This window comes from Carassius carassius, unplaced genomic scaffold, assembly GCF_963082965.1.
Source record: "Carassius carassius unplaced genomic scaffold, fCarCar2.1 SCAFFOLD_57, whole genome shotgun sequence".
In the NCBI taxonomy this organism is placed as follows: Eukaryota; Metazoa; Chordata; class Actinopteri; order Cypriniformes; family Cyprinidae; genus Carassius; species Carassius carassius.
Genome location: NW_026775196.1, coordinates 1652810 through 1724898, shown reverse-complemented (window position 1 = coordinate 1724898; position 72089 = coordinate 1652810). Strand labels below are relative to the sequence as shown.

Genomic DNA, 72089 nt, shown 5'->3' with positions numbered 1-72089 from the left:
TCAGCGCTTCCAGGGGTTTCGGATTGGGTGCTAGACATTATAAAGGGAGGCTACTCGCTACAGTTTTTTCGACGCACTTTGCGCTTTTTAGCGTGTGTCGAAACTACGGTCAAAACAGAAGTAGCACACCTACTTCGAGCCGAAATATCAAAAACTGTTGAGCAGAGGGGCTGTGGAGCCTGTATCTCAAGCTCAAAGCGAAGGGGGGCTGTACAGCAAATACTTTCTAGTGCCCAAGAAAGACGGGGGTCTCAGACCCATACTGGATCTAAGACAGCTAAGAAACGCAGTTTCAAAATGCTTACAACCAGGAGACTCCTCGCGCATATTCGCAGAGGAGACTGGTTCATGTCGATAGATCTGAAGGACGTGTATTTTCAAATACAGATAGCGTCACGTCAGAGGCGATACTTGAGATTCGCCTTCGAGGGCCAGACATACCAGTATACAGTCCTGCCGTTCGGCTCGTCCATGGCTCCTTGTACATTTACGAAGTGCATGGACGCAGCGCTCGCTCCTCTCAGACTCAGAGGCATGCGAGTGCTGAACTATTTGGGCGACTGGCTGATTCTGGCTCAGTCACGATCAGAGCTCGTGGAACACAGGGCCATTTTACTCGATCACCTCGAGAAACTTGGTCTCAGTGTCAACTGGACGAAGGGTTCGCTGTACCCCAGTCAGACGATACTGTTTTTGGGTATAGCTCTGGACTAATGCTTCATGACGGCGCGGAAGTCGCCACAGCGCGCGTTGGGCATTCAGCGCGCAGCGAGCTCTCTCCGCTGCGGCGCGACCTTCTCGCTCAGAGAATTTCAGAAGATGCTAGGTCTCATGGCCTCAGCATCACCAGTTCTTCAGTTGGGCCTGCTCCGCATGCGCCCCTTGCAGTTCTGGCTGAAAGCGCGAGTACCGCGCAGAGCGTGGATATCCGGTCAGTTGCGTCTCAAGGTCAATCAGAGCTGTGTTACAGCCTTGAAACCCTGGACAGCGAACGACTGGTACCAATCAGGTGTAAGCCTGGGGACTTCCTCGAAAGTGAAAATTGTGTCGATGGACGCCTCCACTTCGGGATGGGGAGCGCTGCTCGAGGGCAGACCGTTCTTTGGCCTGTGGGCAGAACGGGAAAAGCTCCAACATATCAACTGTCTGGAAATACTGGCAGTAGAGAACGCGCTGACGCGCTTTTGTCCCCGAATCAAGGGCCACCACGTCTTAGTCCGTTCGGACAACATGTCTGTGGTGTCCTACATAAATCGCCAGGGCGGTCTCAGGTCCCGAAACCTGTACAGGTTGGCGGAACGCCTCCTGGTTTGAGCTCAGCGCAACTTGTGCTCGCTGAGAGCAGTTCATGTGCCTGAGCTACAGAATCTGGGTCCAGACAGACTGTCCAGAAACAACATTCCCACGGGCGAATGGTCTCTACACCCACAGACAGTCCAGCTGCTGTGGGAGAGATTTGGCAGGGCGGAAGTGGACCTCTTCGCGTCCCACGAAAACGCTCATTGCCCCGCGTTCTTTTCCAAGAGCGAAAGCGCGCTGTCACAAAGGTGGCCGCGCTGCCCGCTCTATGCTTTTCCCCCCGTCTCCCTCCTTCCGCAGGTGATGGAACAGGTGAGGGAAACAAGATGCTCAGTACTGCTTGTAGCACCACTTTGGAAGAACCAACCATGGTTTCCAGATTTGATGCAGTTAGCAGACTGCCCCGTGGCCAGTGCCGTTGAGGAGGGACCTCCTCTCGCAGGCCAGGGGCTCGATTTGGCACCCTCAACCGGAGTTGTGGTCCCTCCATGTGTGGGTGCTCATTGGTTACCCGCTGATCTCTCAGTGGGAGTGCTAAATACTATCACTCAGGCTAGAGCTCCGTCGACTCGACGGCTATATGCCTCAAAGTGGTCAGTATTCTCCAGCTGGTGCACAGCTTGGGGACGTTCACCCCTTAGTTGTGAGGTGACGGAGGTTCTCTCCTTCCTACAGGAGCTGTTGGATAAGGGCAGAGCCCCCTCCATGCTCAAAGTTTACGTGGCAGCTATCGCAGCGTTTTTCTGAGACAACGCTCGGTCAATCAATAAGAAGGAACGATTTGGTCATCCGCTTCCTTAGAGGAGCTAGGAGGCTGAATCCTCCAAGACCTCCGTCAGACCCTGTATGGGACCTCTCAACGGTTTTGGAGGCCATGAAAGGTTCCCCTTTCGAGCCTATCCGAACGATTAGCCTCAAACATCTGTCATTCAAGACAGTGTTCTTGTTGGCTCTCGCTTCAGTGAAGCGTGTGGGTGACCTGCACGCGCTCTCGGTGAGCCCGACGTGCTTGGAGTTTGGGCCTAATGACTCAAGGGTCATACTCAAACCTAGGCACGGTTATGTGCCGAAATCCCTCAACATGCCGTTTCGGGCTCAGGTTATTTCCCTGTCTGCCCTGTTGGTGTCAGGAGAGGATGGAGGCTCGAGTCTTCTTTGCCCCGTTAGGGCTTTAAGAACTTATGTGTCTCGCTCCGCTGTCTTTAGACAGACTGAGCAGCTGTTTGTCTCGTTCAGTGGACGTTCCAAGGGAATGGCTGTTTCGAGACAGAGCCTATCCAGATGGATAGTTGACGCCATAGCGTTAGCTTACGCTTCCAGGGGCCTTCAGTGCCCACTGGGCGTCAGAGCACACTCCACAAGAGGCGTCGCCTCGTCGTGGGCGTGGTCTAGTGGGATCTCCTTACAGGATATATGTATGGCGGCAGGATGGGCCTCGCCATCTACATTTATCAGGTTCTATAACCTGGAGGTTCCCGCCCTGCAAGCAAAGCTGCTGTCGGTATAGTTGAATCAGGGTCCTGATTGGAACTCTGAGATCGCAAGCACTATGCGCTGCCGACTGTTATATGGGCAGTATTGTGTAAGACCCGCATTACCACATTGGTCAGGCCTTGCCTTGACTATGTGATGTCATATTGCCGCGTCTACGGACGCTGCTAGATATGGGACGGAGGGTCCCCCCCCTCCTGTTCTGGACTCTCTGTGAGTCCCTCTGGTGACTGTGCACTGTAAATCCTGGGCGTCGCTTCCAGGTTTATTGGTGTGTGATCCTTGCGTGCACGGCGCTTTACATGGGGTTCCCGTAGCGTCTTAGCTAAGACGCAGTACAAGAGAACTCTCGTAAGAGAACGTATTCGGTTACTAACGTAACCTCGGTTCTCTCTAGAAGAGGGAACGAGTACTGCGTTCTCTGCCGTGCGTACGATTCACTCTGGTTCGCTTCGGCGATGAAATAAATCAGGTGAGTCAGCCTTTTCGAGCTCCCTTTATAGGGCTAGGCCACACCCGTTTTGGCGAGAAGTGGCATGGAGGGCGCGAAGCCTGCGCTCGATAGGCTTGTGCAGTTGCCGCAGAGCAGCCAATGAGCGAACGAGCCGTCTCGCCTATGGCTGTGTGCTGCTGCAAATGCGCTTTACAATAATTCAAAATTAAGGATAATTTTTTGCTTCAGTATTTCGTGAAAAGAGACTTTTCCCGTAGCGTCTTAGCTAAGACGCAGTACTCGTTCCCTCTTCTAGAGAGAACCAAGGTTACATTAGTAACCGAGTACGTTTTAGTTTGGTTTTTATTAGTTTTAGTGTTAGTTTTTTTTATGTAATTTGGGTTATTTGTCAGGGGCAAGATTCAAAAAGTTCAGAAAAACTTATTGTGTAATAACTCAAAAACATCATACAATTTTAGAACGTATTCAAAAATAAAATCAGTACATGAAATGTACATATAGGCACAAATATGTAAACAATCCACAGTAAGAGCAAAATGTTTAAGTGACATGTGCCAGTAAAAAACCTAAAGAGCCAACCTAAAGACATACATGAACCGCATGTATTCAGCCCATTTTTGGGCCACAAGTCATTTTTGTCAGATTGTCAGGGAGCTCAATCTGAGAAAAAACATGACAAATAACAAATAAAAAGAAAACTTTAAATACAGTGTTTAAATTTTTTTGGTGTGCCGTGGGTGTGTGTGCATGAGTGAGTGTGCATGGGTGAGAAAGAGAGAGATGGATTTACTTCAGTCAAGCAATAATTTTCTACACAGAATTCACACCCTATACAAATCGAGTGCAGCATTAGTTCAGTCAGGCCACGGAGGCATATGCTGAGACTAGTGTTGTCAAAAGACCCGGTACTTCGGTACCAAGTCGGTACTAAAAAAAATGTAAATGTGACGGTACCAGGTTTCTTTAAGTACCGGTAGTACCGAGGTCCCGTTCAAACCCAGTTCAGCACTATGATTTCCGCGAAGCAGAAAACGAGGACGGAATCTCAAAATCCAGTCATGAAAATGAAACTTACATTTTAATATGGACAGTCATAGAATTTGTCAAAGTTAGCATAAATTAATCAAATCAAATCTCCATATGGACCAGTATCTGTAAATGTTAAGCCGCAAAAGTTGTTTGAAATATGAATCAGTGTTCTGCACGTCTCTGTGTGAATGAATGAATGGCACAGACGTGCGGGTTTGTTTACTACATAGACCGAAGCGCATGACGCTTGCATTAATTTCAGCATCTGAGCTTCAGAATTCTCTCTCCAGCAAGCGATCTTTTCAGTTTCTCATACATGCAAAAGAGAGAGAGCGCGAGAGTCTTACCACGCTGAATCGACACGCTATATGGAAACTATTTTTTTATTGTCTTTTCCTGTAATGGAGTTCATTTAGAATTATTCATATTCATTTTTGAACAAGCAGAAGACATACCGGTTTCTCCGATAGTGAGCGGAGCTAATGCGCAAATGGCAATTTCATTGGCTGGCGCTGATTTAGTACCGTCCCTGTTTTGATTTCAGCAAATCAGTTTGACCGAACGCAGACAACGTGATTAATATTCATGAACCCAGCAGCTCATCAATTCATAGTGCATTGTATATACATTAGTATGATAGTAGAATTAGTAGTAGTATAATCTTTTAATAATAATTAATATGAATAATAATTAATATGATCTATTACTATTTTTTTTACAGAAACCATCAATGACCAAAAATATCTTAAGCATCACCACCAGTCTTAAGTTCAGTTAAAATGACAAATATGCATTCATTAGGCCTAAAAGTTAATTTTTACATAAAGGCATTGTGCTAGAAATATTACTATTATTTAGTAAAATGTATGTGATACTGCTACTACTGTTGAAAAAATTTATAAAACTTTATTTTTTAAAGAAATAAATCACAATATTTCTTACATGTTTTAATTTTAATAGAAAATCCCCTTTATTTACCAGAAATAAAATGTGTTAAAATTCCATAAATTAAAAGACAAATTAAATTTGGGTGAATAAGTATAACGAATGGCATTGGTTTTATTTTTAGTGCTAAAAAGTTTTTTTTTAATTAGCATATTTTTGTGTTTTGCTTTGGTACCAAAATTGGTACCGAGAACCGTGAATTTTCACTGGTATCGGTACCGAATAATGAAATTTTGGTACCGTGACAACACTAGCTGAGACCAGCTAATGCGGTCAGCTGTCAAATAGCTCCAATCACTACTACTCTCCTATTAGACACTGGACATATATATACACGTGGCACCACTGCTCTGTAAGTATGCTCAACGGCTCGCAAGGCTAAAACTGCTCGTGACAGCTATCGCTCGCCCAGGAAATATCAGACGGCGAATCTATCTCCAGAGGAAGTGCTAAAATCAGGATTTGGCAGGATTCCCACAGAGTATCTCACCAGATTTCAAGTCGTAAACTTAGGCGACCTGAAATAAAAATGTATCTGTAGTCAAGGCTGTCGATATTAAGGGGCTGCTGCTCAGGCTCATCTATTGGGGATGCTTTCATCAAACTTATACAACTATTCCAACACACTGGGCTTAAATCGGTGATCTGCTGTTGCTCAAACTAGTGTATCGATAAAGTGCTTGATACTAAATTTACAGATCAAAAATTTAGCTCGTACCAATGCTAAAACGTTATCTGACAAGGGCAATGCTGTTGCCCAAATTAGAGTTTTGACCATACGGCATACTGCTTTACAGGTGTATGCTGATCTTCTAGCTGGTAAAATGAGCACCCTTCACTACTCCTATCTCCGTAGGGCATCCTGCCCCACTCCACATACATACTTAAGAAGGTCTTTACTTAAAACTATCAGGATATGGGACTGCTTGCTTGTGATGTTTATCTATTGTCAAGCATCATGTGCTAGTCCTGCTGTTATGCTTTTGCTGGCTCCACTTACTAGCCTCCGCTGACTGCGCGCGCACCTGATCAAACGGTCAAGGGTTCGGGTGTTTGAATCCTCGAAAATGCTGAAAATTTTATGCAGTGTTTTCAGGTTAATTAAAAAAATGCTTAGACTTAAATAAGTGCTTGGAAATGCGTGCATTGGATAAATATTTGCTACTTTACTGGTTACCCATGGTTTCATTATATAAGCAGCTCCACTCAAGTCTGCGCCTGTGGCTGTAGAGTGCTATATTATTGCGAGCCCTCCGCTAAAAGAGAAAAGTCTGCTTGGTTTGTTTTCCACAGGAGAACGTGCGCTTTGAGCATATAAGGTAAACAAATTTCCCTGCTCAGTTAAACTATATCCTAAGACACCAATGCATACCATATTATGCAGGGTTACCCAGCATCAGGGTAGGTATTATTGGCGTTATAATTAATCACACATGGCGTTGAACACTACAGTTGTGTTCAGATCATGCATCACTGGACTGGACTCTGTCGAACATCGTCAGCATAAACAGCGGAAACGACGTAAACAAGAATTAATTGTGGCGTAGTCCGCTAGATGCAGTGGAATCATCAGTCATTTTCAAGTTAAGTCCTGAATGGATTAACCATCTGTTATGCTACTAAAATCACCTATCGAAGAATGTATGAATATGATGTGTCATTCCACCACAAACATTAATCGTTATTGTGACAAAATCTAAATGTAAGGACGTTCATACAACTGTTGCACTGGTCCAAATGCACCACCTGTTGGCAATTTGAAGATTTGTTTAGAACATGAATTGCTAATGCGCCTCAAAATCCAAACGATTTACATGTAAGGGTGTCCGAGGGGTATCTGTGCTTGTGCTTAACTAAGATAAGAGCATGTATGCTAAGGTAATTTACACAGTCGTAAAGTGCTGGAAATTGAAATGTCTTTGGAAGTGCATAAGAAGGCATAAGAACCCTGGTGTACCATTCTCTGAACAACAGGGAGCCACGAGGACTAACCATCCTCTAAAACCATCGGAAATCACTAGCAAGAAGTACTGGCTGCATCTGATCCTAGGCAGCTGACTCGCTGAGCATAAGGCATTAGGTACGTTTGACTTTACACAGCACTGTGCAATCCGATCAAAATCTGACTTGAAGCAGTGCATACCGGTCAGAAATATAGTCCGACTTGAGACTGGGCTGACGCCCATGACAGTAACGTGTGGCATCAAAGTACCGCGAGAGTGTTTCAAAAGCAGTACAGTTCTCCAGAGTCACTGCAGGAGCACTGATGACGACACAGCTATTAACGATTGGCCAGATTCACCACATGACAATGATCACGTGTGTTGGGGGTTATTCAACATTTTTTAGTTCCAATAATGGCCACATCTGTGTTTTAGAATGGTAAAAGCCTTTACATGTAGTCGCACTGTTGTATTGAGTCATATTTATCATACTACACAGATCAAAGCATATATACCCCTCTGTTTTAGCATTTAAACAGCATATGATCATGTTGAACGTTTATTCTTGAAAAATATGGCGCCGTATTAAGCAGTATAAAGTATCTGTGCTCGTGAAACGTTCTGAAACATCTGCGTATTTGACAATTCTGCATTTATTTACTTCATCTGTGATAAGCATGTGAGCACCGCATAAGTGCCATTTACAGGAGCAGAGTGTCCGGCTGACATGTCTGTTTTCTCCTCATGAACTGATTTTGGACAGGCTTCAGAGGCAGAGTAATGGTCTACAGCATGATCTACAGCCAAATATAGAAGGGTTGGTTATAACCAGTGGATATTTCGTACAAACGTACATTTAATAAATAAATAATACGACTGACCGCAAGGAGGATGAGAATGAGGATGAGAAGAATGAGGAGGAGGATGAGAGTAATGAAGAGGAGGACGAGAAGAGGGAAATGGGGAAGGAGATGGAGAATGGGGGGGGGGGAATGAGGAAGAGGATTTAGATTAGATTAGATTCGATTCAACTTTATTGTCATTGCACATGTGGGCACAAGGCAACAAAATACAGTAGTAAAGGGGAAGGAGATAATAGCAAAACATTAGGAAAGAGAGGAGAAAAAAGCCAACACCCAGACTGTGCTCCTTTTTGTAGCACAGTGTGAGAACAGAAAAAACCCCTCAGCACAAAAGCACATAATCAATAGACCATAAACATGACTTTGCAACTGGGGACAGAAATTGGGGGGTCGAGATGATCCAGCGCAGGCAATCAGTCATCCGGTCCAACAGCCATTACAGCGCTGGTCACAGACTCGCTTGCCAGACTGGTGGAACAAAGCGGTGAAGGCGAGGGATGGGGGGTTTGAATGCTTATCTGTAGCGTTTGTGTATTTGTAGGCCTGGAGAGTTGCGATTCTCTCTAGGTGACTCAGTCTGGAGATTATACAGCGTCACAGCAAGATGCCATGGAGACAGCCTTGGACAGGTCCTAGAAATGGTCAACAATCAGCAGGTGTCTGTGGAAGAGAGGGGGAAGAACGCAAGAGCTGCAGTGCTCCCCGGGAGATAGTTGTTATCCAGCCAAGGCCTGTGCTGGTAGTGGGAGCCGAAAGAAGATAAGATACCAATTGTTTGGTCTAGTAGCCACAGACACAAAGAGCCGCCAGACACACAACCTGCCAATTCGCCCACACGTCCATTGTGTACGCCAGCTGCTAACGTTCCGGCAGGTAAGTCAGGTTCCCCCGAACCCAAGCTTCTCATTGAGAAAATGGTGTCAATTGCGTTGAGAGACCAATTAATCAAATCCATGTTTCAGTTTAGGAGAGCAGTGCAGAGTCTCTCAAAGTATTAGACGTGACAAGAGAACAGGCGAAGCAGGAAAGGCAGGGAGGAAAGGAAAGGAATGGGACCGCCTCCGTTGAGAGCTGAAAAAGAAATGGTTTTTTTTGGATGAGAAGAATGAGGAGGAGGATGAGAAGGAGATGGAGAATGAGAAGAATGAGGAGGAGGATGAGAAGAATGAGGAGGAGGATGAGAAGGAGAATGAGAAGGAGAAGATGTAGATGGAGAGGGAGAATAAGAAGGAGATGTAGAAGATGGAGATGGAGATGGAGAAGGAGAAGTTAAATGAGAAGTAGAATGAGAAGGAGTTAAAAAAATTAACCCTTGCTGTTTTAACTACAGGGGACTGCTGTTCTATCCCTCAAGCGAGGGACAAACACCCCTCAAAAAAGGAAAAGGTACTGCTGTTTTCAAGAGAGAACACCCTTGCTGCAATGTAAAAAAAATATATAATAATAAAGGGGCTGCTGTTTTCTCCTGCTAGGTTGATCACCCTTTGCCACGATACCTGTAGGGGACCGTCGTCCTATCTCTCAAGTGAGGGACGAACACCCATCAGAAGAAAGGGTATGCTGTTCTCTCCAGCTATTCTCTGCCTCATTAGAGGGGAGAATACCCCTTCGCTAGCCAGTAGGCTATATTAAGGATATCTCAATAAAAAATTTGTCTTTTCTCTTTGCAGGAATGGAACAAGGTTGGTTTGGGGGGTTTTTCTTCAGGCAGTAATACCTCTCATTATGTTTTGGGGGTTAATGTTAAAGCTCTTGTATGTTCAATTATTCTGGGAGCAAGAACCCCCATAAGGAACCATACCACCAAAGATAAATTGTGTTCAATAAACGCCAAAGTGGTTCCTGTCTGAAATCGAGTGCAGCGTTAGTTCAGTCAGGCCACGGAGGCATAGGCAGTGACCAGCTGATGAGGTCAGCTGTCAAATCACTCCAATCACTACCACTCTCCTATTAGACACAAGACATATATATGTGGCACCACTGCTCGGTAAGTATGCTCAATGGCTCGCAACCCTCCCTTTCTCAAAATTATAAGCATGAGCATATTACTGTGCACCTTCTGGTTGTCGTCTTCTTTGTTTCAGATCACTGAAATGACTTGATCACTTGATGACTTGGCACCGGTACAGAATGGCTGCCTCCGTGACGTGCTCTGCATATGTTTTTGTCTTTTTGTTAGTTTGTCCTGTCTTTAGTTATATTCCTGCAATCAGTTTCACCAGGGATGAACTGCTGAACATTCGGCAGAACGCACCACAAGATGTTTTTCCGGATTTCAATTATTCAGACGTTTTAGTGAAAATTGTTATCGGAGGAGCAGCGGCGCTGATCAAACGCTTCAGGACGCGCAGGCGGGGAAAGCGAGCTGGCGCGCTCGTCAGACTCAGGAAGCGCGGATTTCGAACGCCGTTGCCTAGCATCCATCTGGCAAATCTACGCTCTCTACCCAACAAAACGGACGAACTCCTTCTGCTTTCTCGGACAAATAAGGATTTCACACACTCTGCTGCTCTGTGTTTCACGGAAACCTGGCTGAATGACGCCATACCGGACAGCGCGCTCCATCTGCCGGGCTTTCAGCTGTTTAGAGCGGATTGCGACGCAGAATCAACGGGGAAATCGCGCGGCGGCGGGACATGCTTTTACATCAATGAACGGTGGTGTACAGATGTAACTGTGTTAAAAAAGATGTGCTGTCCTGATCTAGAAATGCAGTTTGTCAACTGCAAGCCGTTCTATTCGCCGAGGGAGTTTCACTCGTTCATTCTGGTTAGTGTTTACATCCCTCCGCAAGCGCAAGTAAGTCTGGCTTTACAGAAACTCGCTGAGCAGATCACAGAGACAGAACAACAACACCCGGACTCTGTTTTAATCATTCTCGGGGACTTTAATAAAACCAATCTCTCTCGTGAACTGCCAAAATACAGACAGCATGTTACCTGTCCCACCAGAGACAGTAATATATTGGATCACTGTTACACAACAAAAAAGGATGCATATCACTCTGTTCCATGAGCAGCTTTGGGACGTTCTGATCACCTTCTGGTTCATCTTATACCGACCTACAGGCAGAGACTAAAATCTGCTAAACCTGTATTAAGGACTGTAAAAAGATGGACTAATGAAGCAGAGCAGGATTTACAATCTTGTTTTGACCTGCTGCCACCGATCTGGATGAACTCACAGAGACCGTAACATCATATATCAGTTTCTGTAAGGATATGTGTATTCCTACCAAAACTCAACTAAATTACAACAATGACAAACCGTGGTTCACTGCAAAACTCAGACAGCTCCGTCAGGCCAAAGAAGATGCTTACAGGAAGGGGGACAATGTCTTGTATAAACAGGCTAAATACACACTGGAAAAGGAGATCAAAGTGGCAAAGAGGAATTATTCTGAAAAAATAAGGACTCAGTTCACTTCGAACGACTCAGCATCAGTGTGGAAAAGTCTAAAGAAGATCACCAATTACAAGACACCACCCCCCAGCACTGTGGAAAATCAACGACTGGCAGACGATCTGAACGAGTTTTACTGCAGGTTTGAAAGAACACCCATCACCTGCCCTGAACACCTCTCCACACAACCGTTCACACCAATAACAACTCCTGAAACCAACTCTGAATGCCTCTCCAAACAACCGTTCACACCATTAACAGCTCCTGCAACCCGCCCGGAACACCTCTCCAATCAAGCACTCTCACCATTCACACCTCCTGCATCCCCCCTCTCCCCCACACCTGCAATACGGATCAGCGAGGATGCGGTGCGCCAGGTCTTCCGGAAGCAGAAAAGGAAAAAAGCACCAGGCCCAGATTGTGTTACACCAGCCTGTCTGAAATCCTGTGCTGACCAGCTGGCCCCCATCTTCACAAAGATCTTCAACAGATCGCTGGAGCTGTGCGAAGTCCCTTCATGCTTCAAACGCTCCACCATCATCCCCATCCCAAAGAAACCCCAAATTACAGGACTAAATGACTACAGGCCTGTGGCTTTAACATCCGTAGTCATGAAGTCATTTGAAAAACTGGTGCTGGCCCACCTGAAGGACATCACTGGACCCTTGCTGGATCCTCTTCAGTTTGCCTACAGAGCAAACAGGTCTGTGGACGATGCAGTAAACATTGGACTGCATTATGTTCTGCAACACCTAGACACACCGGGGACCTATGTGAGGATCCTGTTTGTGGACTTCAGCTCGGCTTTTAACACGATCATGCCAAACCTCCTCCTGCCCAAACTAACTCAGCTCTCCGTGCCCACCTCCGTCTGTCAGTGGATCAACAGCTTCCTGACAGACAGGCAGCAGCTAGTGAGGCTGGGAAAATACACATCCAGCACCCGTACAATCAGCACCGGAGCTCCCCAGGGCTGCGTTCTCTCCCCACTGCTCTTCTCCCTGTACACTAATGATTGCACATCTAAGGACCCCTCTGTCAAGCTCCTGAAGTTTGCAGATGACACCACACTCATCGGCCTCATTCAGGACGGTGATGAGTCTGCTTACAGACAGGAGGTTAAAGAGCTGGCTGTCTGGTGCACTCTCAACAACCTGGAGCTTAACACCCTCAAAACAGTGAAGATGATCGTGGACTTCAGGAGAAACCCCCCTGCACTCCCCCCACTCACCATCATGAACAGCACTGTGACTGCAGTGGAGTCATTCAGGTTCCTGGGCACCACTATCTCTCAGGACCTGAAGTGGGACATTCACATTGACTCCATTGTGAAAAAGGCCCAGCAGAGGTTGTACTTCCTTCCAGCTGAGGAAGTTTAACCTGCCACAGGATCTGCTGAAACAGTTCTACTCCACCATCATCGAATCCATCCTCTGCACTTCAGTAACTGTCTGGTTCAGCTCAGCTTCTAAATCTGACCTCAGAAGACTACAGAGGGTAGTCCGGACTGCTGAGCGAACCATCGGTTCAACTCTCCCATCTATTCAAGAACTGTACTTATCCAGAGTGAGCAAAAGGGCTGTTAAAATCACTCTGGACCCCTCACATCCAGCACACTCCCTCTTTGAACTGTTGCCATCTGGTCGACGCTACAGAGCACTGAGCACCAGAACAACCAGACACAGGAACAGTTTCTTCCCTCAGGCAATCCATCTTATGAACAGCTGATACACACTGAACACACTACACTTTATATTTATATACACATACACTTAATTTATCTAACACACATACTTAGTATACACTTAAATTTTGCACATAATATACATGTACATACATAACTGCATTTTTGTAATATACCTGCCTACAATTGTCAATTTGTATATTGTCATTCCTTATCTACTTATTTGTATTTTTTGTATTTTTATATTCTTTTATTATGTGTTTTATGTTCTGTCGCTGTCATTCTGTTGTACTGCGGAACTTCTGTCACGAAAACAAATTCCTCGTATGTGTAAACATACCTGGCAATAAAGCTCATTCTGATTCTGATTCTGATTCTAAGGCTTTCCAATCTTAGCTGGCATGGACCTCACTGCTGAGAGACACTCATCTTCATAAGCAGGCTACAGGATAGACGTCCTACTGCCACATCTACATTTTTAACACTCTTTGCTTTAAAGACATTACGAAGAGTCTTAATTGTCATGTATTTCTAAACTCATGGTTCCGGGGGATAATGTTAAAGCTCTTGTATGTTCAGTTATTCTGGGAGCAAGAACCCCCATAAGGACGCATACCGCCAAAGATAAATTGTGTTCAATAAACTCAAGTAAACTTGACAAAGTGGTTCCTGTCTGAAATACCACAGCTATACATTTTCACACCCTATACTAAATTTACCCTATACATAAAGCCTAATCATCTGGATTGAAGCAGCAAACATTCAGTGTAAGAGTAAACAAATGACATAACATTATTTAAAGCGATAGTTCACCCAAAAATCTAAATTATGTAATTAATAACTTACCCTCATGTCGTTCCAAACCCGTGAGGCCTCCGTTTATTTTCGGAACACAGTTTAAGATATTTTAGATTTAGTCCGAGAGCTCTCAGTCCCTCCATTGAAACTGTGTGCACAGTATACTGTCCACATCCAGAAAGGTAAGAAAAACATCATCAAAGTAGTCAATGTGACATAAGAGAGTCAGTTAGAATTTTTAGAAGCATCGAAAATACATTTTGATCCAGAAATAGCAAAAACTACGACTTTATTCAGCATTGTCTTCTCTTCCATCTGTTGTGAGAGAGTTCAAAACAAAGCAGTTTGTGATATCCGGTTCGCGAACGAATCATTCGAAAAAAATTTAACAATCGTTTTAACCCCTTACCAGTCACCCCCCATTTTTTGGTATGGAGACAGAAATGACAAACCAAAAATAAAAAGGTTACTGCTCATGATTCTTTCTGACTAGATAAACAATCAACATTTGTTCACAAAGCTGACACTTCAAAGTTTACTGTTCAGGAATCAGAATTACTCAGACTGTTATGATAATAGAAATATATAAGCTCAAACATGAAAACAAAAATAAAAATATTAAAAACATTTTTTAAATGTATTAAAAAAATGTTGATGTAAGATATGAGTTTAGAAATACAGTGTAGCTAAAGCAACAAGTCTTTCAAAACTTCATTAGAAATTTCATAATTGAATCTGTAAAAACTGTGAATTTTATGAAATATTTTCTAAGGCCATGTCATGTGTATTTTTAGAGAATGCTAATCTGATTGATTAATGGCACTTGTCATCTCTGTAAGATCTCACATGTAAACACTCCTGTGTGCTCTGTATGTGTATTTGACTTTGAAAACTCCCCCATTCATGATTCTACTGTTCTCACCAAACGAGTCTTTCACACCTCCGCCAGGTATGACACATTATCCGCATTATTCTTTTATCATTATTCTTTTGTTTTTATTCCACCTTTATCAGCCTTTTTTTGTGGTATTTCAATGTTTACAAAGCAACAAAGCAGGAATCTCACTTCAGTCTCAGTATACATTTAGCTCTTATTTATCAAAAGTCTTACTATAAAAATGCAACAAAACATTTTCTTACGACCTTACGTGAATTATTGCTACAGAAATACATTATGAAGAAGAAATGCACCTGCTATTAGTAGCATTAAAGCTAACGTTAACATTAAGCTACATCAGACAATTTATGAAATTATTAGTACACTTTTACTCAAAACTCACTTTGAACCCCGATCGAGTGTTTGTAATAACATCCCTTTGCGATCAAGGGTGGAATTTGGTCGTTTACTATTGTAAAAATATTGTACAAAAGTTGTAGCCTTTTTCCATCGCTGCACAAGTTAGCATTTCCAATGTACATTTTTTATATTTTTTTAAAAAATGCCCCAGATCTCAAGAAAATCTCATACCAAGCTTTTCTATCGTAATCGCGGGTTTATTATTCGGATATTTTGTGTGTACAGAGGTGTGTCAGTGTTGTTGTGAGCAGATACGAACCAGGAAGTGTTCACAAACCATGTGACATGATCTTAGGGATATGCCTGTATCAAATTTTCCTGTTGCGATTAATTGCTCATGCTTTTATCATGGTAAACGGTATTATCACGGTATTGAAATTTAGTTTTAAAAAGTGCTCAAAATATAGTATAATATAAGAGGTTAAATAACTTTTTTTCTAATAACAAAAATAACAGAACATTTAAATAAAATAAACAAAGAAAAATATAAAAGATAAAAGTGCAAAAGAACTATAAAGACCCATAGGTATCACTTTACAATCTCATTAGTTAACAATTAACATTCACAATAGCAACATTTGCTACAGAATTTATTAATCTTTGTAAAAAAAACAAAAAAACAAGTCATAATTCATGTTAGCTCATTAAATACAGGTGCAACTTTACATTTTAACAACATGTTATTAAATATTGGAATATATAAGATTAATGAATGTTCAGAAGAACTTGTTATTGGCAGTTTGTTAACCAATGAATTAACTAATGTTAAAAATGAAGCTCTGATGTAAAGTGTGAATTAACAATAAAAAAATCAAAACATTTTCAAACTATATCTATGGCACGTTGTAGTCCAGATTAAAATAACCTATTAAGTCTTAATACTTAAGTATTTGGCATTGTGATGAACATCATAGCAAATACACAAATCTGAATGGTTATTTAAAATTATTTCCTGGTTTATTCGAGGGGTTTCCAAGGTAAGGACATTTTCTGCAGTTTAGCGCCATCTGCTGTCAGAGAGTGAATGTGCCTTCATTCCATGTGCTTCTCAGGCGTGCTTGTTTGCATCAGAGCGCACAAGAGTCTTTCAAGCACCATACTGCAGTGTTGTGCATTTTGACTAGTTGATGGGAATGGTATTATTAAAATGCATTCCAAATTCAGAATAATTTGTAATATAATTATTTGCGGTATTTAGAAGTACCCACGATTACAATATCGTGCACATTCATTACCGTGGTATATCGCATTACCGAATACCGGCACAAGTCTACACGATCTGACGCTGTCTGGTTTTGGGACTGTTAGATTGACAAGCCGAAGGTCCAATCAGAGTCTGTCTGGGTCACAGCTCGAGTACACGGAAGCAAATACGCAGACACAGCGCTGGGAGAGGCTATTTATCATCAGATCGCGTAAATCAGTGGAAAATGATTAGAAATTATGATTCTGTCTGAAGAAATATGAAGTAAACATCAGTAAATATATCCATATATCTCCGCAGATATGCATCTTTGGTCTATAAATCCTTATTGACGCTGATCAGTGAGTCTATGTGAACACAAATAAACTGCTGCTGACGTGACTGTATATGAATGAGTGGTGAATTTCTATTCATAATGTGGCATAATACAGATTTATTATTTTGCACTCCTGACATAAATTACTAAACTGTCACTGCAACAATGTTTTATCAAAACACTGGTCAAATATCAAAGCTAGAGTCTTTAAACTTTCAATCGATGCACAGTTTGTCCAGATCAAGTAAAAGAGTGATGTTTAACGTGCTGTGAAAGTTAAACAATTATAAACTGGGGCCGTTGGCGATGCTTGAATGCAAAACGGTTTGCATCTCCAATTTGCATTAATCCACAAATGAATTAAGCTGTTTACTTTTTTAATGTGGCTGATGCTCTGAGTTCAAACCAATATCCCAGAGTAATTAATTTACTCAAACAGTACACTGACTAAACTGCTGTGAAGAGAGAACTGAAGATGAACACCGAGCCGAGCCAGATAACGAACAAAATACTGACTCGTTCACGAGTCAAGAACCGGTAGCATCGCATTTCTTTTGCGCTCTACGTAAATGGCATCATTGGCGATGATTGCCCTTGATTCAAGCCTTCGGTTTACCCACGCTCATAACATTAGCACAGAATCAGTTCAGAATCAATCATGAAAAGAATCAGTTCGGTTCAGACGCTCTATGTGTGTTGGTCTGCTTCACGCTGAATCACGCATGCGCAGTATCATCAGCTCCTCGGTTCTCGAATGGGACGCGTTTGACAGAAACGGTTCACGACTCAAGAACAAGTCAGTCTTTTGTTCGTTATCTGGCTCGGCTCGGTGTTTATCTACAGTTCTCTCTTCACAGCAGTTTAGGCAGTGTACTGTTTGAATAAATGAATAACTCCGGGATATTGGTTTGTTTGAACTCAGATGGAGTGTCAGCCACATTAAAAAAAAGTTAACAGCTTAAGTCATTTGTGGATTAATGCACATAGGAGACGCATACCGTTTAACAGTTCGATTTGGAGAACTGGTTCAAAAAGATCCGGTTACGTCGAATGATTCATTCGCGAACTGGATATCACAAACTGCTTTGTTTTGAACTCTCTCACAACAGACAAGGAAGAGGAAGACAATTGTTATGGGTGCACGGACACCACCCTTAACATCAAGGAGAGACGCACACAGATCAGCTGGTGTCAAAGGTAGGGGTATGTTTGTTTAATAGAAAGGTTAACAAATGAAAGATATGGTAACACAAAAAACAACTACAAAAGCGGAACGTTTTCTACAACTGGGTGGACAGCAATAGTTATAAAGTTAGACAGCACGGCAGTGCATCGGCTCTTTTCTCTGGCTCTTTGTGTGCGCACTCAGGTGTGGTTTCGGCAGCTGTAATCATCTGTAATTAAGAGAAGGGGAAGAGACACTGCGTTCAAACACATGTATAGGATCAAACAGAGCTGGGGGTTGTAACAACAATGCTGAATAAAGTCTGAGTTTTTGCTATTTTTGGACCAAAATGTATTTTCACATTACACACATTACAATTTTGGTTAGTTATCTGTTTTTTTTTTTTTAGTTAACGACAATGTTTTTTCCCACCTAGTTTTTGAACCTTGGTTCATGGGTGAAACAAAAATAGTGCAGGACTTTTACTCTTTGGCCCCTTGACTACCCACCTCTGCCAACATCTCCTGATCAAATTTTTTTGGCACTGTTTTTTCCATAATTAATTTAGTAACAGCAACCAAATATAGTTACAGCAACCAAATAAAAACTAACATTAAAAAGTTTGACTCAAACTGTTTAACTACTGATCACCATAATAGTGACGTCAAACCAATTATTTTCGATAAACCATCAACATCTAAACCTCTGTTAATCTCAATAAAATGTCAGAAATAAAATCAGTCTGGTTTATAAGTGAAGCTGGAACTGCTTCTTTTGGACTTATTTATTCTGAAGCTGGATATCAAACAATGGTTGGATTTTCACTTTCAATCGAAATTTGACTTCTGAATAAAGTCCACATCTGATGGGAAACTAATAGAATGATTAGATGATCTTCTTTTGATGTTTTATGGCGGTTGGCAAACCAGTTTTCCATATTCCGCCACTTACTGAGATGGAGTGTGAGGCGATGATATCAAGGGAAACGCTAATAAAAAAAATGTCCTTCTTCCTATATTTTATTATATACATTTAATATTTTCAAATAATTAATAAGAGATTTATAATCTTTATGACAACTGTTTAACATTTATGTAATGTCATAGAATTAATGCCCGCAGTTTTTAATTCCTATTTTGGCTATATTCTTTCCCTTTCATATGCCCTTACAGTAAATCAGCACATGTTCTGGAAGTCCACAATGATTAAACTGACCAGTTTTATGTCTTCCTGTCATCTGGAGTGATTTATTAAGAGCAGAGTGTCCAATTCTCAATCGAGATATAAATGTATCATCCCTTCTGTTACCATAAGCAGTTCTGACATGGCCCACTTGTTTATATATATTATATACAAAGGTCACCCTTTATTACCTTTATCCCATCTCTCCTGCCATATCTTTCTTAGAGCTATTTTTTATTAAACATTTAATTTCTGTTTTACTCAAGGGTACATCAGTGTCAATCTCTGTGAGCTTTAGAGCATGTTTAACTATTTTGTCTACCTCTTCATTTCCTTCCACTCAAACATGAGCAGGCAACCACAAAAACTCAACTATAATTCTCAGTTGCCGTATTTGTTACAAACTTTGCAGCACTTCTAATAAGAAATCTTGTCTGGATTCTGATTTTCCACTAAGTATACTTGTGAGTGCAGAACATGAATCTGAACAGAATACAACTGTTGTTGGTTGGATTTCTTCCAGCCACTGTAAAGCTATCTGAATAGTGATCATCTGTTGCATATACTGATATATTATTAGCAGTTCTTTTTCTCAGTCCTGCATTTTCTGCCCTACATACTGCAGGTTCTTCCCTTTTTTCCACAAAGCGCCGTCATCTACATTTAGTGCTTTTGCTATTCCTAATTCAATTGCCCCAAAAATATTATTTATCATTATATTAAAAAGTATGGGAATACAAATACTTCCTTGAGGGGTTCCATTATCTACTTGATAAATATCAGAGTAGATTAGATGATCATGTTCTAACATATTTATTATAATTGTGATTTCATAAGTTAATATAGCTGCAAGCAGCAATTACAAGGCCAAGCACTCCACCGGCAAATTGAGGAGCTAAGTATGGCATGGAGCATCACCCCAAATGCATTAATGAGCAATAACATCAATTTTAGGATGATTGTAATTGAAATGGCAAAAAAAAAAAAAATCATAAATACAACCTCTAGTAGCATGATAACTTGGCTTATCAAGTTTGACCAATAGGTGGCCCTGTTATCAAATCAGTTTGGTGTACTCGGTGTGACTTGTCAATGACACACAAAGTCTGGTGTCAATATGCCAAAGCATTGCAGAGATACAGCCTCAGGTGTCATTTTGGCATCATGCCTCAAATTTGTCATTATGCTATGCAAAAACCGTTTTGTCTATCGACAAAAAATCCATAACATTTTGTCAGCCCAGTCTGAATATCATCTGTTCAAAGTTTGGTGCAAATAGGTCAAAGCTTTGCTGAGATACAGCACTAAATGAGAACCGGTTCGTATATCGACACGTAATCCATAACCTTTGGCCAGCTTGGTCTAAAGATGATCCACCTCAAATTTGGTGAAAATCAGACTAACGGTCTAGGAGAAGTTTGAAAAAGTATGTTTTCAACATTAATCAAAATGGCAGACAGGAAGTATGGCCAATTTTTGATAATGCGATACGATACGATAATGCGTTAAAAAAAATACAGCATTTTAAAACAATTCAAAATGTCCAACGCCTAAAATGGCTGACACGGAAAATTGGATATCATTCGACTCAACGTGGCTCACTGAATCTAAAGAGACCAGTTTGTGTGCGAAAGAGTGTGATTATTGGCCAAACCATTCAGAAGTAACAAGCAAAAATATGCATTTTTCATATCTCCTGACCACTAGGTGGTGCTGTGTCAAAACACTGCAGGTAGTCTCAGGTCATGGTTATTATGACACACACGAAGTTTGGTCTCAATATTGGCAAACCGTTGCAGAGATATAGCCTCACGTGTATTTTTGCATGCTTTTTGTCAAATTAGTTCACGTGTCATTCGAGAACAGTTGGACGAATCAACTTGAATTATATTTTAAAATGCTGTATTTTTTGAATGCATTATTGAATCGTTATGAAAATATTTACAAAAATCTTCGGCTCCATGCCCTGAAGCTACTCAAAACGTTTGGTGGCAGCGCCACCTTGTGGTCAAAAGTTATAATGAAATATTTTAAAAAGGCTAATAACTTTTGAATGAATTAGACTATTGAAATGAAAATGGTCTTTCTATATTATTTGGGTCATTGGCCATACTTCTTGTCCGCCATTTTGATTAATGTTGAAAACTTACTTTTTCGAACTCCTCCTAGACCGTAAGTCCGATTTTCACCAAATTTGATGTGGATCATCTTTAGACGCCAATGGCCAAAAGTTATGGATTTCGTGTCGATATACGAAATGGTTCTCATTTAGCACATCAATGAATTTGCTGGAAGGATACCAAAATGCATTTGAGGCTGTATATCAGCAAAGCTTTGACATATTTGCACCAAACTTTGTATGTGTCATTACCACCTCACAATGACCATGCCACATAATTTTTTAACAGCAATTAAATAATTAACCATTCATTATTACAAATAAAAATGCTAATAACTTTTTATTGCATTAGCCTATTGCAATGAAACTCTCAAAATATTCCCTGGCTCATGCCGACAACATAGATACCAAATATGCCAGAGTAAGCTGAACTTCCTGTCCACCATTTTGATTTTGTCACAACCTGGCTCAAGGGTCATGAACAAAAGAGGGAACGAGGCAGCATAAATAATCAAAAGGTGATATATTTAATAAAAGAGTCACCAAACATAACTATTTAAATGCAGATGGTAAGTCTCTATAACACAAATAAACCCAAAACAAAATGTAGTAGTTGGAGTGATCAGGCCATGGATGACGTCTGGATAACAGAGAAGAGACTGCCCGAGTAGTTTGACCAAGTGGAGTTTTATCTCCACAGGTTCATAGGTTCCAGGTGCACCACTCACAGGTTCCAGGTGCACCCAACCAGCAATCACCTCAACAGAACAAAGATAATTAACAATCACACAAGGGCCGTCACCCCCCCCCCCCCCCCATAAAGTCGTTGGCCCCTCAAAACAAACCACAAGTACCATAACCCAATATAATCGAAATCATTAAATATTACAAAATTACCACAACACAATAAATGGCCGAATATATACACAACCGAAATATACATTAAACTTCAACTTGCGTTTAGGCTACTGTTTCCCTCCATTCCATCGTCAGCAACCCCGACCTGGGAATCAAATTAAGAAAACAGGCATAGGAAAAACAGGTCTTAAGACAACAAGAAGCGGCATCAACACTTAAAGCATAGGGGCACGTGATAACGCGTCTGCTATTACGCTGTCTACACCTTTAATATGTCTAATCTCCAGTGCGTAGGCTTGCAAAAACAACGACCACCTCATGAGTCTCTGATTGGGACACTTCAGTGACTGTAAAAATGTCAACGGATTGTGATCTGTGTACACAACAAGTGGCCGCCCTCCTCCAATGTACACCTCAAAGTGCTGCAAAGCCCAAACAAGTGCCAGCGCTTCTTTCTCTATCACTGAATAATTGAGCTGATAACGGTTGAATTTTTTGGAAAAGAAGCTAACTGGTCTCATCATTCCCTGATCATCCACCTGTAACAAAACAGCACCTGCACCCACCTGACTTGCATCTACTTGGAACATGAATGTTTTATCAAACTGTGGCGCTAACAACACAGGAGACGAACACAACAGGGACTTAATATTCTCAAAGGCTTGCTGACACTCATTAGACCACACAAACTTTACCTTAGCTTTTAACAACTCAGTCATATGAAAAACAACTGTAGAGAAGTTCTTACAGAAACTCCTGTGGTATCCAACGAGACCCAAAAATCGTTGTAACCCTTTTTTTTTAGTTGTAGGCCTAGGAAAATGTTCTACTGCCCTGACTTTGGCCTGGACCGGAGCTACATGGCCCTGCCCCACTAAACGTCCCAAATACGTCACCGTTGCCCTCGCAAACTCACATTTGGCCAAATTTACAGTCAAACGTGCCTCAGACAATCTGTCAAACAAAGCTCGAATGCGTTTAAGATGAGCATGCCATGTGTCACTATAAATAACCAGATCATCTAGATAAACGGAACCACCTTATAAACCTGACACAACGCGATTCATCAAACGTTGGAATGTCCCTGAAGCGTTCCTCAAACCAAACGGCATGACTCTATAAGAATAGAGTCCAGATGGTGTAACAAATGCCGACACCTCCTGAGCATGCGCAGACAGCGGAACCTGCCAATATCTTTTAAGCAAGTCAAACTTGCTAACAAATTTGGCAGAACCAACCTGATCTATACAGTCGTCCATACGTGGCAACGGAAAGGAATCTGGTTTAGTGACTGAGTTTACCTTTCTGAAGTCTGTGCAAAATCTAGGCGATTTATCAGCCTTTGGAACCAAAATACACGGTGAAGACCAACTAGAAGGTGACGTGATTGCAATATTATTTTCCAACATGTAAGCAACTTCAGAGTCTAGATATTTAAGTTTCTCTGGAGACATGCGGTAAAAACACTGTTTAATTGGTTGTGCGTTTCCAACATCAACATCATGTTCGATCCAATTTGTGCATGTAGGAACATCAAACAGACATGGATATTTCTGTATCAGATCTGACAACTCACCACGCTTAGATTCAGTCAAATGCAACAACAGACTATCAAGGTTACGAAGAGTCTCAGAATTTTTAGACGACCATATAACAAACTGTCATCTGGTTCTGGCACTCCATCTACCTCCTGTGATTCTGACACCGAACTCACAAGCAGAACCGGATGCACCTTGTCTCTTATTGTCTGGCTTACCTCAGCCTCACGTTTATAATATGGTTTGAGAAGGTTGACATGACATAACTGTGTTGACTTTTTCCGTCCTGGTGTTGCTATTATATAATTCAGGTCAGACCTTCTCTCAACAACTGTATAAGGACCAGCATATTTAGCCTGAAATGGCGAGCTCACAACAGGCATCAGTGCAAGCACTTGATCTCCCGGACTAAACTCTTGATGCTCCGCACGCCGATCATAGATATTTTTCATCTTACTCTGTGACACTTGCAATTTCTCCCTCGCCATTTCACCTGCTACAAACAGACGATGTTTAAAGTCATTGACAAAATCAACCAAATTTCTGAGCGGTTCTGCCTCCACCAGACCATCCTTTAAAACAGCCAAGGGTCCACGCACTTTGTGTCCAAAAAGCAAGTCATTAGGACTAAAACCTATACTTTCCTGCACAGCTTCTCTTGCAGCCAACATAAGCCAGGGAAGACCCTCCTCCCAGTCTCTATCCAGCTCTGTGCAATATGCACGCAGGAGAGACTTCAAAGTCTGATGGAATCTTTCCAAGGCCCCCTGACTCTGTGCATTATAGGCTGATGACTGGTTATGACGGACACGCAACAACTTCAAAATTTGACCAAACATGTGCGAAGAAACATTGGACCCCTGATCGCTCTGGATGACTTTCGGAATGCCAAAGACCGAAATTAACTGACTTCGAGCTTTCACTACCGCCTTAGCGGTAATTGCCCTCAATGGATACGCAGCAGGATACAGAGTATTCTGACACATATCAGACAGCAGGTATTTACAGCCAGACTTAGAGCATGGTAACGGACCCACACAGTCCACAATCAGGTGCTCAAATGGCTCATTCCTAACCAAAATGGGTTGTAATAGAGCAGGTTTAACATACTGATTGGGCTTACCCTTTAACTGACACACGTGACATGTCTTAATGTATGTTGCAACATCTTTTTTCAACCGTGGCCAAAAGAAATGCTTCAAGACACTAAGATAAGTCTTTTTCACACCAAAGTGCCCACTCTCATCATGAGCGACTTTTAAGACAAGGGGACGAAATTTAGTCGGTACCACCAACTGAACGATAGCATCCCCAACAAAGTGAGTACGCAGAATCAACCATTTCCTAAGCAACAAGCCTTTTTGTACAAAATACCCACTTGCTACACTGTTGATCTCCTTAGCAGATACAACACAATTAAAAATTTCTTAAAGGGAAGAGTCACTTTGCTGTTCCTGTATCAACTAAATTTTTTACACAGATAGTGGAAAGTCTGACTTCGATGGAGTCATGAACTCTACTTCAATCTCATCAGATTCCCTCTCAGACTGAGCTTTACTTATAGCTCGTGTACTTACACAGGCTGAGAAAACTTGAGGTAAATCAGCAAGATGCAACAACTGGCAAGGGAGTAGTGTCAGCCCAAACATGGCTACCGGCCAGCCCGTTACCCAGAATGAAATGAATGCCCTCAATGGGCAAAGCTGGACGCACTCCTACCTCTACCTCTCCTTTTACCAGTTCACAGTCCAAGATCAACTTATGTAACGGTATGGGCAAAACAGTTAAACCCATGCCACAACTTGCACAACTATGCAGTCACCCGTATCAGTTTCTTCTGACAACGACAACACAGATCCCACAATATAAGAGTCATAGGCCCCTGTGTCCCTCAGAATTTTTACTGGAACCCTAACCCTCACTTCCTACCAGTGACACAAACCCATTTCTAATAAAAGAGGCATAAGCTGCCAAGACATCCGGTTCAAGCTCCGCTGTAAGTAACTCAGACACACAGTCCGTAACAACCGGTGCAGCTGCTGCCACAGGATTAACCTTAGACAGTACTTTTTTATTTCTAAAATGCAGCAGCGGACAATCAGCCTTCCAGTGACCCTCTTCATGACAGTAGTTACAGTTAGTGTCAACATTACCTCGCGATACTACTTCTAACTTCGGTGCACCAGCTCTTAAAGAACGCTCACGTGTTATAGCACGCTCTCTAAAAGTCCCTTTATGGAGTAACAAATACTCATCTGCTAATGCAGCCGCACCTGCCGCCGTGACGCACTTTCTCTCACTAACATATGTTGCAATGTAGCCAGGAAGCATGTTTTTGAGCTGCTCCAAAACAACAAGGTCACACAGATGCCCAAAAGTAGTGACCTCCAGCGCATCCAACCAATGTTTAAAATGACCAGTTACGTTCCGAGCAAACTCCATATAAATTTCATCAGTGCGTCTTTCCTAGGACCTAAAATGTTGGCGATACGCTTCTGGTACCAGCTTATACGCCTTTAACACAGCAGACTTGATTTTTACAAAGCTAGAGCAATCTTCTGCGCTCCAAGATGAATAAGCTTCCTGCGCTCGTCCTGTCAGCACACACTGAAGCATCAAAGCACAATCTGCATCAGGCCAACCTCTAGCGTTAGCAACACACTCAAATAATATAAAAAAAGTATCCGGGTCCTTTTCATTAAACTGTGGCAGTAGTCTTAAATGATTAATATCAAAGGAACACATAGCTCTAGACAACTCCCCGCTCTGATCTTCAGTGGACCCCTTACTATTATTTGCCAACACACCCTTCTCCCTCAACTCAGTCTTCAAAACTACCTTAATGTTCTCTTTAAGGCGTTTGTCCCCTACCACTATAGAGAAGTGCTCTGCAATCTTCAGTAGCTGCTCTCTAGTACAACGCTCCAACGCCTCTTCAGACGGAGCTGCAATAAATGAATCACAATCTGCCATTACACCTAATTACAATTGGCACATCAAAACCACAGCAACAGACCCAGCAAGACAGTGTAGCTTCCTCGTGCATACTAAAAGGACTAAACCTCACGTGGTATGGAGTTTTCCCGCTATCTTGATCAACCCAGCTAACTAACTCATCCCTAGTCTTCATGCAGCTACTTGTTGTGAGTATTTATGCACTAATGACTGCTGGCCTGGAAGAGCAACTAGCACACTAGCGACCCTCCCAAAACCACGGACATGCTCCCAAGCTAAAAGCTTCACCCACGTTCACCACAACACTACCAAGGACTCGCACAACAAGCCCAAAAGTGGACCGTCGCTACAGCCTACAAGAGAAAACTCCAACCGCTTTTGACAACAATATGCACAAAAGGACCCACAACAGTCTGTTATCTGTTGACTGTAGCAACAATAAATAATTTGAAAAAAACAAAACAAATCACCTACAAGTTTTTCAAATGCCAAAACAAACCCACAAACCCAACCAACAAACCCATCACCACAGCACTACCCCAAATGAACAAACAAGCAAACAAACAATTTCCAAAGTAAAAAACTCCTTACCATTTCCCCGGGCTGCCACGCTCCCAACAACTAGATCCTCATACATAGGCCTACGTATTAAACATTGATATCTTATTAAATTGCCCGAATTCTAAGACCGAGACGAGCCCCCATTTTGTCACAACCTGGCTCAAGGGTCATGACAAAAGAGGGAACGAGGCAGCATAAATAATCAAAAGGTGATTTATTTAACAAAAGAGTCACCAAACATAACTATTTAAATCCAGATGGTAAGTCTCTATAACACAAATAAACCCAAAACAAAATAGTAGTAGGAGTGATCAGGCCATGGATGACGTCTGGATAGCAGAGAAGAGACTGCCCGAGTAGTTTGACCAAGTGGAGCTTTATCTCCACTGGTTCATAGGTTCCAGGTGCACCACTCACAGGTTCCAGGTGCACCCAATCAGCAATCACCTCAACAGAACAAAGATAATTAACAATCACACAAGGGCCGTCACAATTTATATTGAAAATATTATTTTTCAAACTCCTCATCAGTGGCGTAGGCAGAAATTATATTATGGGCGGGCCAATAAAAAAAGTGAGTGGGCCTATAGTTTTCATAAAAAATATGACTGCCCCCATCCCTCGCCTTCGCTACTTTGTACCGCCAGTCTGTCAAGCGGGACCGTGACCAGCGCTTTAACAGCTGCAGGGTAGGACGGCTGCTGCCTGCACTGTATTACCTCGACCCCCCCAATTTCCGTCCCCAGTTGCAAAGTCTTGTGTTTATGGTGTATGTGTTTTTGTTGCTGGGGTGTTTTTTCGGTTCCCATACTGTACTCCTAAAAGGAGCATAGTCTGGGTGTTGTTTTTTTCTCCTCACTTCCCTAATGTTATGCTGTATTTCTTCCTATTCCCTGTCTTCCTTTTTTGTCTACCCCTATTGTATGTATTTTGTGTATGTATGGACAGGTTGATGGCTAATTTCGCTGGTACTTGTGACTAGTGACAATAAAGGGCTACTACTACTACTACTTCTACTACTACTACTACTACTACTACAAGAAGTCATGGGAAGGGTGAAGATGACTTGAAGTAGTTTGTTGAGGTTTCGAAATATGTCAGGAGCACAAATGTCAAATACTTCCATGAGGGACAGAAAATTCCAGGCCATTGGCTACTTTCCGATGCAGTTGCTCAATAAATACTGTTAGTTCAGCATCCTCAACCAATATATGAAAGTGATCACACGGGGTCCGCAGAGAATCCTTCTCTGCAAAAGTCTTAGACTGTGGGAGAAAAGTTGCTGCTGCCCTCATTATTCCATACTGATCCTCTTGGAAATGATTGTCCAGCTCTGTCAGCTGTCTGTCAAGGATGCCGTTCCATATATGTCTTAAGTCATCATCAATTCTCACACTTGTTGCTTTCCCCAAACTAGTTGTAACCACTAATCCTGAAAGCCTTGCCGGGACTTTTCTCACTCTGGTCCGAGGTGTGATGTCCCAGCTCGTGATTTCATTTTTCTGTATCAACTCTTCTGTTAGCTTCATTACTTGCTCAAAATCTCACACTGAATTTTCTCTAAATCGATTAAAGCTCTCTTTTAGTCCCTCAATTAGCTCGATGCACTCAGGAACTGACAATGTTGGGCTTTGTAAACCCTGTGTGGCAAAATCGCTTGTCTGAAATAATTTTCCAAATGTGACAAGTAAAATTACGAAAATTTTTGTTTGTATTTGTTGTAGCAGGGACTGCGCCTCAACCTTTAATTGGCCACTGCTTTCAGCATATTCAGCATGCACTTCTAATATTATGTCGAGTAACGTCAGTACTTTGCTCACTGCTCCGGATTTGGAGCTCCAGCACGTGTCTGTGGATCGCTCAAGTTCCAAGCACCGGCGTCCTGGATGAAGCTCCTTTTGCGCTGCCACAAACTATACGTGTATCAAAAAATGTGCTGACGTGCCCAGACACCTTTGATGTTGCACAGAGTACCAGATTCAATCGGTGAGAATTGCAGTGAACATACAATGCTTGGGGAAAAGTTTGTTTCACATGCACACCTCCCTTGTTTCCTGACATAACAGAGGCTCCGTCGAAACCAAAGCCAACACACAGAGATGGGTCAAGTTGCAGTGGTTCAATCACCTGTAGTATCTTTTCTGAAATACCACTTGCGCTCAGGTCACTTGTGTCCATGAACCCGATTGCCCGTTCTTATATTTTCCCTGCGTGAACATATCTCACACAAACAGCCACCAGTTCACGGTTTGACTCATCCTTGTATTCATCTGCCATAAGAGCATAATAGGTGCCCAGTGTTTCACAGATTTCTGCTTTGATTTTACGCAACAGCAAGGAGGCTGCGGACTCCAGCAGATCATTTTGTATATCTGGGCTCATCAAAGTTCTGTTTTTGGGCAGCTGCTCTAGACGATCTTGGATCCGTGGATCATATTTGCACATGAACTTGAACAGTTCTATAAAGTTTACTTTTTTGAGAGCACCATCATTTTCCCTGTGTCCACGTAGGGGGATGTCCTGCTTGGCACAAAACAGCACAATGTCTATAACAACTTTTAGATGGTCCAGATTCATCACGGTTCATTTGATTTAACACATTTCCCCGACCTGCAGTTTGGTTGGCCCTGTAGCCTTGAAATTTATCCAGTGAAACGGAGTGGAGTTTGCTCATCTGGTGCTTTTCACATGCCTGCCACAGGTTCTTCCATTCCACAAACCCCTCTCTCGCAAATGGGCTGTCAGCTCCGTTAGGAAAATGTCTGCATATTTTACAGAAAATCGCATCCTTAACTACACTGTATTCCAACCACGAAAACTGTCCATACCACTTTGATGAGAAGCTCCTTGATTTTCCATTCCCGAAAGTGCATGGAAATACCTTCAGATTGGGTTGTGAAGGTGGTTCATCTATTGGAGTTAGATCGGCGGGTAACCCACGTCAGGCTGACCGGAAGAGAGCACTGGCACTGTTGCCAGGTAGCAAGAAGTGGCCGCCAACACCGCCTGACTAACGTTAGCCTTCTTGTGGGTTAATGAGTCTGAAGAAATGGACTGGGCAGATGAAGGCAGTGGCGTGTCTTCTTCCTGAGCTCTTTTTTTTTTTAATAAAACAAAGAAACTTGTTTAGCCATTATTATGATGATGTTAATACATTGGCTAAATGCCAAAGAGTCTTCATGTTGCCCTAGCAACCATAGCAACCAATTAGGCCTACGTTCCCGAGGGAGGCTTTCTACAACAAATTCATTTTATTCGGAAAACAAATTAAACACACACATCAGTCAAAAATAAATCAGGTTTATATTAATTTATTTTCTTAAATACAATTGAATAATAAAAATAAACTAAAAAAAAATATTTAAATCAACCTTGCCTGGGCGGGCCAGTTAGTAATGTGGGCAGGCCAGTGCCGCCCTGGCCCATTACTGGCTAAGCTCCTGCTCCTCATCAAGCATTTGTCCGATTTTCACCAAAATTGAGTCAGATGATCTTCAGACTGTGCTGACAAAATGTTATGGATTTTGTGTCGATAGACAGAAACACCAAATTGATTTGATAATAGCCCCACCTATTGGTCAAACTGGATAAGCCAAATAATCATGCTACTAGAGTTTGTATTAGATTTTTTACCATTTCAATTACAATAATCCTAAAATTACTGTTATTGTTCATTAATGGATTTGGTGTGATGCTCCATGCCATGCTTAGCTCCTCAATTTGCCGGTGGAGTGCTTGGCCCCGTAATTGCTGCTTGCAGCTATATTTATTATTACTGTACTTGAAAAACAAAAATTTCCCCCAAAACTTCAGAAATATATAGATAAATTATATATAAACTATAAAATATATTATATATATTTATAGAATTTATAAATTATATTATATATTTTTATTTTTTATTTTTTTTTTAACACTTTTTTTTTGTCTGGGGTCTCTGAGAGTATATTCCAAGCAAACAGCTTACAAGGGATAAGGGAATTATAAAACATGAAAACATTACTGTTAAGAGTTCAAATGCACACTGGACCTGATTGTTTATTAAAGCACTTAAAGGGCTTGTTCATTTACTCACCTTCATGCAAGACTTTTGACCATCTCTTTATGAACTTTCTGAAGTGACAAAGCAGTAATGACAGAAGTCATTACAATATATTAATTTGTGTTTTAAATATGAAAGTCTTGTGTTTCCAATGACGTGAGGATGAGTAACTGACAGTCCTCTTTATTTTTGGGTGAACAATGCTCTTAATTCTCTTTCCTCTCTATGAATGAAAGGATGTAAGCGATTTATTGCAGTGCTGTGATTGTGGACTTTATCTACAATCTGCTGTTCTTTCATATGCTGGAATGACTTTAGTGATCGATCCCTGATTGACTCTGATTTGCTCTAATATTTACAAATTACACATTTTGTTACAGTAGCTGATACATTCTGATTTCCTTAGATCAAGAGTTGTCACAACTAAAAGAAACTTTTTTTTTTTTTTGGCTTAAAGTATAAGTTTGAAGGGCCACAAAGTTACTCAGTTTATCTTTATCATGATTGTACATTCAGGCAACTAATGGAGTTCCCTTACATATTGGCACAATCTCTGGCTGGAGTGCCCGTGAGGTTCATTATTCTGCGTTCACACCAAACACGAATAGAGCGTCAAATTCGCGTCCTCACATCTAGTTTGCCACTTGAACATTTTGAATGCATTTCCCACAAGAAGCAAAGTTGACGCACGTCCAAGGCGAAATCCGCTTTTGGTGGGAGGGACAAGTGCTAGGCGGTTGTCTGTTTGCAAGATGGCTGATGTTGATAGAGCATTCGAGGCTTTTCCACTTTTTCCTGCACACGTCCTCTGAATAAACATTATCTTGTTAGCAAAAAGTAGCTATATATATATATATATATATATATATATATATATATATAAGGGGGAAATAGTTGTAAAAAACGACAGGTAGGCCATGGGTCGATAAACGTGTATGCGACTCAAAAGTTAAAAACGTGTATTTACAACACACTCTTCCTATAGCGAGGCCTTTTTATTCATGTCTCTATATAAATATGAAATTGTGTCATATTTTGTCAGTGAGCAGTAACACAGAGCTATAAGTCGTTCCTCCATGATGAATGAGTGACTCCGGGAAGGCCTGCCATCACAGCAGCAAGCAAGCTCCTGATTGGTTAACGCGGCACCAATTTACGCCAAAGTTCAAAATGTTCAACTCGGGCGGCAGGCGCAAATTTGCGCCAAACGCGTGAATGCACAAAAAGCACAATTCGCGTCAGATGCTCAGACGCATCCAGTTCACGCTAAACGCCTCATTTATGGCGCTCGAAATGTTTAATTAGATGAGGACTGACATGCACGACAGATAACTATGGAAGGCAGTATTACTAAATATGTCTTTACATGAAACGTGTACAACATGTTATTGCGTCTGTACGCGTTATTCCGTGTACAGACGTTTTTGACGCGTAATTACGTGTAGACTCATAAAAACAAGATTTCCGGTGTCAAAATAAAAGTCAAACCCACTCACTGATCTATAAGAGATTTATCATTATATATACACACTATTATATAACCCTGCACGTTTTTTCCCCCCTAATATTTAACCTAAATCATCTAAATATTAAATCGTGTAGAACTATATCATTTTGGGATCAATAATTTATGGATGAGGTTAAAAAGTGTTACAACCATCCCCTTATATGAAACTTTTTTCATTTTACAATTATACAGAATGCATAGACAATGGAAAAGACACAGAGAGGTGTGCCTGCCAGGATTTAAAAAAAGGTGTCTGATGAGGTCGCAAAGCAGGGAAAGTAACTCAGATCAGTTGCAAAAGAAGCATTCTGTCAAATCAACTCAGTTTATTTAAAAATTGCTTTTAATGATGCCTCAAATCAGCTTACAAAGAATAGCTGTGAAAATGAAATCTTTACTTTTTTAATTCCATTTAAGCTTCATTAGAATTTACACACTGCAAAAAGAGATGTTAAAAATTACACATGTTGTGCAGAATTTTAATATGTGGTGAGTGACAGGATGTTTCAATATCCCAGTCTTAGAAAGTGAAGACAGAACTAACCTGTGGTGTACAGAATTTCCACACCTACTATATCTTGTCCACAACACATCAGGCCCTCATCCACAGAAATGGTAATTCCGTCATATTGTGCTCTTCAAACTCTCAATGTAAATTGGCTGTGGTCTGGTCTTTGATGCGGTCTCAAAACTGCTGCAATATGGCTCCAGGCATTTAAGAAAAAAAAAAAAAAAAAAGACATTTCAGGAGTTTAGAAAGCATCAAGACATCATTAAAAGAATAACTGTCCAGGAAATCTTTTTTTTTTTACTTACCACTGTAGTGACTTCCAAGCAACAGTGGCAGAAGATATGCCAAAACAACCAGAATTGGGTAGCAGTTGTGAAACACAAAAGTGCAATACAACAATACTGACAAGCCAGCTGCACAGGATGGCAAATATATTTTTTTAAGGTAAGCCCTTCTCATGTTATACTTAATGCATGCATTTTTAATGTTAGTTAATAACAGTGAAGAGTAGTATTTATTTAAAATAAACGATTTATAACAACTGTTAAACTAAAATTGCTTGTGTGTAAAAGATAAATAATAATAAGAATAAGAATAAGAAGAAGAAGAAGAAGAAGAAGAAGAAGAAGAGGAAACACAACAATTATATAAATCATAAAATGACTCCCTAATTATAATTTAAGCCAGACTTTATTTGATACGATTTTTTTTTGCATTATTGATCTTTAATTTGGAGTAAGATAAACTGGAGGAGTGACTGTGTCAAACACATGTCCCTTCTCTCACATCTGACTGGTCCAACTTCAGTTTGAGATCCAGAACATAACCTGCCCCGGAGCAGGTTCTTACACTAAGTTAATGTGGCAATGTATGCCGCTAAAGGCCAAGCCACTTACGTGTTACCTAAAACCCAGGATTGGTGCAAACTAACCTGAAACTTACCTGTTATAATAAATTATACACAGATATTTGTGTAAGTAAAGAGTTCACGCATACATACCATCTTGCAAAGTCATTCCTTTCCATCCCTTATGAAAATTAACCATGGTTTTACTACAAATAAAACCAAAAAACCATGGTTACTATAGTTAAACCATGGTAACCACAAATTAACCATGGTTTTGCTAAATTAACCATAGTTTAACCATGGTATTTGTAGTAAATCTGTGGTTATACAAATGGTAGTCAACACGCCAAAAAACCATAGTTTTACTATAATAAAACCATGGTTATTTTTCGTAAGGGATGGTAGCTTCAGCTTTCAATCTTTCCATACACCTACCACACTTGGCATATTTTAAGCAGCATGGGTAATTTTGAAAGTCCCCTTCGATATCCACAACCTATGCCTGATGTTCATCTCCACTGCTGATTTAAGAAAAAGATCAAAAGAATTGAACTACAAAGTACTGATCTCAACAATATACCTGTCAGGATATTCACAAGAGGCAGTGGTAAGTGAATTCAAAGCCCAGTGTTTATTTACAGATCAAGTACAAGGTGAATAATTGGGGTTTTCAGGTGCAGGCTATGTGCAGATCACAGGGTGAGGGGCTGAAGACAAGTGAGTACTTCCGTTGCAGGAATGTCAATGCCACACAGTCACAGATTGTTAGTACTCTTTATTTCCTTTTCAGAAGCAGAAGCTATCGAACCTACTCGGGGAAAACACAGTAGACTAGAGGGATCGATGGATCGATGGATCTCAGGTAGCAGGAGAATGCTCAGGAGTCCTGGGGGTAGTAGAACAATGACAGGTTAGTGTTTCAAAGGTGAGTATACTTTACGTCTTGCGGTTCACGGTGCATCAGAGGATTGGGAGACAACAGTGTATGGTCTGTTTCTGTTGAAGACTTGACCCAGAAGTGGGGCTAAGGTGACTGCTTTATAGTCCCTTTTGATGAGGTTGCTGATAGGGAACAGGTGTGGGTGATTAGCTTGACAGGTTCCTGACAATACCTTTTAATTAATTCTGAATATCTATCAAAGAGTCAGATGATGTAGTAAACTGTAAGTTAGTTTATTTTGAGGTATTTAAAGACCAACTGACAACAGTCATGGAATGCAACTACTAAAATATTCTTTTAGAATAAAAAACACATCTGGCTGTTTTTGACATTACATATTACTTACAGATCCATCTCCTTTTCCTTTAATTCGAACTTGCAACGATGTGAAAGTAGCCCTTTTTAGCACTTGATGAGTAACTGAAAACAGAGCATGTATTAAAACACTTATCTGACATGGCAAACACCACAGAGTAAAATTCAGTGTGCTCAAATATACAGTAGGTAGACATCCAAAATGCCCCTTTTACCGCCGCCGCAGCATCTATAAATTGCATTTGCAGCTTTCGACCGCTGAGAGGCGGTTTAACCTCAAAGTTATCAAACAAGCGCATCACAGCACATTTTCGCAAATAGATGTCAGTTTTGCCTTGCTGATGTGTTACATTTGACGGCATCAGTCACAGAAAATGAAAGAAAAACACTATAGTTCAAATATTTCAAATATTTAATATGAAATATTCACAGATGAAAGTTTGGTACTTATGAAGTTATGTGCATTTCTTAGAACAAATTCAAGCAGGATAAATGTCAAGCCTGTGCCTGAGCTTATATTTTCTCTAAGCTACATGGTATTAAACCATTTAGATTTGATACATTTAAAAGGTGTGCAGTATTATTTATATTATATGAATTATGTGTTATATTATTCAAAAGAAATTGTGGTTTACTTTGCATCTGAGCATTAAAAGTCAAAGTCAAAGTCACCTTTATTTATATAGCGCTTTAAACAAAATACATTGCGTCAAAGCAACTGAACAACATTCATTAGGAAAACAGTGTCAATAATGCAAAATGATAGTTAAAGGCAGTTCATCATTGAATTCAGTTATGTCATCTCTGTTCAGTTAAATGGTGTCTGTGCATTTATTTGCAATCAAGTCAACGATATCGCTGTAGATGAAGTGTCCCCAACTAAGCAAGCCAGAGGCAACAGCGGCAAGGAACCAAAACTCCATCGGTGACAGAATGGAGAAAAAAACCTTGGGAGAAACCAGGCTCAGTTGGGGGGCCAGTTCTCCTCTGACCAGACGAAACCAGTAGTTCAATTCCAGGCTGCAGCAAAGTCAGATTGTGCAGAAGAATCATCTGTTTCCTGTGGTCTTGTCCGGGTGCTCCTCTGAGACAAGGTCTTTACAGGGGATCTGTATCTGGGGCTCTAGTTGTCCTGGTCTCCGCTGTCTTTCAGGGATGTAGAGGTCTTTTCTAGGTGCTGATCCACCATCTGGTCTGGATCCGGGTGAATGCAGTGACCTTCTGATCTGGACACAGACTGGATCTGGTGGCCATGGTGACCTCGGAACAAGAGAGAAACAGACAAATATTAGCGTAGATGCCATTCTTCTAATGATGTAGCAAGTACATAAGGTGTTATGGGAAGTGTTTCCGGTTCCGGTTTACCTAATTAATGCAGCCTAAATGTCCTTTAACGGATTTGGATATTAAAAGCATATTAGTATGTTATGTGTATGCCAGGTTAAAGAGATGGGTCTTTAATCTAGACTTAAACTGCAAGAGTGTGTCTGCCTCCCGAACAATGTTAGGTAGGTTATTCCAGAGTTTAGGCGCCAAATAGGAAAAGGATCTGCCGCCCGCAGTTGATTTTGATATTCTAGGTATTATCAAATTGCCTGAGTTTTGAGAACGTAGCGGACGTAGAGGATTATAATGTAAAAAGAGCTCATTCAAATACTGAGGTGCTAAACCATTCAGGGCTTTATAAGTAATAAGCAATATTTTAAAATCTATACGATGTTTGATAGGGAGCCAGTGAAGTGTTGACAGGACCGGGCTAATATGGTCATACTTCCTGGTTCTAGTAAGAACTCTTGCTGCTGCATTTTGGACTAGCTGTAGTTTGTTTACTAAGCGTGCAGAACAACCACCCAATAAAGCATTACAATAATCTAACCTTGAGGTCATAAATGCATGGATTAACATTTCTGCATTTGACATTGAGAGCATAGGCCGTAATTTAGATATATTTTTGAGATGGAAAAATGCAGTTTTACAAATGCTAGAAACGTGGCTTTCTAAGGAAAGATTGCGATCAAATAGCACACCTAGGTTCCTAACTGATGACGAAGAATTGACAGAGCAACCATCAAGTCTTAGACAGTGTTCTAGGTTATTACAAGCGGAGTTTTTAGGTCCTATAATTAACACCTCTGTTTTTTCAGAATTTAGCAGTAAGAAATTACTCGTCATCCAGTTTTTTATATCGACTATGCAATCCATTAGTTTCTCAAATTGGTGTGTTTCACCGGGCCGCGGAGAAATATAGAGCTGAGTATCATCAGCATAACAGTTAAAGCTAACACCATGTTTCCTGATGATATCTCCCAAGGGTAACATATAAAGCGTGAAGAGTAGCGGCCCTAGTACTGAGCCTTGAGGTACTCCATACTGCACTTGTGATCGATAGGATACATCTTCATTCACTGCTACGAACTGATGGCGGTCATATAAGTACGATTTAAACCATGCTAATGCACTTCCACTGATGCCAACAAAGTGTTCAAGTCTACGCAAAAGGATGTTGTTGTCAATTGTGTCAAACGCAGCACTTAGATCCAATAAAACTAATAGAGAGATACACCCACGATCAGATGATAAGAGCAGATCATTTGTAACTCTAAGGAGAGCAGTCTCAGTACTATGATACGGTCTAAATCCTGACTGGAAATCCTCACATATACCATTTTTCTCTAAGAAGGAATATAATTGTGAGGATACCACCTTTTCTAGTATCTTGGACAGAAAAGGGAGATTCGAGATTGGTCAATAATTAACTAGTTCTTTGGGGTCAAGTTGGGGTTTTTTGATGAGAGGCTTAATAACAGCCAGTTTGAAGGTTTTGGGGACATATCGTAATGACAATGAGGAATTAATAATAGTCAGAAGAGGATCTATGACTTCTGGAAGCACCTCTTTTAGGAGCTTAGATGGTATAGGGTCTAACATACATGTTGTTGGTTTAGATGATTTAACAAGTTTATACAATTCTTCCTCTCCTATGGTAGAGAATGAGTGGAACTGTTCCTCAGGGGGACTATAGTGCACTGTCTGATGTGAAACTGTAGCTGACGGCTGAATGGTTGCAATTTTATCTCTAATAGTATCGATTTTAGAAGTAAAGTAGTTCATAAAGTCATTACTGCTGTGGTGTTGGGAAATGTCAACACTTGTTGAGGCTTTATTTTTCGTTAATTTAGCCACTGTATTGAATAAATACCTGGGGTTATGTTTGTTTTCTTCTAAAATAGAAAAGTAATCGGATCTAGCAATTTTTAATGCTTTTCTGTAGGATATGTTACTTTCCCGCCAAGCAATACGAAATACCTCTAGTTTTGTTTTCCTCCAGCTGCGCTCCATTTTTCGGACTGCTCTCTTTAGGGTGCGAGTATGCTCATTATACCATGGTGTCAAACTGTTTTCCTTAACCTTCCTTAAGCGTAAAGGAGCAACTTTATTTAAAGTGCTAGAAAAGAGAGAGTCCATAGTTTCTGTTACATCATCAAGTTGTTATAAGGTTTTGGATATGCTCAGGAATTTGGTTACATCAGGAAGATAACTTAAAAAGCAGTCTTTTGTGGTAGAAGTGATGGTTCTTCCATACTTGTAACAAGAAGTAGAATTTACAATTTTGGCTATATGAAGTTTGCACAGAACTAAATAATGATCTGAGATATCATCACTTGGCTGAATAATTTCAACACCATCAACATCAATTCCATGTGACAGTATTAAATCTAGAGTATGATTTCGACAATGAGTAGGTCCTGAAACGTGTTGTCTAACACCAATAGAGTTCAGAATGTCTATAAATGCTGATCCCAATGCATCTTTTTCATTATCAACATGGATTTTAAAATCACCAACTATTAAAACTTTATCTGCAGCCAGAACTAACTCGGATGTAAAATCACCAAACTCTTTAATAAAGTCTGTATGGTGCCCTGGTGGCCTGTATACAGTAGCCAGTACAAACATAACAGGGGATTTATCATTAACATTTGTTTCTCTGGATAATGTTATATGAAGCACCATTACTTCAAACGAGTTATACTTGAAGCCTCCACCTCCACCTTTGCCTTTTAGACGCGGCTCATTTTTATAACAGTGATCTTGGGGGGTGGACTCATTTAAAATAATGTAATCATCAGGATTTAGCCAGGTTTCTGTCAAACAGAGTACATCTATATTATGATCAGTGATCATATTATTTACAAAAAGTGTTTTCGTAGAAAGGGATCTGATATTCAATAAGCCAAGCTTTATCATTTGTTTATCCATATTGCTTCTGTTTTTTATTTGTTGAACCTCAATTAAATTGTTAATCTTAACTTGGTTTGGACGTTTTTTGTATTTTCTAGTTCGGGAAACAGACACAGTCTCTATAGTGTGATATCTAGGTGAAAAAGTCTCTATGTGCTGAGAATTAACTGACCTCTGTGACGGGAGGCAGCTAGCAGACGGTCGGTTTAGCCAGTCTGTCTGCTTCCTGACCTGGGCCCCAGTTAGTCAAGTATAAACACTACGACTATTTGCCATATTTCTAGAGAGAAGAGTGGCGCCACCCCAGGAGGGATGAAGACCATCTCTTTTAAACAGGTCAGGTCTGCCCCAAAAGCTCGTCCAATTGTCTATGAAACCTATGTTATTCTGTGGGCACCACTTAGACATCCAGCCATTGAGTGATGACAATCTGCTATACATCTTGTCACCACGGTAAGCAGGGAGGGGACCAGAGCATATTACAGTGTCTGACATCGTGCTTGCAAGTTCACACACCTCTTTAATGTTATTTTTAGTGATCTCCGACTGGCGAAGTCGAACATCATTAGCGCCGGCATGAATAAAAATCTTACTGTATTTACGTTTAGCATTAGCCAGCACTTTTAAATTTGCAAAGATGTCAGGCGCTCTGGCTCCCGGTAAACATTTGACTATGGTGGCTGATGTCTCTATATTCACGTTCCATACAATAGAATCACCAATAACTAGAGCACTTTCATCAGGTTTCTCAGTGGGTGCATCACTGAGTGGGGAGAACCTGTTTAATGTTTTGATAAGAACAGAATAGCGGTGTTTTGACCTACGACTACACTGCCTCACCGTCACCCAGTTGCCCTGCTGCAGAGGCTCTGTTTCCGGAACCGAACAATGTACAGGAATCCCTGAGCTAGACGCATCAAAAGCCATATCTAGAGCCCTAACATTCTTACTGTCCTCAATTAAAGTTTGGATGCGTGTCTCTAATTCTGAAATCTTCTCTGTCAGCCTAACTATTTCCCTGCATTTATCACATGTGAATCCCTCATCAGCGACAGAGATAGATCAACTGTACATGTGGCAAGAGTTGCAAGTAACAATAACAGGAGAAGCCATTACTCACTGTGCTTGATGCAATATTCTTACTGCGGTTGTTTGATGAACTTGTGAAAAACTGGAGCGAGAGATAGGAGAGAAGAAAAGAAAAACAGCGATAGGTTCGAATGAAAACGCTAATGACAAGCTAACGAATGCTAACGCTTTGCAGGTGTACTGCACTCACGGATATAAAATAAAAGTGAACGATCAAAGTTAATCTGATAAGATTGATCGATAATATCAGAAATATGGTGTGAATTAAGTTATATTTTACCACTTTAAAAAACAGAGAGTGATAGTAAGATAAAGATTCTAGAGAAAAAATAAAATAAAAACAGCTACACGGAGCTACGATTTGCTACAGAAGGCCAAAAGGAAGTAGAGAAAACACTGTCAAACGGCAACACCTGCAGGAGTCTACTGTAGTTACACTGAAAATACACAAAAACTGACCACTTAAAATAAAGTGTGGAACCTGCGTTGGTACCCGGGAACTAATGTGTACTTACACTGAAAAAAAAAAAAAACCTGTACACTTAAAATAAAGTGTAGAACCTGCGTTGGTACCCGGAACTAATGTGTAGTTACACTGAAAATACACAAAAACTGACCACTTAAAATAAAGTGTGGAACCTGCGTTGGTACCCAGGAACTAATGTGTACTTATACACTGAAAATACACAAAAACTGACCGCTTAAAATAAAGTGTGGAACCTACGCTGGTACCCAAGAACTAAAGTGTGGAACAAGTGTTGGTACCAGGAACTAATGTGTAGTTACACTGAAAATACACAAAAACTGACCACTTAAAATAAAGTGTGGAACCTGCGTTTGTACCCGGGAACTAATGTGTAGTTACACTAAAAAAATACACAAAAACGGACCACTTAAAATAAAGTGTGGAACCTGCGTTGATACCCGGGAACTAATGTGTAGTTACACTAAAAATACACAAAAATTGCTATTTAAAACTTGCTTATAATGCAGGTAAATAAAAATAAAAATAGCACATGCAGTTGTTGTTTTTTGTTGTTTTAGTGAACATCTTTAGATAAAGAGGAACAATGTATTTTTCAAACTTTTACAATACTTCTTTTTAATTTTCAGAAAAATTACAAAAAAAAACAAAAACCTATTCTCAGGTCACAAAAGATTCCACTTATCTTGAACACTTTTCTTTATATATATTTTAATACAGCAAACTTTTAAATAAAAGGCCTAAAATACCTCATCAAAAAAACAAAAAAAAAACAATCAAACTAAACTAGAAATATAATAAAAATATTTTTAGCGAAACTTGTATTTAATTGGCAGGAGTTTCCCACTCTTTTTTCCTGAGGTAATAGAGGCTTTCATCTCAGTTGTCAAGGCCTCTGAGCACCTCGGGGCAAAATCAAAAAGCTTCTCTTGCTGAGGCTGGAACTGAGGGATGGAGCGATAAAATTCTGGGCTGATAATTTGAATCTCAGCCACAACTGCAGTGAGGGCAAGGGTGTTTCTGTCCACTCCGACCTTTATGAATGCTCTTGTCATGCTTCCTTCCTTTTTAAACGCACGGAGAACTTTTTTGTATCTCTTGAGAACATCATCTGGACACTTGGCTGTCAAATGTAAAACAAATAAAAATAAGTAAACCGTTGGTGGTGACACTACATTTTAAGGTCTTTTTGGTACAGCGTTATACATTTTAGTACTAAGTAATACTAAATAACAACAAGCACTTACTTGTTAGAGAGTTAGACTTTGGTTTAGGTTCAGTTGCATGTAATTATCCATAATTCATAGTTATCACTTAAGGTGCTACATTTGATGTCTAACAAGGACACTGAAAGTGATACCCAGTTTGTCAATACATTACAAATTTTTCATTTAAAAACATCCATAGGCAGAGGGTGAACCAACTTTAGGGTAAGGATAGATGCAATTCCTCCTTAAAAACACATTCAAATAGTATGTCATAAAATGGTTCTGTGTCTCCTATCAACAACCTACACATCCTAACATAAACACTCGTTATTAAAGTGGTTATTTTCACAAATCATTATAATTTGAAGCAAGCATATGCATGATTTGGAATGGCGCAAACCCCCCACCCCCCACATTTTATATGAATCTCTTATCACTTCTGTTGTAAAATGCATTAAAGTACGCGAGACATGAATTTACATTTGCTTTTTTCATGAAGGTATTTTATGTTACACTTCACACTTCTCTAGTAAGTTTTGTATGTGTGAAGACACTGAATACCATGAATGAAAGTTTTCTGAAATTAAATAAATTTTAATGGATTTCCCATGCTCGGAGAGTAGGGAAAAGTGAACACTAGGGATTACGCAGTTAATCAGAACACAGTTCATACAAGTGGCTCTCTTCTAACGTGCTGATGATCTGAATAAGATGTGTTAAATAAGAAACATCCATAATGTGCAGAGCGGGGTGGGGGCGCGATGGCAGGGATTGAGAACCACTGGGCTAACAATTGCCTTACCTAATGCAGCAAAAAACAAAAAAACAAAAACATTTTGAGTGGATTATCATCTAGAAAGTGTACATAAAAGCACTCCCTTTATTATCATTAAGCTGTCACTCATCTTAATTGCAATCTCACAAAATTCTGTTAATCAATTAAGCTGACTGTACATTTAATATTTTATTTAGCCTTGAATTATAGTGGAGAAGGCACGCTCAACTCCCAAGTCGTTTAATGGGTGTGAGTAATAAAGAAGTTATCCAAAGGTAAAAGAGGAAAAACCACACTCTCAAGATATCGTTTCATAAATTTGTGACACACTGATGATGGCTTAGGCCGAAATGCATCTGTGTAAGACATGGTACTAATAAATTTATGGAAAGATATCTTTAGAGTGTGTTTTTTCCTCTTTTACCTTTGGATAACTTCTATATTTATGGTGAGGGTATTCTAACTTAAAGGGGTCAAATGATTTTCATTTTTCTTCAGTGTGTTATGTAACTGTTTCTGCATGTATAAGATCTGCTGAGTTACAAAGCTCAAAGTCTCAAACCAAAAGAGATTCTTTATATTCTTTATAAACATTAAGGCTCAGCCACGCCTCCTAAAATGAGTTTCATAAGAAAGAGTTTCATAACGCTGTCCAAATGTATACACAAAGAAAGAAGGCATAACTTTTATACTGGCTACAGTGTTGTTTCTGCCAGCATTTTTGCTGTGGTGGAACGAATAAGCCTTCCCCAGCCTTCCTACACACGCTCTGCCTATGAAAACATCAGGCGAAATCATCTTCATCAAGAATAAATTCAAATTAATAAGTGTCTTTTGAATTTACCTCTTACTGTAGAACTATAGAATGCAGATCTTGACCTGTTCTTTTGGGTTATCTTCTTTTTTGATTTTTTTTTGCTGCATCTTTCATCTTCCGATGAAGATGAAGGGAGGGAGGAAGATGATGAAGAGGACGAAGAGTTTAACTCATCACTCTCACTACTAGTGTCCTTCTTCTTCTTCTTCTTCATCTTCTTTTTCTTTTCTTTGCCTATAAAAAAGTTTTTCCATTAAATTCATTTGTCTGAGAGGTAGCTGTCACCTTTAATGTTGGCATTGCTTTCGTGGTGTACACACGCTCATGTGGTTGAAGAGTCCGAACAGTTACAAAAGACCAACTACTCTTCGCTTACTGGCCTCACATGTAAACATTATGTGCACTAGCCAGATGGTATTTAAACTTTGCCTGCTGAAGACTGGTTTGGTTTGAAGATGAAAAATGTACCAAGCACTCTTAAGTGTTCAGCTGGTTTTTACTGCTGTCAGAGCAGTCTAAATCTGCTACTCTCCATTTTTTTCAGTTGTCTCTGAATGCTTTATATGTAAATTGAGCATATTTTGTCCATTAGAGCTAAAGATCAGAAGAAAAAAACTGTACATTTACCACCCATAGAACCTCCCCTTGAAGAAATCAGGACATAAGTGGTTGAAAGTTGGCAAAAGAGGCAGATTAAAATACCAGATGTAAACAGGATTCTATTTCCCTCATCTGCTTGTGATCTGATCAACCAATATAAAGAGGGTCTTATAATCCCTTACACTTGGGTTATTTCACCCAAAAATTTAAATTATCCCATGATTTACTCACCCTCAAGCCAACCTAGTTGTATATGACTTTCTTCTTTCAGCCAAATACAGAGTTATATTGAAAAATATTCTGGCTCTTCAAGCTTTATAATGGGAGTGAATGGCACCTGGAATTTTGAAGCCAAAAAATGTGCATCCATCAATCATAAAAGTAGTAATCCATATGGCTTATGTGTTATGTGTTTTTGTAGGAAAACATATCTATAATTATAACTTTATAAACCATTATCACTGGTTTCCGGTACTGGCTGTACACAAGTCTAGTTCCGGTGGGAGAGAGACCTCTTACCTGACGCATAATGTAGGAGTAGCATAAGCTTAGGTGAGAGCAGACTGAAAATAGTTTCAGATAAAGTAAAAAAGTAATACTGAATAAATGAAAACGACTAAGTATGACTAATTTACTAAACCAGATTGTATAGTACTCACAACAAATGTATTTTTAAAGCATTTTTAAGTAAATGTACTAATCATTACTCACCACAGATGGATGCAAGAGTGTGCTTAAGAAAGTCACGTTCTTGCTCTAATGCTTCTATCCATTTCAAAAGGTTGTTCACTGGTGATTCATCAACAGATGCCTGGACTCCTTAACATAGGTATCATTGTTTTTTTTTAACACACTGTTTTTTTTCCATCAAAGACTAGGTTTGATATAACAATCACATCAGGATTGCGTAGTGGTTACATAGATCATTAATCATCTCACCCTTTTCACTTTCACAGCTTGCAGCAGGTGCAGTGTCTGGGTATGAGGCATCTGTAAAACAAAATTAATGTAATTCTGGTAACCATTCTAATTCTGGTAACCAATTTTATAGTAAAATTATTATGAGAAAACAAGAAAATCCTGCACACTATCAACTTACAAAACAATAATAAAAATGATGCCTGATGAAGATCATACGATTGAAACATTGCTATTAAAGTATTTTTTTATTGTTTTGCAAGGTGATAGTGTGATTTTGTTTTCTCATATTTTACTATATCAGTCTTTTTTCCTACGCACCTATCTATGACCTACAGGTGTGCAACGCTAATTGGTTATAGTAAAATTATTAAAAAAGTGAATTAAATATATTATGTAGGTTACACCTCATAATTAATATAGGTTACATCTAGATAACATTATATTATATTATATTAAGCTAACATCTGCATGCAACTGCATATTAGTGTGTACAAAATACATTTCAGAAGATTGATTTCTAACCTGGGTTACTTTCAGGATCCACAGACTGCTCGGGGACCCTCATTCTCCTCATCTGTGAAAATAGTAGTTATGTAGCTAAATGTGTAGCAAAGCAAGTAAATTGATAACGTAGTGAATGAAATGAATAATGAGCTATTATCAAGTCAATACTAACCACAGGATGATCCATATCTTTCGTTTTTATCTAAAACCAGTAGAGCACGGGGTTTTCTTGTCTTCCGCCTTCGCAACATTGGAATGTGGAGAATCAAAATCTTATTTCATTTAGACTCTTTTGGACAAGAGTGGCATTCATCAATGTGTCCAGACATGAAGTCAATGCTTGCATATACTGTATAGTCTGCACTGTAATGTTTCCCTGCATTCTGTTCTGTTTAGTCTAGCAGGTTTCCTGTAGTAAACTGAGGGTTTTTCATCAGCTGCTTTGATAAAACATCTTATTCCTATTGAAGAAATTGTGCGAGAGCTGTTTTGTTTTGGCCATATTTCCGCACTATAAGGCGCACCGGATTATAAGGCGCACCTTCAATGAATTACCTATTTTAGAACTGTTTTCATATATAGGGCGCACCGGATTATAAGGCGCATAGAATAGAAGATACTGCATTCAAACGTTTGACTGGGTTTGCGTTATGCATCCACTAGATAGAGCTGTGTTAAAGGGAATGTCAACTAAATCTTGATCCATATATAAGGGGTTCCGGATTATAAGGCGCACTGTCGTTTTTTGAGAAAATTAAAGGCTTTTAAGTGCGCCTTATAGTGCGGAAAATACGGTATATGTGGTCTCAATTTATGCAATTGTCACAAGTGAAAGTGTCATAATAGAGATCTCATAGGAGTAATTGTGATCTTTAGAAAAACTTTGCATTTGTAAATTGTTACAGTCTTTTAACAAGTGTGTGTGTGTGTGTGTGTGTGTGTGTGTGTGTGTGTGTGTGTGTGTGTGTGTGTGTGTACATACAGTACCTGTCAAAAGTTTGGAAACAATGTAAATCTTAACTTATCACTTTATATCAGTGAACACATCCTTGCTGAATAAAAGTGTTAATTTATTTTAAAAAAGGAGAAATAAACTTACGGACCCCAACATTTTTAATAGTTTATGCATTTAGCAGACTCTTTTATCCAAAGCAACTTTTGGTGCATTCAGGATATATATATAGAACGCGGCAGCAAGAGTAATTTTTAATGAGCCAAAAAGAATACATGTCACACCTCTGTTTATCAATTTGCACTGGCTTCCAATAGCTGCTCGTATAAAATTCAAGGCATTGATGTTTGCCTACAAAACTACCACTGGCTCTGCACCCATTTACCTAAATTTGTTACTTCAGACTTATGTGCCCTCTAGAAGCTTGCGTTCTGCAAGTGAACGTCGCTTGATTGTGCCATCCCAAAGAAGCACAAAGTCACTTTTACGGACTTTTAAATGTTCCCTCCTGGTGGAATGACCTCCCCAACTCAATCCGGACAGTCCTTAGCCATCTTCAAGAATCGGCTTAAAACACATCTCTTCCATCTTTATTTGACCCTCTAACTTTAACACTCACTATTCTAATTCTATTCTTTAAAAAAATCTACCTTTCTAATCTTTTTATATTCTATTTTCTTTTCATTAATTATGCAATTGTATGTGTGTGTGTGTGTATGTGTAAAGACCTCTAACACTAGCTTGCTCTATTCTTTTATTCTATCTGTTTTCTTTATATTATATTATTTAAAATCCCATGCTAGGTGTACTGTGTTAACCTAACTGAGACTTGTTATAGCACTTATATGTCATTGCTCTTTTTGTTGTTTTTGATTGCTTCCACTGTCCTCATCTGTAAGTCGCTTTGGATAAAAGCGTCTGCTAAATGAATACATGTAAATGTAATATATATATATATATATATATATATATATATATATATATATATATATATATATTTATATATATATATATATATTTTTTTTTTTAATTTGACCTACTTTTGTGCTACGGGAATTGAACCTAAGACCTTTTGTGCTGCTAACGCAATGCTTTACCACTGAGCCACAATATTACTGTTTTTTTTCTGTATTTTTAATCTAATAAATGGACGTAACTTTTGACTGGTACTGATTTCACACACACACACACACACACACACACACACACACATATATATATATATATATATATATATATATACAGTATATATATATATATATATATATATATATACAGTATATATATATATATATATATATATATATATATATATATATATATATATATATATATATATATATATATATATATATGTATATATACACACACACACACAAACACAGGGTGAAATAAAAGTGCAGGATTTAAAGATCACAGTCTATTATTTACAAAATGAAATATTTGGTGACATTTTGGGTATCTCCAATGTACCTAACGTTTGATTATTTTCTTCTAGTATAACCGTGGTCGTTTCCGAACTACATGGAAAAGATGACAAAAGACAAACTCTACTACCCATTATCAGAAGGCACGTGAGAAGAGGATCCACCGTTTTCAGTGACTGTTGGAGAGCATATGTTCAGGCTCTTCCTAGACATGGATACAGGCATTTTACGGTCAACCATTCAAAAAACTTTGTTGATCCAGTCACTGGTTGCCATACATTGCACATTTAGCGTGCATGGCAAAGCATCAAGTCACAGGTTAACAAGCACAGAGGCAACAAAAGCACTCCACTCTTGAAAGAGCATTTAAAATGTATTCAGTGGTATCACTGGTTAGGCAAACGAAACAGACAAGGAGTAATTGCTCAACTCTTTCATGACATAAGAAAATATTTCAAAATCCATTAATCTGTAGCCATGCAGAACATATCAACTTATAAATATTATTTCTATTAAGTTCACGTAGAACAAGAATTGAAATGTTTTATTTGTTCTAATATCAAATAGGGTAATTATATGTAGATCCAGATTGCTTGATAATATAAATGAATGTGCTCACATAGTTTTTAACAGGAAGTATAATTTACTTTCATAGATGCAGACTTCATGTATTTTGAAAGTAACTTCTAGGTATTAAAACATTTTCTTGTGTATTTTCAGTGTAAGTACACATTATTTCCTGGGTACCAATGCAGGTTCCACACTTTATTTTAAGTGGTCAGTTTTTGTGTATTTTCAGTGTAACTACACATTAGTTCCTGGGTACCAACGCAGGTTCCACACTTTATTTTAAGTGGTCAGTTTTTGTGTATTTTCAGTGTAAGTACACATTAGTTCCCGGGTACCACCACAGGTTCCACACTTTATTTTAAGTGGTCAGTTTTTGTGTATTTTCAGTGTAAGTACACATTAGTTCCCGGGTACCAACGCAGGTTTCTGACCCTTTCTGGTAACTCTTTACAATAAGTTTTCATTCGTTACCAATATTCCACAGCATGTATTAAGGTTAGTTAATGTTAATCTCAGCATTTATTAATACATTTTTAAGATCAAATGTTGCATCTGACAACCTTGGTTAATGTTCTGTGAATTAACATGAAAGAGAACATTTTAACTAACATCTACTTAGATTAATACATGCTGTACAAATAGGGGTGTAACGGTATGTCTATTTGTACTGAATGGGTCATGGGCAAATTCCAAATGGAAGTGATCATCCCTATGCCCTATTCCCTTGGAAGGACGGAGCCCTTGAAGTTGGGACTTTAGAGTGAGCAGGGCAAATGCGTGTTATCATGAAGCCTTTAGGAATGCACTTGGCAAACACCTTAACTATTAAATGGTTTGAATAATAAGTATCCACACACAAGTAGGCATGAACAATAATGCTTTATATGTGTAAAAACACCGCCCCCCAAAAATTAACAGAAAGTGTTCCATGGGCAACATGGGCTGCCAAATGATCACATGGTGCCACCACCGTGCGACACACACCCGGGTCTGATCAACCCGTGGTGGGCCAACCCAGGCAGAGGGTGTCTTGTGATAAGTGGCAGAAACACCCAATGAGGTCGGGCACACAACTGAAGATGTGTCGCACTGGTGGCACCATGAGATCTGTGCCAAATTTCACCCCACCCAAGATGACATCCCCATTCAATTGTTGTGCTGAAAGTTAGGGATCTTTAACAACCAGTCCTACTAAGAATCCTGATATCTGGTGTCAAAACCAGTGACTGCTGCGAAAGGGCAGCTGACAACCCGGGAAAGACCTGGTGACGGCCTGAAGAGACTGCTGGCAGGAGGAAACAGACCCCAACGGGGCTGGCATGGATTAGCTACCCGTGTTAGCAGGAGCCTTGCACTACATAGTGACTTGGATCCACCCAACTATAGCTACGAAATGTTCAAAAGGAAAAATACCCCTTGAGGGGCGGAAGATGACTCGTCGGTGGATCACACGGTAACAGACCCTGGAATGGAAACGACTATGAATCAAATGTTCAGCACGGGAGTTGATGGAGTAACAGTACTGGCAGGACACAAGCTTCAAAGCTGCATCTGTGGCTGGAAAAAGATAACATCAGAGAAGGGTCTCAAGATCCACCAGGGCAGGAAAAAGTGCCTGAGAGAGCTTAGCGAGGGGCCTCGCATTGACCACTACTTCCTCAGAGGTAGGGCAAATCAGTCGAGTGAAGCCCAGTGGCACGATATTCACCACAGTCCACAGGGTATCAGAACCCCAGACGAAGCTCAACCAAGCACAGAGCCACCAACGAACATGAGTCCAGAGCCCATCCAGCCACAGACAGCAGTAGAGAGGAAGATGAATGGACGGAAGCCTCAAATCTTGTGGCCTAAATCCTGCCAGAAAAAGGAGTGGGAAAACACAGACACAGACCTCGTCCATCTTCTAGAAGGTCTGAAAGGGGGCGTGGAAATAAAGCTGGACAAGATCGGAGAGATCATTTACAGCTATGGAGCAGTGAAATTTGGGGTGAAAGTACAACCCCAAACCTTGGGACGCAGAAGAACCCATCAGTAAATCTCAAGTCCAGGTGACAACAAGAGATTGAGCGATTGGTGAAAGAAAGAAGGAATCTGAGAAAACAATGGAGGAAGGCCACAGAAGTGGAAAGGAAAGGATTTGAGGCACTACAGGGAGACATCAAGCAGCGTATTGCAACACTGCGAAGAGCAGAATGCCTTAGAAAGCAACATAAGAAGAAGGAACAAACGAGGACTGCCTTCTACAGAGATCCCTATAAGTTCGTCAAAGACCTCTTTGTCAAGGAGAAAACTGGGACCCTCAAAGTACCCTTAAGAGAACTAGAGAAGCACCTGAGGAAGACTTACTCTGACAATCAGAGGTATGTGCCAGCCAGCATCCCGGATGATATGCCGCCAATTCAACCACCTGAGCACCAGCTGGAAGCAAGACCTCCAACTTGGAGCAAAGTGGAGAGCACAGTAAAGCGGGCAAGAACAGCCTCAGCCCCTGGGCCCAATGGCATTCCATATAGGCTCTATAAGAATGCGCCAGGTGTCTTGAAGTACTTCTGGAAGCTCATGAAAGTGGCACGGGGAAAAGGAATTATACCAAAGGCATGGCGACGGGCATCCTGATTCCCAAAGAAAAGAATTCCTCAACCATCGATCAGTTCTGCCAGATCAGCCTCCTGAATGTGGAAGGAAAGATATTTTTCAGTGTTGTGGCCCAGAGGCTCTCTGTGTTCTTGCAGAAGAATAACTTTGTCGACACCTCAGTGCAGAAGGGAGGGATAAGTGGATTCTCAGGATGCCTGGAACACACAAATGTCATCTGGCACCAGATACAGACAGCCAAGAAGGAGAAGAAAGACCTGCATGTGGTTTTCTTGGATCTCGCCAATGCCTTTGGGTCAGTGCCGCATGAAATTTTGTGGACTGCGTTCAAGTTCTTCCAAGTCCCAGAGCTATCACAAGGCTGGTCAAAGCCTATTTCCAGGATCTTCAATTCTGTGTGACATTACAGGCCAGTACAACTGCCTGGCAGCACCTCGAGATAGGCATAATGGCGGGCTGCACTATATCTCCACTGGCATTTACAATGGCGATGGAGCTCATTATTCGAGCATCCTGATGGGTGGTAGGAGGGGAGCGGTTGAAGAGCGGGCTACATCTTCCTCCAATCAGGGCGTACATGGACGACATGACGACAATAACAACTAATAAATGCATGCACCAAACGCCTGTTGGATAAACTCCAAGGAAACATCAAATGGGCAAGAATGGAGATTAAACCCATCAAATCCCGCAGTATCTCCATTGTCAAGGGCCAGCTTACCAATGAGAGGTTCCAGGTCAACAATGAGCCAATACCAACAGTTCTGGAGAAGCCCATCAAAAGCCTCGGCCGCTGGTATAGCGCAGAACTCAAAGACCCGAAGCAGGTGGAGCAACTCAGGCAGGATACAATCAGCGGCCTCAAGAAGATCAACAACACTGCTCTCCCAGGGAAGCTGAAGCAGTGGTGCTTTCAGTTTGGGCTGCTGCCCCGTCTCATGTGGCCAATTTCTATCTATGAGGTCACGCTATCCCATGCCATTCGACTGGAGAGATTAGTGAATGCACAAGTGAGGAAGTGGCTTGGACTGCCGAGATGCCTTACCAGCATTGGCCTGTATGGCTATGGAGCCCTCTCCCTGCCAATCTCAAGCCTGGTGGAGGAGTACAAATGTGCCAAATCAAGGCTGGAAATGACTCTCACAGAATCCCGGGATCCAGTCGTCAGAGGTGCTGCTCCTACCCTAGCAACGGGGAGGAAATGGAAGTCGTCGGCAGCGGTTGCAGCGGCAAAGTCTGCCCTCAGACACCGGGATATAGTGGGGCAGGTCCAACATGGCAGAGGGGGCCTTGGATTGGAAGCAGCAACACCCACATGGCAAAAGGCTACTCCAACCGAACGGCGGCACATGGTGGTGGAGTAGGTGCGCCACCAGGAGGAAGCAGCCAGGTGTGCCAAGGCTGTCTCCCAAGCCCAGCAAGGCCGCTGGATGAAGTGGGATGGCGTGGAGAGGAGAAAAATCACATGATGTGGGGTATGGAGGCTAATAGGCTAAGGTTCATCATCAGGGCCACATACGACGTCCTGCCCTCCCCAACCAACCTACATCTTGGGTATGGAGAGGACCCAGCCTGTCCCCTGTGTGCAGCCCCAGCAACCCTCAAACACATCCTGGTGGGTTGTAAGACAAGCCTAACTAACTTTAGGGAAGTCGTGGCCTAATGGTTAGAGAGTCGGACTCCCAATCGAAAGGTTGTGGGTTCGAGTCCTGGGCCGGCAGGAATTGTGGGTGGGGGGAGTGCATGTACAGTTCTCTCTCCACCTTCAATACCACGACTTAGGTGCCCTTGAGCAAGGCATCGAACCCCCAACTGCTCCCCGGGCGCCGCAGCATAAATGGCTGCCCACTGCTCCGGGTGTGTGCTCACAGTGTGTGTGTGTGTGTTCACTGCTCTGTGTGTGTGCATTTCGGATGGGTTAAATGCAGAGCACAAATTCTGAGTATGGGTCACCATACTTGGCTGAATGTCACTTCACTTTCACTTCACTTTCACTCAAGGAAGGTACACCTGGCGCCACAACCAAGTGCTGAGGTGTTTGGCTGCCGAACTTGAGAACAAGAGGGTAACCACCAACGCCACGCTTCTAAATGCCCAAACTACCATCCCGCGGAGAACAACCTGAGATGACATCCCCATTCAATTGTTGTGCTGAAAGTTAGGGATCTTTAACAACCAGTCCTACTAAGAATCCGTAGTAACAATTGTAGTTACAATATGCAATAATGGTGTGTACTTACAAAACTGTACTTACAAATGTAACTACACTACAGTAACTACAAATAAATCAAGCAGGTACTGAAAATGTAAGTACAATGTAAATCCAGGTAAGTACATCATAAGTACATTGTATCAAATGCTTAATTTGCCATGTAAGTACATAGTTGTTAAGGCCACTTAATATAAATATTTCACTTTAAAATAATGGTCCAGATCACTAGTAGTTCCTGCGGACTGACAATGTAACGCTTGAGTAATTAGTCAGGTGTTAACATGTTTTTCACTTTAAAATAATGGGCCAGATCACTAGTAGTTCCTGCGGACTGACAAGGTAACGCTTGAGTAATTAGTCAGGTGTTAACATGTTTTTCACTTTAAAATAATGGTCTAGATCACTAGTAGTTCCTGCGGACTGACAAGGTAACGCTTGAGTAATTAGTCAGGTGTTAACATGTTTTTCACTTTAAAATAATGGTCCAGATCACTAGTAGTTCCTGCGGACTGACAAGGTAACGCTTGAGTAATTAGTCAGGTGTTAACATGTTTTTCACTTTAAAATAATGGTCCAGATCACTAGTAGCTCCTGCGGACTGACAAGGTAACACTTGAGTAATTAGTCAGGAGTTAACATGTTTTTCACTTTAAAATAATGGTCCAGATCACGAGTAGTTCCTGCGGACTGACAAGGTAACGCTTGAGTAGTTAGTTGGGTGTTAACATGTTTTTCACTTTAAAATAATGGTCCAGATCACTAGTAGTTCCTGCGGACTGACAAGGTAACGCTTGAGTAATTAGTCAGGAGTTAACATGGTTTTCACAAGTAATTTACAATAAAATTATCTGACACATACTGTACAGCCATACATTTCTGTGAGGAACTAGTGATATTCTACCAGACATTGTAATCTGGAAGATGTTGTTTTGTGCTTAACACTATAAATGCAGTCAATGTTTTCATGAAGGATGCAAATATGTTTTGACAAGAGAACATCATTATTTATTGTCACATCCTAAAGAGAAGCCCTCCCCAGCATAATATCACTAACGTTAAAGATATTAGAGTTGGAGACATTGAACTTAATGGAGCTCATAAAATATATCATATGGATAGGCTATATATATATATATATATATATACACACGTTTCCATAAAGAAGCTAATTGTTCACTTTATAGACGTAGCTGTTGTGATTAGTAATTAATTGGTTATTCTTCATTAATTGGCCATAGTTCAAAAGTAGTTCTCAATGACGATATTTTTCTTTAGTAATTATCAAATACCTAATAAGGAACTACCTATGTCCTAAATGAGCTATTACTTACTGCTTAGTTGATCTTGCTTCTATATTAGTTAATAGTATTACGTTAAGTGTTAATGTAGTACTACCTATTACTTCCTGCGTAGTTACTTATTTACAACGGACCATTATTTTAAAGTGTTACCCATTTCATCATAAACAGAACGAGCATTAGTTCACTGATGGGGATCGTGTCCAGTGTATCAATCACTGGGTTCTGTTGTCTTTCGTCAGATCAGGCCTATCTTGTCCGGTGTAGAACTGGCGTGCGTTTTTTAATGGGTTATGTTACAGCCCTAATTGTTTTTAATGTTTTTATTAAATATCTGTATTGACTGCATAGACATATCATACATTTACTGCCATGCGACCTACAAAAGTAAAGCTTGGCGAACCGAGCAACGAGCAAACCATGACGCTCAGACTCTTAATATCCTCTCCTCGCTCCTGTCAGAATCACTCTGCAACCCCAGCTAGCAGGGAACGTTCTCAGAACTTTGGCTAACATTCCATAAAAGATTTTTAAATGTTTGAAAGAAAACATTTGACTGTAATGTTTAAAAAATGTTCTAACAATGTTTATAATTAAAAAAAAATGATCCTATAACGTTAAGTGTAAACAAAGCTAAAACATTCTTCCTATTATAGAATGTTCTGAAAAACACATTAGCACAATGTTTCAAGACAACAAATGAAGAACATTCTCTCAGCCATATTACTAGAATGTTATACGAACATATTTGAGGTTTGAGGTGATCAAATGTTTTGTTTGAAATGTTCTTCTAATGTGGCGGTCTAACAAACATAGAAAATTTTATCCACAACATTTTGAGGATGTTGTTGAGGAAACACATTATAAAATGTTCTCAAAAACACATTGACACAATGTTTTAAGACAAAATGAAGAACATTCTCTCAGCCACATTAGTAGAACGTTATAAGAACATCATTGAGAGTTGAGGTGATCAAATGTTTTAATTAAAACGTTCTTCAAATGTGATGATTTAACAAAGATAAAACATTTTATCCACAACATTTTGAGGATGTTGTTGAGGTAACAGATTATAAAATGTCCTCAAAAACACTATGATACAATGTTTCAAGACAACAATTAAAGTACATTCTCTCAGCCACATTAGTAGAACGTTATAAGAACATCATTGAGAGTTGAGGTGATCAAATGTTTTAATTAAAACGTTCTTCAAATGTGATGATTTAACAAAGATAAAACATTTTATCCACAACATTTTGAGGATGTTGTTGAGGTAACAGATTATAAAATGTCCTCAAAAACACTATGATACAATGTTTCAAGACAACAATTAAAGTACATTCTCTCAGCCACATTAGTAGAACGTTATACGGACATCATTGAGGCTTGAGGTCATGAAATGTTTTAATAATACATTATTTTAATGTGATGGTTTAACAAAGATAGAACATTTTACCTCCAATATTTTGAGGATATTGTTCTGTTAATAAATATACAATGTTGTCAATAACACATTGGCACAATATTTCAATAAACTATGTTTTCAAACAATGATTGACTGATTTAAAGGAGGGAAGAAGCACTTTCAATCGTATTCTTGTTAGCAAGGTTACCTGCAAAAGAAACACGTGCAGCCATCATCACTTTGTAATCAGAATGGCCTCAGTGCAAGGAAATTGCTACAGGAAATTAGGGTCTGATTTGAACCTGGCACCAAATAGCAACTCGCCTTACTAAAAACTTTCACTGTTTTTTTCTCAAACTTTTAAGCTAGTTCATTGAAAATTGCACCTTAAAGAACCATTTACCAGTTCATCAAGAACTTCTTAAGAAGTCTTCAGGACATCCGGCGTGTCCAGCAAGCACCAGGACCATCTCCTCTTGAGGAGTAAGCTACGAATTCTGTCACTAGAGGAGCAGAGCTTGCTCGGGAATGACAGGTTGGTGTGAGAGCATCTGCATGCACATTGAGGCTAAGAGTTTTAGACAATGGCCTGTTGTCACAAAGGGCAGCAAAGATGCAACTCCAGACTGAAATTCTGCAGGAAGTACAAGGATTGGACAGCAGAATATGCAGTTATTTTCTCTGATTAAGCTCTCTTACGACTGTTTGGGACATCTGGAAATTCGATTGTTCGGAGAAGAAAAGGCAAATGCTACCATGAGTCCTGTGTTGTGCCAACAAGTGAAGCATCCTGAGACCATCCATGTGTGGGGTTGTTTTTAAACCAGTTGAGTGGGCTCTCTCATAATTCTGCCCAAAAGCACTGCCATGAATGAAGGATGGTATCAAAATGTCCTGCAATAGCGACTTCTTTCAATGATTCATGAGCAATTTGATGATGATCTATGCATTTTCTAGCATTATGGAGCACCATGTCACAAACAAGAGTGACAAAAAATGTTGGATCTCTGGCCAGGAAACTACCCGCAATCCCATAGAGAACCTGTGGTCAGTCCTTAAAAGGCAAGGTGACAAGCAGAAGTCCACAAATTGTGATCAGCTCATGGATCACCATCAGTCAGGATTTTGCCCAGAGGCCAATATCCAGTATGCCAGAGCCAGTTTTAGAGGTCATGAAGAACAAGGGTCAATGCTGACTCATTATACTTTTTTGCCAATGAATGTATATGTCTCAGCGTTACCGTCTGGGCAGAACTATTGTTCCAGCCACCAAAGACAGATTCGCAAATAACCTGCCTGATTTTCTCAACTGCTATGTGTACCCAAAAATACACACATGAACTAGACAAAATGACTGACAACATGGGCACTATTTTCTCTAATACATTAGAAGCTGTTGCCCACATCAAACTGAAAAAGTTAGAGAAAAACGTACTGTGCCATGGTATAACAGTAATACTCACTCTCTCAAGAAAGTAACTCGTAGACTTGAACGCAAATGGAGAAAAACTAACTTGGAAGTTTTTAGAATTGCATGGAAAAACAGTATGTCCAGCTATAGACAGGCTCTAAAAACTGCTAGGGCAGAGCATATACACAAACTCACAGAAAATAACCAAAACAATCCAAGGTTTTTATTTAGCACAGTGGCTAAATTAACAAATTACCAGACGCCAACGTATTCAAATATTCCACCAACGTTAAATAGTAATGACTTTATGAATTTCTTCACTGATAAAATAGATAACATTAGAAATAAAATAGCGAATGTAGATTCTACAGCATCTAACACTTCAGTTTCATCCATCGCACCCAAAGATAAACTGCAGTGCTTTACAAATATAGGAAAGGAAGAGCTAAATAAACGTCCAAGACGAGACTGACAAACCAAGAGACCAGGAGGGAGGTGGACAGGTGGAGGCTCAGGGGGAGGGACGGAGGGCCAGGAAAAATGGGGAAACCAGAGACAAGAGGAACATGTAAATAGGAGAACAGAGACCAGAAGTGCAAACACAAAACAGGGAGACCAGGAGGGAGATGGACCGGAGGAGGATCAGGGGGAGGGACGGAGGGCCAGGCTCACAGAGGGGAACAGGGACAGGAAGTGAACACAAAAAAAAACAACAACAACCACAACAACAACAGGAGATCAGGGTGGATCAGGGCATTCGGAAACCCAGGATAGCGCTGACTGGGCAGGACCCCAAGGCGGAGCAGAAGACCACCACATCCGTGCGGCCGAAACCGACGCCCCCCAGGGCGGAGCAGAAGACCACCACATCCGTGCGGTCAAAACAGACGGCCCCCAGGGCGGAGCAGAAGACCACCACTTCCGTGCGGCCGAAACAGACGCCCCCCAGGGCGGAGCAGAAGACCACCATTTCCTTGCGGCCGAAACAGACGCCCCCCAGGGCGGAGCAGAAGACCACCACATCCGTGCGACCGAAACGGACGCCCCGCAGCGTGGAGCAGAAGGCCACCACATCCGTGCGGTCAAAACAGACGCCCCCCAGGGCGGAGCAGAAGACCACCACATCCGTGCGGTCGAACCAGACGCCCCCCAGGGCGGAGCAGAAGACCACCACGTCCATGTGGTCGAATGAGCAGGAGGACCAGTTTGTTTGGGCAAGTCTGAAACAGAGAACATGAACAAGTTAAGAAGAGCAGTCTCAGTACTATGAAACGGTCTAAATCCTGACTGGAAATCCTCACATATACCATTTTTTCCTAAGAAGGAATATAATTGTGAGGATAACACCTTTTCTAGTATCTTGGACAGAAAAGGGAGATTCGAGATTGGTCTATAATTAACTAGTTCTTTGGGGTCAAGTTGTGTTTTTTTTTTGATGAGAGGCTTAATAACAGCCAGTTTGAAGGTTTTGGGGATATCCTAATGACAATGAGGAATTAATAATAGTCAGAAGAGGATCTATGACTTCTGGAAGCACCTCTTTTAGGAGCTTAGATGGTATAGGGTCTAACATACATGTTGTTGGTTTAGATGATTTAACAAGTTTATACAATTCTTCCTCTCCTATAGTAGAGAAAGAGTGGAACTGTTCCTCAGGGGGTCTATAGTGCACTGTCTGATGAGATACTGTATCTGACGGCTGAATTGTTACAATTTTATCTCTAATAGTATCGATTTTAGAAGTAAAGTAGTTCATAAAGTCATTATTGCTGTGATGTTGGGAAATGTCTTCTTCCAAAAGAGAAGAAAAGTAATCGGATCTAGCAGTTGTTAATGCTTTTCTGTAGGAAAGTTTACTTTCCCGCCAAGCAATACGAAATACCTCTAGTTTTGTTTTCCTCCAGCTGCGCTCCATTTTTTAAGATTTAAACTCGTAATCTTTAGATAAAAAAAAAAAAAATCGCAATTATCTTTCAAATATTTTCTTACGTGACGGAAACAAACTTCCATAATATTTACTGTATTTAGGCTTACCGTTCAGTGGGATGGGTGCACTTGTTTTTCGGTGCACAAAAGTGTAATCTTTGGCCTGATGTTGGATACAGCTACTCGCAGATCATCCTCAAAATCAAGACGTGATCTGTATTTATTTTTCATGTACATAACAGCGGAAAAAGTCTGCTCGCACAAATAAGTAGAGCCAAACGGAAGTAACTCCGTATTCTTCTGCTACTGCGATCCAAAATTCAGGCAGTGTGGAACTGGAAAATAAAGTTTTTAATGTCCGATCACTGGACAGCTCCAGCAAAGCATCTTCCAGTTTTGTGGGGAGATAAGTCTTAGTTTCAGTAAATGGTTGCCGTATCCAGTCATACAGTTCTGGTTGCATCTCTTTTGGAAAATACATATGGAATTGTTCCAAAAGGCTGTGGAGATGACCAGTGATGTGTGTTTTCAGGTGGCCGAGACTCCATTCTCCTCCAGATGTTCATTCAGCTCAGGAAACATCTCCACATTACCTTGTTCAACTCGCTCAGCCCATCTTTCCAACTTTTCACAAATGCATAAATTTCATTCATTGTCAAGATGTTTGTGTTTAGACCTTGTAATGAAAGATTAAGCATGTTAAGCCTTTCGAATATACAGGCCAAATAAGCAAGTTTTGATAACCAATCTGGATCTGTCAGGTGGTGCGCGAATTCAAATTTAGATTCTTTCAACAACGAGTGCACTTCCTCACGCAATTCGTAAAGCCGGCCCATCTCGTTGCAAAGGGTGGCTAGCAGTCTACTGGTTACTGGACGTAATTTTATGTGATTTACAATTTTGATTGCACCTTTGAAAACACTGTTAACCCTCTGGAGTCGATTAACACGGATACGCGTTTTGAGTCATTTTCTCCTGATAACCCCGAAAAGAACCTAAATTACACTTTCAGTTTTAATCGTAAAGATGAGAGCAATACATCAATCGAATCTGTAAAGGGGTCTACTTTTTTTTGGATACAGACATAATAACAACAAAACTTTGTGCACTTATAAAATAAAGATAACAAACAAGGTGTGCTGTCTGCAGCCTTTGTCTGCGCTGATCTTCATTTACAAACACGTCATTAAAATGAACTGTAACTCCGTGAATACTCAACAAAGAGACATGAGAGAGATATCTATAGAAAGCTTGACATGTCTACTTTTAAACTAAACAAGTGACTAACATGTTTGGACATGTTTGTTGTTGGCGGCTGTACTGCGTTTGAGCTCCGTCACTATATTCTTTTCATTGACTATTTTTAACTTAAAAATCAATTTTATACATCATCGTTTCCGTTTATATAACGTGTGAATATATCCTCTATATATACTATACTATACTATACTATACGAATATATACTGCCCACGTATCGACGAGGACACGAAAGGTTCAGTAGACTTTTTGCTTTAAATGAATGGTTGTTGACATGGTGTAAAGAACAGAAACTGCTATTTGTTAATAACTGGAATCTTTTCTGGGAGCGTCCTAGGCTGTTTCGCGCTGATGGATTACACCCCAGCAGAATCGGAGCGGAGCTGCTCTCTGACAACATCTCCAGGACACTTCGCTCCTTGTGAAGATCAGAGGTGACTTGACTCAGTCCTTGAAGATCACCGGTGACTTGACTCAGTCCTTGAAGATCACCGGTGACTTGACTCAGTCCTTGAAGATCACCGGTGACTTGACTTGACTCTGAAAGGTCAACGGTGACTTGACTTGACTCTGAAAGGTCAACGGTGACTAGCCCTGACTCTGGAGGATCAGCGGTGACTAGCCCTGACTCTGGAGGGTTAACAGTGACTAGCCCTGACTCTGGAGGGTTAACAGTGACTAGCCCTGACTCTGGAGGGTTAACAGTGACTAGACTTGACTCTGGAAGGTCATCTGGAACCCGACTCGACTCTGGAGGGTCATCAATGACTAGCCCTGACTCTGGAAGGTCATCGGTGACTAGCCCTGACTCTGGAAGGTCATCTGTGACTAGCCCTGACTCTGGAAGGTCATCGGTGACTAGCCCTGACTCTGGAAGGTCATCTGTGACTAGCCCTGACTCTGGAAGGTCATCGGTGACTAGCCCTGACTCTGGAAGGTCATCGGTGACTAGCCCTGACTCTGGAGGGTCATCGGTGACTAGCCCTGACTCTGGAGGGTCATCGGTGACTAGCCCTGACTCTGGAGGGTCATCGGTGACTAGCCCTGACTCTGGAGAGTTCCCTGGCACCTGACTCGACTCTGGAGAGTTCCCTGGCACCTGACTCGACTCTGGAGAGTTCCCTGGCACCTGACTCGACTCTGGAGAGTTCACCGGCACCTGACTCGACTCTGGAGAGTCCACCGGCACCTGACTCGACTCTGGAGAGTTCACCGGCACCTGACTCGACTCTGGAGAGTTCACCGGCACCTGACTCGACTCTGGGGAGTTCACCAGCACCTGACTCGACTCTGGGGAGTTCACAGGCACCTGACTCGACTCTGGGGAGTTCACAGGCACCTGACTCGACTCTGGAGGGTCAACTGGCACCTGAATCGACTCGGGAGGGTCAGCTGAGACTCTCATCCTGTGCAGCGGCGCTGGGCAAGCAGCTGTCTTGGGCCATGACTCTCCAGGACACTTCGCTCCTTGTGACTAGTAAGACAATTCTCAGATAACTATTATGATGAGTTTTGTTCCACCCGCTTAAATGATAAAAGTACTTGCGCTGTAAAAACTATTAAGACTGTGTCTGTTCCCCGAATAGTGAGGTCAAAATATAATGTAGGATCTAGAAAAAATCTTATCGTAATTAAACCAGAAAAATGTAAAGTAAATGAACAAAAACAATTTTTAAAGTTTGGGCTCAGAAATACGTCTGCTAAATGTTACACTGTCAGACATGCAAAAGAAATCTAATGTATCTCTTGCTCTGGCTACTGTGTATAGACCACCAGGGCTGTATACAGAATTCCTAAAAGAATTTGAATTTGCTAATTTATAGTTGATAAGGCGCTAATCATGGGAGATTTTAATATTCACGTTGATAATGCAAATGATACATTAGGACTTGCGTTTACTGACCTAATAAACTCCTTTGGAGTCAAGCAAAATGTCACCGGGCCCACTCATCGTTTTAATCATACACTAGATTTAATTATATCGCATGGAATCGATCTTACTGCTATAGATATTGTACCTCAAAGTGATGATATTACAGACCATTTCCTTGTATCGTGCATGCTGCGTATAACTGATATTAACTATATGTCTCAGCGATACCGTCTGGGAAGAACTATTGTTCCAGCCACCAAAGAAAGATTCGCAAATAACCTGCCTGATCTATCTCAACTGCTATTTGTACCCAAAAATACACATGAATTAGACGAAATTACTGACAACATGGGCATTATTTTCTCTAATACATTAGAAGCTGTTGCCCCCATCAAATTGAAAAAGGTTAGAGAAAAACATACTTTACCATGGTATAACATTAATACTCACTCTCTCAAGAAAGTAACTCGTAGTCTTGAACGCAAATGGAGAAAAACTAACTTAGAAGTTTTTAAAATTGCATGGAAAAACAGTATGTCCAGCTATAGACAGGCTCTAAAAACTGCTAGGGCAGAGCATATACACAAACTCATTGAAAATAACCAAAACAATTCAAGGTTTTTATTTAGCACAGTGGCTAAGTTAACAAATTACCAGATGCCACCTGATTCAAATATTCCACCAACGTTAAATAGTAATGACTTTATGAATTCCTTCACTGATAAAATAGCTAACATTAGAAATACAATAGCGAATGTAGATTCTACAGCGTCTAACACTTCAGTTTCATCCATCGCACCCAAAGATAAACTTTACAAATATAGGACAGGAAGAGCTAAATAAACTTATCAGTGTATCTAAACCAACAACATGTTTATTAGATCCTGTACCCACTATATTACTGAAAGAGCTGTTACCTGTAGCCGAAGAACTGCTTCTCAATATCATTAACTCGTCGTTATCTTTAGGTCACGTCCCAAAACCATTCAAGCTGGCGGTTATCAAGCCTCTTATTAAGAAACCAAAACTAGGCCCCCAGGACAGAGCAGAAGACCACCACCCCCCTGTGGTCAAAGCGGAAGCCCTCCATTGCAGAGCAGAAGACCACCACATCCCTGTGGTCGATGCACAAAGCCCCCAGGGCGGATCAGAAGCCCACCACTTCCGTGCGGCCGGATCAACGGGAGGACGAGACTCTGGTAATTCCATGGTGTCTCTACTGGACTCCAGAAGATCGGTGCTGGCCTGACACTGCTCATGAAGATCATTGGTGACTTGCATTTGCTCATGAAGATCAATGGTGACTTGCCTTTGTTCATGAAGATCAGAGGTGACTTGACTCAGTCCTTGAAGATCACCGGTGACTTGACTCAGTCCTTGAAGATCACCGGTGACTTGACTCAGTCCTTGAAGATCACCGGTGACTTGACTTGACTCTGAAAGGTCAACGGTGACTTGACTTGACTCTGAAAGGTCAACGGTGACTAGCCCTGACTCTGGAGGATCAGCGGTGACTAGCCCTGACTCTGGAGGGTTAACAGTGACTAGCCCTGACTCTGGAGGGTTAACAGTGACTAGCCCTGACTCTGGAGGGTTAACAGTGACTAGACTTGACTCTGGAAGGTCATCTGGAACCCGACTCGACTCTGGAGGGTCATCAATGACTAGCCCTGACTCTGGAAGGTCATCGGTGACTAGCCCTGACTCTGGAAGGTCATCTGTGACTAGCCCTGACTCTGGAAGGTCATCGGTGACTAGCCCTGACTCTGGAAGGTCATCTGTGACTAGCCCTGACTCTGGAAGGTCATCGGTGACTAGCCCTGACTCTGGAAGGTCATCGGTGACTAGCCCTGACTCTGGAGGGTCATCGGTGACTAGCCCTGACTCTGGAGGGTCATCGGTGACTAGCCCTGACTCTGGAGGGTCATCGGTGACTAGCCCTGACTCTGGAGAGTTCCCTGGCACCTGACTCGACTCTGGAGAGTTCCCTGGCACCTGACTCGACTCTGGAGAGTTCCCTGGCACCTGACTCGACTCTGGAGAGTTCCCTGGCACCTGACTCGACTCTGGAGAGTTCACCGGCACCTGACTCGACTCTGGAGAGTCCACCGGCACCTGACTCGACTCTGGAGAGTTCACCGGCACCTGACTCGACTCTGGGGAGTTCACCAGCACCTGACTCGACTCTGGGGAGTTCACAGGCACCTGACTCGACTCTGGGGAGTTCACAGGCACCTGACTCGACTCTGGGGAGTTCACAGGCACCTGACTCGACTCTGGGGAGTTCACAGGCACCTGACTCGACTCTGGAGGGTCAACTGGCACCTGAATCGACTCGGGAGGGTCAGCTGAGACTCTCATCCTGTGCAGCGGCGCTGGGCAAGCAGCTGTCTTGGGCCATGACTCTGGACAGGCGGCCATCTTGTACTGTGGTGCTGGGCTGGCGGCCATCTGGGGTTGTGGCGCTGGACTGGCGGCCATCTTGTACTGTGGCGCTGGACCAGTGGCCAATTTGGGCATTGGCGCTGGGTTAGCGGCCATCTTGTGCAGTTGCGCTGGACTGACGGCCATCTTGTGCTGTGGCGCTGGACTGACGGCCATCTGGTGCTGTGGCGCTAGGCTGACGGCCATCTGGTGCTGTGGCGCTAGGCTGACGGCCATCTTGGGTTGTGGAGCTGAACCGGTGGCCAATTTGGGCATTGGCGCTGGGCTGGCGGCCATCTTGGGCTGTGGTGCTGGAACGGTGGCCAATTTGGGCATTGGCGCTGGGTTAGCGGCCATCTTGTGCTGTGGTGCTGGACCGGTGGCCAATTTGGGCTGTGGCGCTGAACCGGTGGCCAATTTGGAGCCAGGGCACCCACTTCATTGCCCTCTTGGCGGAGGGCGATCAACCGAAGGTACTTGGTTCGCCGCTCCGCCATCTTGGCTGGGGAACGGAAAAATGACATACCGCTGGTTCCTAGTGTGACGGAGTCGTTCTGTCACGGCAGGGATCCAATGAGGCACGGAGATAGAACCAATTGCGAGTAAGTCTTTTATTAAGGGCAATCCAAAAGGGTAAACAGTCCAGGCAGAGGTCGATACCAAACAAAACCAAACCAAACATAAACAAACAAGGACACAAGGCAAGAGCACGACAAGATGACGGACATTAATTAACAACAAATCCGTGACACATACTAAGACAGACCGGGTTATATACACAAGGAGAGACAATTGCTAATGGGAAACTGACAGGGTGTGATGATAGGTAATAGTGACAGCTGGGTGCAATAATTAAGCAGGGACGTGAGGAATGTGATTAATGAAGTGAAAGACACTGTGGGAAAAGAGGACATCTAGTGGACACCCAGGGAACACAACCCAGACACTGTGACACCCAGATGATGCTAACCTTGAATCGACAAATAGAACTAACAATTATTGCTACATGTGTGACTGCATCATATAATAACTATTAATAAATAATATTGATAGTTCATCGTCTAGCTGACTACGTCTTGTATTATTATTATTATTTTTATTTTTTCTAAAATCCTGTCAAACGTGCACAAACTACTAGCTACTACTAAATATTGTAGAAACATAATTTTCTGTAAAGTTGCTTTGTAACGATTTGTATTGTAAAAAGCGCTATACAAATAAACTTGAATTGAATTTAATTGAATAAACAGATATTCTGTAATAAAGTAATCCATATGAAAACGCGATGTCTGTTTTTCACATCTCCCTTCATTATATCTAATGTGACCACGCCCCCGCGCTATTCAGAATCAAACTGAAGCGCGGCTTGAATACGCCCACACAGAAGAAAAAGCAACGAAACTGTTCTTCAAGTTCTTTAATTTTACTGTTTGCTTCGCGATGAGAGGAATAAGACATAATTCATCCCAAAAAGATGTGATGTGGTTGAGGATTTGAGAAATGGATTTCCTCAGAAAAAAAAAGAATGAAGCACTTTATTCAGCAGAGATCATAAACATGACTAAGTCTCTTTTTATTTATTTATATACGTGTACTAGTTTTCACATATAGTGTAAACATTTTACTAGTTAGACTTTTTTCCAAACTTTAATTCCTGACTAAATGTATAATCAAGTAAAACATTATGAAGTTTCAATAACAATATAAAATACTATACCATTCAAAAGCTTGATGTAAATAATATAAATTTAACAAATAGATAACTGTAACAATTGTAAAAACAATGCTGTTCTTTCAATTTATTCCCCCTAAAAAATATTCTCAGCTCTTTTCAACAATATTAACAACAATAAATGTTTTTTTGTAGAAAATAAGATTGTTAAAAGGATTTCTGAAGGATTGTGTGAGGATTGTAATGATGCAAAAAAAAATGTTTAGTCAGCTTTGATTGTTCCTGATAAACTGTTTAACTGCTCCCCCAAGTGGATATTAAAGTATGTTGTGGGATAATTAAATATAGTCTAAATAAACTACAAACATAAAATTTTGTAGATTTATTTTGTCCTCACATTCTTTCTTGTATCTCTTCCCTCTCAGTGGCACAGATGACTGAGAGGCTCATTATGCAGCTCATTATGCGAGCATTTGTCTTCTCAGGTGTAAATCACAATGATATTCATGATCGTTGAAGCCTACTCGCATATGACTTTTACCAACAAAAAGTGTCTTAGAAAATTTAAATCAATATATTGTTTTCTGTGAGTGAGTAAACAAGATGATTTTCACATAATTTAGAAAGAAAAATTCTAGGCTACAAGCTAGTTCTCAAAAATCCCGGGAACCATTGTTCCTTATGTGTTTTTTGCCTTATTCAAGTGTTTTAACATTTTTAGTTTTTCACTAACCAAGCATAACATTTTTTTCTCAAAAACACAATCATGTACATACATAATGCTCACATATTATTATAGCCCAGTTTGTGCTGATTACAGTAAGATTAGACTTTACCCATTTAGATATTTATAAGAAACTGAAAAAAGCATAAATGTCAGGGCATGACAAAACTCCAGGCCCCAAAAATACCCTTAGACTCCAGAGGGTTAAAGTTACAAATGACCTGCTCTTATCATCTGATCGTGGTTGTATCTCTCTATTAGTTTTATTGGATCTAAGTGCTGCGTTTCACACAATTGACCACAACATTCTTTTGCATAGACTTGAACACTTTATTGGCATTAATGGAAGTGCATTAGCATGGTTTAAATCGTACTTATATGACCGCCATTAGTTCATAGCATTAAATGAAGATGTATCATATCAATCACAAGTGCAGTATGGAGTACCTCAAGGCTCAGTACTAGGGCTGCTACTCTTCACGCTTTATATGTTACCCTTGGGAGATGTCATCAGGAAACATGGTGTTAGCTTTCACTGTTATGCTGATGATACTCAGCTCTATATTTCTTCGCGGCCCAGTGAATCACACCAATTTGAAAAACTAATGGAATGCATAGTCGATATAAAAAACTGGATGACGAGTAATTTCTTACTGCTAAATTCTGAAAAAACAGAGATGTTAATTAAAGGACCTAAAAACTCTGCATGTAATAACCTAGAACACTGTTTAAGACTTGATGGCTGCTCTGTCAATTCTTCGTCATCAGTTAGGTACCTAGGTGTGCTATTTGATTGCAATCTTTCCTTAGAAAGCCACATTTCTAGCATTTGTAAAACTGCATTTCTCCATCTCAAAAATATATCTAAACTACGAGCTATGCTCTCAATGTCAAATGCAGGAATGTTAATCCATGCATTAATGACCTCAACGTTAGATTATTGCCATGCTTTATTGGGTGGTTGTTATGCACGCTTAGTAAACAAACTACAGCTAGTCCAAAATGCAGCAGCAAGAGTTCTTACTAGAACCAGGAAGTATGACCATATTAGCCCGGTCCTGTCAACACTGCACTGGCTCCCTATCAAACATTGTATAGATTTTAAAATATTGCTTATTACTTATAAAGCCCTGAATGGTTTAGCACCTCAGTATTTGAATGAGCTCCTTTTACATTATAATCCTCTACGTCCGCTACGTTCTCAAAACTCAGGCAATTTGATAATACTTAGAAGATCAAAATCAACTGCGGGCGGCAGATCCTTTTCCTATTTGGCGCCTAAACTCTGGAATAACCTACCTAACATTGTTTGGGAGGCAGACACACTCTTGCAGTTTAAATCTAGATTAAAGACCCATCTCTTTAACCTGGTTTACACACAACATACTAATATGCTTTTATTATCCAAATCCGTTAAAGGATTTTAAGGCTGCATTAATTAGGTAAACCGGAACCGGGAACACTTCCCATACCACCCTATGTACTTGCTACATCATTAGAAGAATGGCATCTACGCTAATATTAGTCTGTTTCTCTCTTATTCTACAGTATGTATCCAGACCAGATGGTGGATCAGCACCTAGAAAGGACCTCTACATCCCAGAAAGACAGCGGAGACCAGGACAACTAGAGCCCCAGATACAGATCCCCTGTAAAAACCTTTTCTCAGATGACCATCAGGACAAGACCACAGGAAACAGATGATTCTTCTGCACAATCTGACTTTGCTGCAGCCTGGAATTGAATTACTGGTTTCGTCTGGTCAGAGGAGAACTGGCCCCCTAACTGAGCCTGGTTTCTCCTAAGGTTTTTTTTCTCCATTCTGTCACCGATGGAGTTTCGGTTCCTTGCTGCTGTCACCTCTGGCTTGCTTAGTTGGGATCACTTCATCTACAGCGATATCGTTGACTTGATTGCAGATAAATGCACAGACACTATTTAAACTGAACAGAGATGACATCACTGAATTCAATCATGAACTGCCTTTAACTGTCATTTTGCATCATTTACACACTGTTTTGCTAATGAATGTTGTTCAGTTGCTTTGATGCAATGTATTTTGTTTAAAGCGCTATATAAATAAAGGTGATCTTACATGACTTGACTCAGTTGAGATTTTCCGTGTCTTGTGTTTGGATGCAAATAGTAATTAAGGCTTAAAAACACATTGTTGACCCAAACTTGACACCAACTTAGAAAATAGATGTTTGCTCAAATAGTTTTATTTTTCGTTCAACTAAAATGTTTTAATCAGGATTATTTGAAAATCATAACTAGAAATTGCTATTCAATTACATTAATTATTAATAATTTTACAATGTTAACCAAATTATTATCTAGTTTCTATCAATCACACACACACACACACACACAAAACAAATGAAAACATATTATACTTTATTTCATCATTTTCATTTATACCATTTTCATGCAAACATGCAGTACATGGCTAAAGCACAACTTACATAAATTTTACAAAACAACTACAAAATTAATTTTAAACATTTAATGAATAAAAGGATAAAGAGCCGTAGTAATTGTTACTTTCATTTAAAACGGACAATTTTTGTAAGTAAACTCACACAAGTTTTGTAGATCAAGATCTGTGCAGGTCTTCAAATCCCCATTTCTGGTTCCCTTCAATATCATTCTATGGGGTTTTATAGAAAGGTTTTTCAATTTATTAGTAGAATAAAGCCTGTGGTAAACAAACATAACTTGCAGATACTTTGAAAAGTAATTTTTGAAAATTTATGTTTTTAATACCGTAATTAATTAGATAATGACATATGGGGTGTGAGTGTGTGCAGTTTGCATTGTAGAACAAAATGCGTAAGTTTTGTCAAATTATGTTTACCTCAGGCTTTCAATTATATAAAATTGAGAAACCCCATAAGACAATCTCAAAGAAAGCTGCAAATTAGTCTTCTGGGTTCTGACATCATACCTATACCACTCGACTGTCAATAATTTTAGCATGCTTCAAATAAAACCGAGTAATAAATAAAATTAATAAATAAAAATCTAATTTGTCTCAATGTAATTTTTAATTAATTTGTGAACAGTCACAATGATTGGCTGTAGTAATATGTGCAAATATATAGAGACATTTCATGGAAACTTGTGCATTTATAATGCCATAAATAAGGATTTTCTTAGTTCTTTAACACCTGGTTATTTTTGTTCTCACACGTTTCTGAATTTCCATTCTATTACTCTGAACATTTACATGAATATGCACCTTTGGACTATACAGCCTTATTGACGCTGTTCGGTGAATCTAAGTGAACACAAACTGCTGCAGACTTGACTGAACATGAATGCATTGTGATTTTCTATTCTAAAATATGACACACGGATTTATTATTTTGTACTCCTGACATAAATTACTAATTACTTATTACTGTCAGTGGTCAAAAATCAAAGCAAGAGTATTTAATCCTTATAGTGATTCACAGTTCGTCCAGATTTCTTTGGGAATACAAAATATTCTTACCTTTTTTCTTAAGTTAGAAAATAAGAAGAAATTGGCAGTTAAGAAGAAATTTCTTCTTAAGAATGTTTTGTGAATCCGGCCACTGATCAAGTAAGAGTGTGATGTTAAAAAAGTTGCTGTTAAAGTGAAACAACAATAATCTGGGGCTGTCGTCGATCTTTGACAGCTAAGGGATTTTTAAACATTAAAGAGAGAGTCTTTTCTGCTTGCCACAATAAATCGCTATTTTTCTGCACGTCACAAGTGCATTTTGCCAAGATATTTTCAGAGATGATATACAAGCTTTTATAGAATAATAATTTAAATTTATGGAAAAACAAACAAACAAACAAAAAAAAACATTAGACCAATTTTTTTATTTGCCTAAAAACGTTCCAGCAGGACATCTGGAGGGTTTCCCAGATTGCATGATATTATTTTTCATTGTAGCTTTCTATCTAGCCCTTAGCCAAGAAAATGAAGCAAAAAAACTGCCACATCTGCCACAATGGATCTGACTCCACAGATGCCAACAATGCCTTCATGTAAGTAAATGGTATTTAGTAACCACAAAGTGTCCAATGTCTGTGTGTGATTTTTGTTTCTGTGTTCCTCAGAAATTTGCTAACTTTTCAACTTGATATGACCTTGTGTTTTTTAGTCACTCCATCAGTGGATTTATTTTCAGACAGACACCACCAGCACAGTCCAAGTTAGTCTCCATTTTAGCATAATATTGTTTTCACTCCTGTCTGGCTGTACATCCATGTAATGTCCCACAAGTTTGGGCTTAAAATCATTAAAAGTAATTTGGACTTGTGTTGTATAGAGTAAGACATGTAGAATAGATTGTAGCTGATCCATGTACCGATAAGGCAGTTTGCATGTTTACTTTTGCAGGGTGTTTTGCACTGACTAGTAGTGTTTTATTCATGATGCTTTAGCAATTAGGATTGCCTTTC

General features: G+C 40.6%; 1 protein-coding gene across 4 annotated transcripts; it reads right to left on the bottom strand.

The window, feature by feature from the left end:
• Positions 1-41715: 41715 nt before the first annotated feature.
• Positions 41716-46179, bottom strand: LOC132137549 (coiled-coil domain-containing protein 106-like). 4 transcript variants are annotated; one of them, XR_009431882.1, is made up of 6 exons: positions 46074-46177; positions 45924-45970; positions 45420-45470; positions 45178-45299; positions 43908-44088; positions 41716-42203 (listed from the first exon to the last, which is right to left on the bottom strand). XR_009431882.1 is itself a non-coding variant. In XM_059547596.1 (6 exons), the coding sequence occupies exons 2-6, from the start codon at positions 45964-45966 to the stop codon at positions 41890-41892; spliced, it is 723 nt and encodes a 240-aa protein (XP_059403579.1). In that variant the 5' UTR covers positions 45967-45970; positions 46074-46177; the 3' UTR covers positions 41716-41889. The 4 variants fall into 4 exon arrangements, 3 of the variants coding, with proteins under 3 accessions (XP_059403579.1, XP_059403580.1, XP_059403578.1); XM_059547596.1 differs by having other exon boundaries at positions 43908-44114; positions 45192-45299; XM_059547597.1 differs by having other exon boundaries at positions 43908-44114; positions 45192-45291.
• Between the last annotated feature and the right edge of the window lie 25910 nt (positions 46180-72089).

What these genes read in the sequence shown, in the direction of transcription:
- LOC132137549 (XM_059547595.1), bottom strand. Translation starts at nt 45,975, where the DNA reads ATGAGGAGAATGAGGGTCCCCGAGCAGTCTGTGGATCCTGAAAGTAAC. An exon ending in GGATCCTGAAAGTAACCCAG is followed by an intron (nt 45,471 to 45,923) that starts GTTAGAAATCAA and finishes TTTGTTTTACAG; the next exon opens with ATGCCTCATACCCAGACACT. An exon ending in AAGCTGTGAAAGTGAAAAGG is followed by an intron (nt 45,300 to 45,419) that starts GTGAGATGATTA and finishes ACCTATGTTAAG; the next exon opens with GAGTCCAGGCATCTGTTGAT.